Source organism: Thalassophryne amazonica, chromosome 8 (assembly GCF_902500255.1).
Source record: "Thalassophryne amazonica chromosome 8, fThaAma1.1, whole genome shotgun sequence".
Lineage (NCBI taxonomy): Eukaryota > Metazoa > Chordata > Actinopteri > Batrachoidiformes > Batrachoididae > Thalassophryne > Thalassophryne amazonica.
The window spans coordinates 701,595-773,683 of NC_047110.1; the positions used below are offsets into that span (position 1 = coordinate 701,595).

Below are 72,089 nucleotides of genomic sequence, written 5' to 3' on the forward strand. Positions count from 1 at the left end.
GCAGAGTTGCCTCAAGGCGCTTCACACAGGTAAGGTCCAACCTTACCAACCCCCAGAGCAACAGTGGTAAGGAAAACCTGCAGGCCTGCACAGCCCCATTCCACTGTGTCTATTTGACAGTTAAACTTAGCTTGACTAAACTTGACTCCTTTACTTCTTACCGAAGTATTTTTTCCTTTTCTTTTCTTTTTTTTTTTTTTTTGTTTGTTTATGCACCAATGACACCAGATCAAATTACTTGTATGTGAGAACTTACTTGGCAATAACTTTGATTCTGATTCTGATTTGTCCTGTTTGTCTATAACCGCCCACGACTGTTCCTTATATTCATTGTTGCATCCTGCGTTTTGTCACGGTGGAACTGCAAAAACTTCTTGTTGTCTGACTCCTGGAGAAAATCCGGTGTAAAACTTGTGCCACATACCAGCACAGCTCTGGCTGTATGTGCTGTGGTGACCCCGAACGAACAGCAGCAGCTGACAGGACGACGATGACGACGACGGCGTGCACTTTCTGGACGTGCAGCTGCTGAACTGGAACACACTGTGTTGACATTTTGAAGGGATTTAAATTCTGGACCCGTAGAAATGTAACTTTCATGTGAAGGGACTCTAACAGAGTCTGACCTCATCGACTCTGCCCACTGCAACTGATCCATTCAGATACTTACACTGTGATGTTCTTGAGCAGCCGCTAGAGGTCGCCACAGATCACCTGTTTCATTCTGAACGTAACAGTTAACTGACACACACTGCCAAATATCCCAATTCTGTTTTTGACAACTGACACATTATGAGTTGTTTGAGGTCTGGACTTGACTGTTCTGTATAAACCTCCTGGCTGACACATTGTACCTTTGGCAACACAAAACATTCTTATTATTATGTCATTTATCCATTCAGCACTGACATCCCATAGGGGTGTACACTTTTTGAACAGGAGCAGGAATCAAATGTGAGGCTCCCACACGGCAGCACGACACCACTAAGCCACCACACACAAACATGTAGGAAATTTATCATAGATTATCAGCTACACACAGAATAAAACATTGCATCTACAGTAAGAATTGAATATTATCCCGCTGGGCTAACAGGCGTCAGGTAGGAACGTCTGTCATCAGATGTTTGTCACAGATATTTTGTTTACTGTGTGTCTCTTACACACGTTCTCTGAATCCTAAGATAATTGTAGTTATGTGTGGCTGTGATGATCATCACATATGCATTTTCTATTCAAAGTCAGTAAAAAAAGGGAAAAAGCTGAAATTCCGTCCCACCTCTTCCCGCCCTCAAGTCTGATGATCAGCTACATGTGAAGCTACATGATAACCGTTAACGGTCAGTTAGTGGATGCAGCATGTATTTACAACCCGACGGACAGATCTCATTTATGCTCTTTCACTTGTGTTCTTAATTCCCAAAAATCATGACCATCAGTGAGGACCAGCAACAAGAGACCTCAGCCCTGGGAGACCTGGCTCTTTATTAATCACCTACTGCATCTGTAGTAAGTTATAAGTACTTATGGGCAAATACATTCATCCAACCCACGGATTTTTCAGTTTCAATTTCAATTTATTTTCATTTATATAGCGCCGAATGATGTTGCCCAACAGGGTGCCGGTGGAAATTGGGCTACTGCTGGGCGAAGACGATGAAGAAGAGGAGGATAACATTTCCACAAACAGGGGGAGAAGAAGAAAACTAGAAGGGTGGAAATGAGAGTAGGGACTTTGAATGTTGGTAGCATGACTGGTAAAGGGAGAGAGCTGACTGATATGATGGAGAGGAGAAAGGTAGACATATTGTGTGTGCAAGAGACCAAGTGGAAGGGAAGTAAGAGCAGGAGCATTGGCGGTAGGTACAAGTTGTTGTACCATGGCGAGGACAGGAAGAGAAATGGTGTTGGTGTCATTTTAAAGGAAGAGTATGTTAAAAGTGTGTTGGAGGTTAAGCAAGTGTCTGACAGGGTGATGAGTGTGAAGCTGGAAATTGAAGGGCTGATGATGAATATCATCAGTGCATATGCCCCACAGGTAGGTTGTGAGATGAAGGAGAAAGAAGATTTCTGGAGTGTGTTAGATGAGGAGGTGGAGAGTGTGCATGAAAGAGTGGTGATAGGAGCGGACTTCAATGGGCATGTTGGTGAAGGGAACAGAGGTCATGAGGAAGTAATGGGTAGATATGGTATCAAGGATAGGAATAGGGAAGGACAGATTGTAGTTGATTTTGCAAAAAGATGGAAATGGCTGTGGTGAATACCTACTTTAAGAAAAGGGAGGAGCACAGGGTAACATATAAGAGTGGAGGAAGGTGCACACAGGTGGACTACATTCTTTATAGGAGGTGCAAGCTAAAATAAATCAGAGACTGTAGGGTGTTGGCAGGAGAGAGTGTCGTTAGACAGCACAGGATGGTTGTTTGTAGGATGACTTTAGAGGTAAAGAAGAAGAAGAGAGTGAGAGCTCAACAAAGGATCAGATGGTGGAAGCTGAAGGAGGAAGACTGTTGTGTAAAATTCAGCGAACAGGTGAGAGAAGCACTGGTTGGAGGGGAAGCAATTTTGGACAACTGGAAAAGTACTGCAGATGTGGTGAGGGAGACAGCTAGGACAGTACTGGGTATGACATCTGGACAGTGGAAGGAAGACAAGGAGACTTGGTGGTGGAATGAAGAGGTCCAGGAAAGCATAAGGAGAAAGAGGTTGGCGAAAAAGTTTTGGGATAGTCGGAGAGATGAAGAAAGTAGACAGGAGTACAAAGAGATGCGGCGTAAGGCGAAAAGCGAAGTGGCAAAAGCGAAGGAAAAAGCATATTGCGAGCTGTACAAGACGTTGAATAGTAAGGAAGGAGAAAAGGACTTGTACCAATTGGCCAGACAAAGGGACAGAGCTGGAAAGGATGTGCAGCAGGTTAGGGTGGTAAAAGATGCACATGGTAATGTGCTGACAAGGAGTGTGTGCTGAGAAGGTGGAGGGAATATTTTGAAGAGCTGATGAATAAAGAAAATGAGCGAGAGAAAAGGCTGGATGATGTGGTGAGAGTAAATCAGGAAGTACAAGAGATTAGTAAGGAAGAAAGGGTTGCTATGAAGAGGATGAAGAGTGGAAAGGCAGTTGGTCCAGATGACATTCCAGTGGAGGCATGGAAATGTCTAGGAGAGATGGCAGTAGAGTTTCTAACCAGATTGTTTAATAAAATCTTGGAAAGTGAGAGGATGCCAGAGGAGTGGATACGAAGTGTGCTGGCTCCTATTTTCAAGAACAAGGGTGATGTGCAGAGCTGCAGTAACTACAGAGGCATAAAGTTGATCAGCCACAGCATGAAGTTATGGGAAAGAGTAGTAGAAGCTAGGCTTAGAAAACAGGTGAAGATCTGTGAGCAGCAATATGGTTTCATGCCGAGAAAGAGCACTACAGATGCAATGTTTGCTCTGAGAATACTGTTGGAGAAGTACAGAGAAGGCCAGAAAGAGTTCCATTGTGTGTTTGTGGACTTAGAAAACGCTTATGACAGGGTGCCAAGAGAAGAGCTGTGGTATTGTATGAGGAAGTCTGGAGTGGCAGAGAAGTATGTTAGTGTAGTGCAGGACATGCACAAGAATAGTGTGACAGCGGTGAGATGCGCAGTTGGAATGACAGACTCATTCAAGGTGGAGGTGGGATTACACCAAGGATCAGTTCTGAGTCCTTTCTTGTTTGCAGTGGTGATGGACAGGTTGACGGATGAGATCAGACAGGAGTCCCCATGGACTATGATGTTTGGTGAGAGTAGAGAGCAAGTTGAGTCTAGTCTGGAGAGGTGGAGATATGCTTTGGAAAGAAGGGGAATGAAAGTCAGTAGAAGCAAGACTAAGTACATGTGTGTGAATGAAAGGGAGCCCAGTGGAATAGTGCAGTTCCAAGGAGTAGAAGTGGTGAAAGTAGATGAGTTTAAATATTTGGGGTCAACTGTCCAAAGTAATGGAGAGTGTGGTAGAGAGGTGAAGAAGAGAGTGCAGGCAGGGTGGAGTGGGTGGAGAAAGGTGGCAGGAGTGATTTGTGACCGAAGAATATCAGCAAGAGTGAAGGGGAAAGTTTACAAGACAGTAGTGAGACCAGCTATGTTGTACGGCTTAGAGACGGTGGCACTAACAAAAAGACAGGAGGTAGAGCTGGAGGTGGCAGAGCTGAAGATGTTGAGATTCTCTTTGGGAGTGACGAGAATGGACAAGATTAAGAATGAACATATCAGAGGACAGCTCAGGTGGGACAGTTTGGAGACAAAGTCAGAGAGGCGAGATTGAGATGGTTTTGACATGTACAGAGGAGGGACCCAGGGTATATAGGGAGAAGGATGCTGAGGATGGAGCCACCAGGCAGGAGGAGAAGAGGGAGGCCAAAGAGGAGGTTTATGGATGTGCTGAGGGAGGACATGCAGGTGGTTGGTGTGACAGAGGAAGATACAGAGGACAGGGTGAGATGGAAATGATTGATCTGCTGTGGTGCCCCCTAACGGGAACAGCCAAGAGACAAAGAAGATAGCGCCGAATCACAACAGAGTTGCCTCAAGGTGCTTCACACAAGTAAGGTCTAATCTTACTAACCCCCGAGCAACAGTGGTAAGAAAAACTCCCTCTGAGGCAGAAACCTCAAGCAGACCAGACTCAAAGGGGTGACCCTCTGCTTGGGCCATGCTACAGACACAAATTACAGGATAATTCACAAAACATAAATACAGGAAATGCTGTTGGTGCACAGGACATGAGGGTCTCCAGCACAAATACCACACCCATCTCTGGATGTAGCTGCCCCTCTATAGAGAGAAAAAACAGAATCAGGCATCAGAAAGACAAGAAATACAGTATAATTTGTCAGCATTAAACAACAAGAAAAACAGAAGAAATACTAAGGTGATCACCGACCACTAGCCCTAAGCTTCACTAAAAGACCCAGAATTTAGGTAAAGTTGAAGCCACGGCACGCTCCGTTTACTAATAAAATGAATTAAAAGAGTGAAAAGTATAGAACTATACTATGCCAGTATGCTAGCCATACGAAAGGGAAAATAAGTGTGTCTTAAGTCTGGACTTGAAAGTCTCCACAGAATCTGTTTTGTTGATGCAGGGAGATCATTCCACAGAACAGGGGCATGATAAGAGAAAGCTCTGTGACCTGCAGACTTTTTATTCACCCTAGAGATACAAAGTAGTCCTGCACCCTGAGAAAGCAAAGCCCGGGCCGGTACGTAAGGTTTAATTAGGTCAGCTAAATAGGGAGTCCGTGAACAATTTTATAGACTAGCAGCAGAACCTTAAAATCTGATCTCACTGGGACAGGAAGCCAGTGAAGAAATGCCAAAATGGGTGTAATGCGGTTGAACTTTCTGCTATGTGTCAAAAGTCTGGCTGCAGCATTTTGAACCAATTGGAGAGCCCTAATGCAGGACTGCGGTAAACCAGAAAATAGAACATTGCAGTAGTCCAATCTAGAAGAGATAAACGCATGGATCAGGGTCTCAGCATCAGCCACAGACAGGATGGGATGAATTTTCGCTATATTTCGCAGGTGGAAGAAAGCAGTCCTCGTAATATTTCTAATGTGGAGGCCAAAGGACAATGTAAGATCAAAAATTACCCCAAGGTTCCTCATTTTGTCAGTGTGATGTATGACACATGAGCCTAGGCTAAGCATTAACTGGTCAAATTGATGTTGATGTCTCACTGGACCAAGAACCATCATTTCAGTCTTATCAGAGTTTAAAAGTAGGAAATTTCTAGACATCCAGCTTCTCACTGATGCAAGGGAATCTCCTAAGGATTTCATGTGGATGAGATTACAAGCAGTTATCAGCATGTATAACTGAGTATCATCAGCATAGCAGTGAAAGGTAATCCCAAAGCACTGCAAAATGTGCCCATGGGGTGCTATATATAGTGAAAACGTAATACAGCTGATTTTTATTCTTAAATAAATATATAAAAGCAGGAGGCCTAAGATGGACCCCTGTGGAACCCCAAATTACATGTCACTAAAGTTAGAGGTAGTGTTGCTGTACAAAACACGGTGAGAACGATTGGTCAAGTATGACGTCAGCCATGCAAGGGCACTCCCAGTAATCCCAAAATGATTTTCCAGCCTATCAAGTAGAATATGATGATCCACGGTATCAAATGCAGAACTGAGATCTAACAGCACCAGAACTGTAGTGGTGTCCAAGTCCATTGCAAGCAGAAGGTCATTCACCACTTTAGTGAGAGCCATCTCTGTGGAATGATATTTTCTAAAAGCAGCCTGCAGTGGCTCAAAGAGATTATTCTCAGTAAGATAGTCTACGAGCTGCCGTGACACCACTTTTTCCAGACTTTTAGAGCAAAATGATAGCTTTCATATCGGCCGATAGTTTTTCAATACACTAGGGTCAAGATTAGGTTTCTTAAGTAATGGTTTAATCACTGCAGATCTGAAACATTTAGGAACAGATCCAGAGGTTAATGAAAGATTAATAATTTCCAGCACAGTCGACCCAAGAGTGGACCACAGGTCCTTAAACAGTTTTGTTGGTATAGGATCAAATAAACAGGTTGTGCTTTTTGTTGATATTACGAGTTTTGTCAGCATGCCTAGTGAGATACTGTCAAACTCTGTAAATCTAGGTAATACCTCAGTAATGGTGCCCACCTCAATAGCAGGGTGTAGTGGCTGGGTTAAGGCATGCTGGGATATGTTCAACCTAATGTCATCTATTTTCTTCTCAAAGTAATCCAGGAAATCTTGTGCTGTAAAAGGAGAGGGAACTACAGGTGGTTGTCCATGAATAAGTGTCAAACAAGAACTTTGAATTATGCTTGTTTTTGTTGATCAGATCAGAGTAACAGGTCCGCTTTGTAGCCAGTAATGCATGATTATAGTCTAAGATAGCATCACGCCACGCAAGGTGGAAAACTAATTTTGAACTACGCCATTTCCATTCTAGACCTCTAGCCTTATGCTTGAGGTCAAGCAGGTAATCAGTGAACCAAGGTGACTGTGTTTTGGGGGGGCGCGGTTTTAACAAACGTGGTGCAATCATGTTGAGTGTAGTTTTGAGCACTGAGTTTAAACTATCCACAAGTCTGTCTACTGATTGGGTATTTGCCAAATGTGAAGCTAAGACATCAGGCAGTCTAACTTGGAGTTCAGTCTTAGTTGAGGAGTTCATGCGTTGCCATAGTGATATATAAGGTTGTTGTTCCACTAAACACGACAGCGAAACTGTAAACTTAATAAGTGAGTGATCAGAGACCACTGATGTAAGAGGCATGATGTCAATATTCGTGACAGCAATACCACGTGCGAGACCCGAATCCAGGGTATTTCCACTAATGTGCGTCGAGTCTCGAATGCATTGCCGAAATCCTAATGCATCCACAATTTTCATAAATGATTTGCAGAAGGGATCAGAAGGCTTATTTATATGAACATTGAAGTCACCAATTAGTCCATGAGCCAGTCATGAATTTTTACCTAATCAGTACCATTTAAGGGGACGAAATGACACTCAGAATCCAGCCTCAGTGTATCATGGCCTACACAAGAATCTATGATAGCCACTCCAGGGTGGTAGCTGTAGCCAGGTCAATTAAGAATTACACAGAGGTCAAACTTTAAAAATGCTCCAATCATGTTAAAAACTATATCACATATTTGTCTGATCATAATGATTCCAAAAAGGTATAGCTTGGACTATCTATGATGGAATGTTCTGGAGTTACGGGGTCAAAACAGCAAAAATGGTGACAAAGGTCATTTTCAGTTTGTACAGGGGTCAAAAGTTAAAGTTGTGCGTTAACTGAGAGAGTGGCGACAACTCAGAACTTCTTGCCATTTTGGTTCCAACTGCGCTGAACTACTGAATGAACCTTTAATGTTTTCAACATTTTTTAAAATCATTTAACCACATACAGCAACACATCCAGGTACAGGTGCTCTCAAAATAAATATAAAAATAGTTAAACTATCAAATTTACATAAATTTACCATTTATGATGATTTATTTAATTAATTTAAAGTTTGATTTATGCAGCTGCAGCTCTGTAACTCTATGTCATACAATGACGCGTGTGACAGTTTTAAAGTTCTCTATCTTTGGATTATACTTTATTCTGGATTAATTTGACCCTCAACAAGCTTTCTTTCTACAATTATCACCTCCAAATCAAAGGCAAGCTGAACAATTTCCTCTTTTACTGACTTTGTGCTGTAAGTGTGATGCAGACTTTTTTGATCCATTTATCAGCGTGCGCACTGTAAAAACTGTTATAATATGATGGCAGACAAAGGATTAAAAGTAGAAAAGTGTCAAATGACAACCTTTTGTGTTTGATTTAACAGGTGCACGTCAGGCTGCGGATCCCAGTCTGAACACCGTTTGAAAAACGGACTTTTAATCACAGAAATGACTCAGGTCCCACTTTCCACAAATCGAGTATCAGAGCTGAACTTTAATTTGTACCTCTGTTACTGTGCATGTCCAGACTGCTTGGGGTTCTTAACGGAAATACATTGTGATCAGACGGAACATTTAATCTGATGTGAGCGGAAAATCCGCTGTACAAAATCCGTTATATATGGCATTTATTATATGGAAAATAATAGAAAAACTTTGGGACTTTTTTGTCCAGTGACTGTGAATATCTGGTTTATATGACGACGGTTTAGGTGAGTTTTACTGAACATGGGATTGAACAATAAATTTACCTCTCAAAGCTTTGATGATGAAGTCACTTCCATCCCACACATTTGACTTTATTTTCCCAAATTTTTCTTCTGTTTGGATCTGAAGGGAATCTGTACATCTTGAAGCCCTTGTTGTGACTATTTGTGCCTCCAAATGCGCAACAACTTGGCATTTTCAGCACATAACTAAAAAAACTCAGCTGGATTTACATGCAGACACATTAACAGTGAACGCTATTTTGAACCCAAGATGGCACCATGAGTCACATGACCGATTTTTCGACTCGTTATGTTGCCACCCTCTCTAATAAAGGCACTGTACCTCCAAGTGCTCCTCCCTGAAAAAAACCCCACAAAAGTTTGCGCAAAAAGGTTTTTTTTTATTATTATTTTATTATTAATATTTTAGAAGTGCCCCTGAAATTGACATCAAAAGACTACAGGCTACAATATAACTCTTATAGAAAACATCCATGAATTGTAAATTTGAATAAATACGCCCTCACATGCTAAATGTCTGTCATTAGACACTTTATTAATCTGCCTTTCAGGGAGGAACAATTACCACTTTTATTAAGGTGCATATTTATCTTAACATTTTGCTAAATATTTCTCTTGATAAAAAGTAAGTAAGTCCCTTCGGCTGCTCCCTTGTTTGCACTCACAGCAAATCCAAGGTGGATCTGCATGTTGAATTGGCACAAGTAAATATTAGGCTAAATGTGAAAATATTTAGCATTAATTAATCTGCAAAAGTTTTATGATTGACAGAAATGTGATCATGTGGTATTTGCCTTTTTTTTCTCCCTAATTTTTTGGTCTTCATCTGTAGATCAAAAGAAACTGAAATGTTATGTTGTGAAAGTGTTGTGACACGGACCCACAACAGGGGGCGTTAATGAATGGACAATGGATAAGCCAAAAGTAACAATTTAATGTTGTGAATCGCACAACGAAGTACAGACAATAACAATATGGTGGACTGTCAATCATACACCAGGTGACGTGTGGGCAGGCTCGACGATAGAAGACGCCTGGCGAGAGAAGAGCCGGATCCCACACAGCTTCCACCACCAACGGAGTTGAAGAACACCGGAGCCGCCAAGCCCTGCGCCCCAGGTGGCCGCTGTCTTCAGCAGTCAGACCCAGTACTGCTGGCAGAGAACAGAAACAGTACTGATGAGTGTGAGGTCGCACACTCAGTAATCCCACAGTCTGTACACAGTTAGGAGGGAAAACCTCCACCTCCAATCACACACTTGTACAGCTCCTGTGAAACCACTTATCTGGTTTGGGGTGTGAGGCGAAGCCGTCGCAGTCCACACCAAACGCCAATACCACAGATAAGGACACCGTCACAGGAAAACGGCTGCAAATGAGATCAGACTATTAGTCACAGTTAAGCTTAGCAGAGAAATTACCTGAATGGTAGCTGATTTCTCGGCGGGGAGGTGGAGTTGCAGTCCGGCCTTTATGGTGGTGGTGATGAGTAGTGGATGAGTGACAGCTGGTACTGATGATGAGTGACAGCTGTCACTCCCGGTCGCTCCGACGCCCTCTCGTGCTTGAAGCAGGGCGCCATCTTGTGGTGGTGGGCCAGCAGTACCTCCTGTTCAGCGGCCCACACGTTACTCGCATTCCCGTGCCAATGAAATCAAATGTGATTCTTTTTCTCCATCAAATAAACCAGTTAATTATGAAGACAAGTCTCATTTTAAATTTTATTATTATTATTATGACAATAATAATAATAATAATAATAAAATTATTTGTCTCTCTGTTTGTTAGCAGGATTACGTCAAAACTATGTCACAGATTTTGTCGAAATTTCCATCACAGATAGATATTATCATACAGAAGAACCCATTAAAATTTTGAAGTTGATCTGGATCTGGATTCTGGATCAAGTTTAACTTCATATAGTCTTTGAAGGGTTACGTGAAAAATACTTCACAGATTCTCACCAAATTCGCACCACAGATAGATATTAGGGCTGGAAGAATCCATAAAATTTTGTAGGTGATCAGGGTCCGGAATGGCGGATGTCAGAGATCTCTTGTTATTATTATTATTATTATTATTATTATTATTATTATTATTATTATTATTATTATTTTGACAGTGTACATGACAACAAAAAGATCTGTCAGCTGCTGGAATGTTTTTGTAAAAACACACACTCTCAAAGGCACACAAAAAAGGGCCAGATTCAGTCACTACAGCTAATAACGTGAATACTATAATTTCAATTTTTTTTTTCAATTTATTTTCATTTATATAGTAGCAAATCACAACAGAGTTGCCTCAAGGTGCTTCACACAAGTAAGGTCTAACCTTAATAACCCCCAGAGCAACAGTGGTAAGGAAAAACTCCCTCTGAGGAAAAAACCTCAAGCAGACCAGACTCAAAGGGGTGACCCTCTGCTTGGGCCATGCTACAAACATAGATTACAGAACAACTCACAAAATGAACATACAGGAAATGCTGTTGGTGCACAGGACAATATTATAGGCAAATACAAATAGGCAGGCTCTCCTTTCTGCAAATTCTTACACCTTGTCTGTCTGCTTTCAAAGGCTGCCTGCCTCGTTTGCTGTATGATCCACAGAGTGCACGGGAGTAGCGCACCTGTCCCCGGTTTCCTGCTGCACACGGCGAGGATTCGGCTGCACCCAGCTCGGGATGCAGCTGAATCCTCTCCATGTGCAGCAGGACATTTCACACAATTCAGAAAAACGTGCAGGAATTATAAGCCTGTATCTATAATATCATGAATGACGTGTGTTATTTGGAAGAAAGAGGGTGCACCCTCAGACAGCAACAGGGGCGCCAATTTGCCAATTCTGCACACAGTGACAAGAAAACCATTTTGCAGTTGAGATGATATTTTTTTTTTAAAGTGCTCGTGCCTACGGTGCTGCCCCCCTCCAATAAATGCCACCCCGGGCGGTGGCCAGCATCGCCCGTACCAAAAACCACCACTGGGTCCTATTCTGGTCAGAGTGGGACCATATGTTCACTGTCAGTGTTAATTTAACACTGGTGATTTTACTGCATACATAATCACATTTATCCAGAACAAAGAGGATAATGATTCTTCCCCCCTCCGCCTTCCCCCTTTTGAGGAGAATTAAAATTTAAATCTTGTTTAATTCAGAGGGTGTAATCTTACTGTTATCATTTCAGCCATACAGAGTCCGGTGTTAAAATTGATACATAGATAAGCCATTTGAACCAGTTTTCTTGTTGGGCTGTCGTCTGTGGAGGGTTTGATGTGAGTTCTTTCCTCTGAGTCCTGTGTATTCTCTTTGTGTGTAAGTGTTTATGTGGGAGCACTTGAGCGTCCAAAGAAAGCGCTACTCTGAGCAGGGTGGTTTTCTGTCATTGTCTTGCTGGAGTTTGTCCACTGTGTGTTTATGGTTTGCTGCCCTCTAGCGTTTTCTTTTGGTTAGCACATGTCAGTGTCACTTGTCACCTGTTCTCCTGTGTTTTGCCTGTCTATTTAAACCTCCTTTGTTTGATTTTCCGTTGCGGGCTCATTACTCTGTGTGTGGTTTTCCTTTGTCGTACTGAGAGTTTTTCTGGCTTGCGTGGTTTCTGAACCTTTTGTCTTGGTTTTGAGTGTTTCAGTTTTGATTTGATTTGACCCTTTTGTCTTTTCCCTTAGCTGTTACTTCCCTCACCCTTGTGAAGGGTTAATTTTAATTTAATTTAATTAGCTTATAATGCACCAAATCACAGCAAAGCCATCTCAAGGTGCCTTAAATGAAACAATTCAACATAAATTTTAAATAAATAATTAAAAATGATTAAAAATTCAAACACATGATTAAAAACAGAAGTGAAAGAATAAAACATAAAAAAATTAAAACTATTCATAAGAAAAAGAATAAAAATAGGTTTTCAGTTTGGACTTAAAAATGTCCACAGACTCAGACTGCCTCACGGTCACAGGAAGACTGTTCCACAGGGTGGGTGCACGGTATGAAAAGGCTCTTTGACCTGCTGACTTCTTCTTCACCCTGGGAACACAGAGAAGTCCCGCATCCTGTGACCGCAAAGCCCAGGCTGGCACGTAAAATTCCACCAGATCAGCCAGATAAGATGGCGCCAGTCCATGAACAACCTTATAAGTCAATAACAAAACCTTAAAATCTGCTCTCACAGAGACAGGGAGCCAGTGCAAAGATGCCAAAATGGATGTGATACGGTGTGACATCACATGAGCCCAGAAGGCCACAGGTGGTCAACAGGCACTGATGTAAAAATCCTCTCTCTCCCTCTCTCTGTCTCTCTCTCTCCCTCCCTCTCGCCATTCAGCGGGGAGAAAATGAAACTGATCAGCTGTTCTCTTCAGCCTCACTTGGGGCGAGCTGAACTGAATTGTTACTGAAAATCAGCAGCTTGGGCTCGAAGCAAGCTGCGGCTTTGCAGTCCATTGTAGTGAGTTCAGAACTTGAGAGCTGGGCAGAAATTTGCCGTTACCGCTGGATTAAAACTCGTCTCTGTTGCGGTGCGCGAAAGAAACTGCTCGCCTTGAGCAAGAACCCCCCCCACCGTTCAGCTGCAAAAAGAGCAGACAGCACGACACGTTTCACAGGTTTCTCTCCAGTACCAGAAAAACACGCAGGTTGGATTGGGAAATTCTTATCCGCGAATTATGTCGGTATCAAAGCCTGATACCGATCCGGGATCTGGGATGTTGATTGCCGGGATGTGAAGCCACAGCTGCTGCTTGCTCGAAGTGAAGCTGGAAAATGCCCAACCTGAATTAAAATGAATGACAAATTGTCGCTTTGCCTCTGTCACTTTTCCATCTCATGTGACCGTAGCGTTAATCTGCATCATCTCAGTCCACCCAACTGTGACTTGGTACTGGCCTCAGGTGGGGAAGTAACCTGCATCAGACTGCCATCCCGTCCAGAGGGAGTCGCAGACTCATCCATTACTGGATCAATATTGGATCATAATTGTAAATACTTTGCTAATGAACATCATTGTGGTGTCGCTTGTTGTTCACTGCTGCTTGAATGACATACATGTAACAGCATGATGGGACATTTACACAGCAATTCGTGCCCTTGACTAGGGACAATGCCCAGATGTGTCTCATACCCCCAGAATCACAGATTTGACCCCCTCAGACCCGTAACATTGCAGAAAAACTACCTCATTGACTGAGTCAGTGGACCAAACTTGTCACATGGAAAGAACGACAACAATTGAGGCAGTATTCAGAAGAAGACGTCTCATTTCGCCTTGGGATATATGGCTAATATATAATAGGATTCTGTCTTTTTATATCTTAAAAAGAGACAAATATGACTTCATCATCTTCCAGCTGTAATATTCTCTGTGGACACACAGAATTAGCTGACTTTGAGGCAATGTAGGGGATTTTCTTGCTGGCAGATCCCCTCCCGATCATTTAATGTGCTGCGCGAACTTGGAGACTCAAAGATTGACAGGAAACGGACTTGTTGCATTAAAAAGATACCTTCATGGAATGAACAGAGAGTCATTACAACAGCGCCAGGCCCGGCGCCAGAAAAAAAATATTAAGGGGGCAATGAGTTTATCACAGGGGGCGGGGTCGCCCCCCCCCCCACACACACACAAAAAAGTGCGCACCGGAGGGTACCTGCCTCTGAGTGTGCGTAATGAATTGGGTGCGCTCCTAGAAAGCTCGTGTATTTAGGCTACACCGTTGTAAGAGACTGACTAAGAGTAAAGAGTGATGACAGTATTTTTTACACTCAACAAAAATATAAATGTAACACTTTTGGTTTTGCTCCCATTTTGTATGAGATGAACTCAAAGATCTAAAACTTTTTCCACATACACAATATCACCATTTCCCTCAAATATTGTTCACAAACCAGTCTAAATCTGTGATAGTGAGCACTTCTCCTTTGCTGAGATAATCCATCCCACCTCACAGGTGTGCCATATCAAGATGCTGATTAGACACCATGATTAGTGCACAGGTGTGCCTTCAGCCCCTTTCACACCAGGGCTGCTCCCGGTTGCGCCGTGTGTCATTATGACGCCGCCGCATGGAAGCAACTCAGTGCCGAGACGATGCAGCTCGGTGCCACAACAGCGCGAGGGCGCAAAGGAGGAAGCAAGTCGGGCACCAAAAAATTAAACCTGTTTAATTTTTTTGGCGTCCTGTGCTCGACGCAGAAAGGAAGTGGTTCCAGCGCAAGTCGGGGCAAAGAGGCGTTACCCGGTGTGACTCGGAGCCAATTTATGATTCCTGCTGTGTTCCGTTGTTCCCGCAGTATAAATCACACAGGATTGTTTTTATACTGTGTACTTAATGCAGTAAAAACTACACGCTGAAAAAAAAAAAGCAGACTGATTGCCAGAAATATCCAGTAAAAAGTCCGGACATCTTGAGTCCACTCATGGACGTTCATTCACGCGCGCACATGTGAACAATTTAAAAAAAAAGTCTGGCTTCAGGCATTAGTTCCTTGTTCTCTGCTCAAACTCTCACATCACAGTTAAAAAAAAAGGACATAAGTCCTGAGACAGGACGTGTCAACATCAAGTAGAACTCCAACAATCTCCACATTTGCTAAAGGACGGTCCGTCCGTCCTTGCGGTCAAGGGAGGAAAGATAAACTATAACAGAACTCAGAGCGCAGCCCTGCAGCTCAGCACAACAAGCAGAAGAGAAATCAAAGTGCACAGTCTGTCTGCAGCCAAACTGTGCACTCTGACTTCTCTGTGCAGAGAACCTGCAGGCTGCGTTCTCACCTCCTCTCTGCCCCCTGCTGTGGTTACACGTGGTCTGCGGTTGTGAGGCTGGTTGGATGTACTGCCAAATTCTCTGAAACGCCTTTGGAGACGGCTTATGGTAGAGAAATGAACATTCAATACATGAGCAACAGCTCTGGTTGACATTCCTGCTGTCAGCATGCCAATCGCACGCTCCCTCAAATCTTGCGACATCTGTGGCATTGTGCTGTGTGATAAAACTGCACCTTTCAGAGTGGCCTTTTATTGTGGGCAGTCTAAGGCACACCTGTGCACTAATCATGGTGTCTAATCAGCATCTTGGTATGGCACACCTGTGAGGTGGGATGGATTATCTCAGCAAAGGAGAAGTGCTCACTATCACAGATTTAGACTGGTTTGTGAACAATATTTGAGGGAAATGGTGATATTGGGCCTCATGTATCAATGTTGCGCACTTGTGGCGTAAATTTACGGTGTAAACTTGAAATACACCAAAGTCGCCGTGACATGTATCAAGCAGTGTGCACCTGCCCATTTCTGGCGTACGCCTGACGTGATCTTGATAAATGCGGCGGGTGGAAACGACCGTAATTATAATAAACACGCCCATAAATATTCAGACTCTGCTTCAGACACACCCTCATTTTACGACATGGAAGCCGGGAAGACGGCAAAGAAAAAGAACTCCACAAATCACGACGCGTGCCAATAGAGCGTCAAAAGCGGCCGTCGTATCAATTGTTTTGTATTATATAATCAATAAAGTGTTACAGTGGTCCGTCATTAATCGCTGGAGTTACGTTCTAAAAAATAGCCCGAAATACGCAAAACTGCGACGTAGTCAGCGTTATTTTTTACATTTATTATAGATGTTTCAAAGCTGTAAAACCCCTCACTACACAGTTTATACACTTTCTCAATCAGGCATGAACATTTTCTCACTTTTCTCTCGTGTGTAAACACTCTCAAAGTTCAAACCTTAGTAGGAAAATAAGACCAAACTGTTTTCAGGCCCAAACATTTGTTTGAGAAATAAAAATAGAAAGTTTTCCTATAAATAATTATGATGGCATTTAGATCTAACGAATTAATTTTAACGATCAACGAACAAGGTCGGACACATAAGAAATTATTAATAGTGACTGACCAGTATTTCACAGATCGGGCCTCTGCGTCCTGACGCTGCGCCTTTTTCCACTCACACCTGGCTGCAGGTGTTTGTTTCCGTGTGACAAACACAGTTATGAGTAGTTGTTGGTGTAGTAGTTGTTTCTTCTGGGCGACAAGATTCTTATAAACAGACACCCAGAACACAGAACACTGTAAAAAAAAAGACATGCAAAATTGGACTAAATACTCCGAGACTCCGAGGCCACGACAGGTGAACGGCGTTATAGCGAGGGACCACTCGCTCAATTAATAAGACACACCTAATCTGTCAGATTTCTTTATTTTTTAAATGTATTTCTGTATTTATTTTATTGTGACAACCGAATGGAGACGACAAAACCTGGTTGCAGCACGAGCGAATTAAGGGAATGATAAAACTACAGTTATTATCAATTTCATTGTCTAAAACGATCACACCACATGAAGTTAAGCTCAGCGCTGCTCTGGCTCCAGGCTCGAAGTCTGGAGAAAAAGGCAAGCAGCGCTTTCTTTGCAGTCAGCGCTGTGACCACGGATCGTGCTCCATAACAATCCCGCAAAGGCGGGATTTGTATTGATTATTATGTAGTATAATCAGGAAAGTGTTATTTATGTAACATATGCATTGATTTGTATAATGGCACTGTTTATCATGTTGATCATCTTCATTTTTATGTGGATTCCAGTGCTGGTTCATTTTGGTGTATAATTTACGCCACCTCTCGCCACCTAAAGCGGCCCCCAGACCCCCGGCCTATGGGCTTCGGCCCTGCAGGCCTCACCCCCCCCCCCCCCCCCCCCCAATTTCTACTTCCAAATTGCACCCTTGATACTCTTTGTTCAGAAGTTTGACATTTCTGTGAGATAAATCTTTTTATGGACTGATTCTAGAAAATAATCTTCTTTTTCTTCTTTTGGCTGTTCCCATTAGGGGGCGCCACAGCAGATCAACTGTTTCCATCTCACGTTGTCCTCTGCATCTTCCTCAGTCACACCTTCAAATATGCTCCCCTCAGCGGTGGTTCTTTTTTGGAGTTGTAGGCCATAATTATCTAAATTAAAATAAAAAGTTGCTCTGCACATTTAATTTTATATGTAATGAGTCTACAATATATAAAAAATCAGTTTTCCATGATAATCTTAGTTTTTGAGGTGCACCTCGAGGATAAAGTGCAATTTTAATTTGAAAGATTGGACTCGCACACAACGTTTTATTGTGAAGGATTTAGCCGGTATTATCGTTTGTTTTGTAGGGAGCTTGTTAGGAGCTGTCACCGTCTTTTGTCATGTCAACAACAAACTGTCTCCTTCTGCTCGGTTAACGGCTGCGTCACTTCACCGACGACCGGAGGACAGAAACGTGCGCGGACAGCAGGAGATGAAATGACAACGTCAACACTTCAGGTTATCAGCAAACTCCTGAGCAGCTAATTGCTGCCAGCGGCCCGCAGCTAGCTAACCGAATAAAGACAGCAGCTAACGCTAGCGCCTGTTAGCTTGACCATCTTAAACAAATAAAAGCTTCAACAGCACGTCTTCAAGTACGTGCTGTTAGCGTGCATTAATTTTGTGGATAATTGTCAAGTGTTGAAGGTAGCTAACGGTGTTAGCGGTGAAAGGAGCCGCTAAGGTAACTATGGGCTGTGTCTCCATAAATAACAGACTGATGACCACCGACGCGTTTGCTGTCGACGGACTGCAGGCGGTCTGTGGACGGACTGATGATGACTGACGCGTTTGCTGACCACGGACTGCAGGTGGTCTGTGGACGGACTGATGATGACCGACGCGTTTGCTGTCGACGGACTGCAGGTGGTCTGTGGACAGACTGATGGCCACCGACGCGTTTGCTGTCGACGGACTGCAGGCGGTCTGTGGACAGACTGATAACCACTGACGCGTTTGCTCTCGACGGACTGCAGGCGGTCTGTGGACAGACTGATGACGACCGACGCGTTTGCTCTCGACGGACTGCAGGCGGTCTGTGGACAGACTGATAACCACCGACGCGTTTGCTGACCACGGACTGCAGGCGGTCTGTGGACGGACTGATGATGACCGACGCGTTTGCTGACCACGGACTGCAGGTGGTCTGTGGACGGACTGATGATGACCGACGCGTTTGCTGTCGACGGACTGCAGGTGGTCTGTGGACAGACTGATGGCCACCGACGCGTTTGCTGTTGACGGACTGCAGGCGGTCTGTGGACAGACTGATAACCACCGACGCGTTTGCTCTCGACGGACTGCAGGCGGTCTGTGGACAGACTGATGACCACCGACGCGTTTGCTCTCGACGGACTGCAGGCGGTCTGTGGACAGACTGATGACGACCGGCGCGTTTGCTGTCGACAGACTGCAGGCGGTCTGTGGACAGACTGATGACGACCGGCGCGTTTGCTGTCGACGGACTGCAGGCGGTCTACACACAACACCCCATAATAACAACATGAGAAAAAAAGTTTGCTGCTTTTTTTATTTTTGTAAATTTATTAAAAATAAAAAAAACCCTCATGTACATAAGTATTCACAGCCTTTGTTCAATACTTTGTTGATGCACCTTTGGCAACAATTACAGCCTCAAGTCTTCTTGAATATGATGCCACAAGCTTGGTGCACCTATCTTTGGGTAGTTTGGTTCATTCCTCTTTGCAGCACCTGTCAAGCTCCATCAGGTTGGATGGGGAGCGTCGGTGCACAGACGCTCCCCACTCCAGAGATGTTCAGTCTGATTCAGGTCTGTGCTCTGGCTGGACCACTCAAGGACATTCACAGAGTTGTCCTGAAGCCACTCCTTTGATATCTTGGCTGTGTGCTTCGGGTCATTGTCTTGCTGAAAGATGAACTGTTGCCCCAGTCTGAGGTCAAGAGCGCTCTGGAGCAGGTTTTCATCCAGGATTTCTCTGTACATTGTTGTTCTCTGTACACTCTGTACATCTTAGGGACCTCATAGTACCATATCACCTTCTGTCTGATCATTTCTTAATAACATTTACATTTACTCTGATGGACTACCCAGCAGTGGGGAATAAGTTTCATTACACTAGAAGTCTTTCAGAAAGCGCTGTAACTAGGTTTAAGGATATGATTCCTTCTTTATGTTCTCTAATGCCATATACCAACACAGTGCAGAGTAGCTACCTAAACTCTGTAAGGGAGATAGAGTATCTCGTCAATAGTTTTACATCCTCATTGAAGACAACTTTGGATGCTGTAGCTCCTCTGAAAAAGAGAGCTTTAAATCAGAAGTGCCTGACTCCGTGGTATAACTCACAAACTCGCAGCTTAAAGCAGATAACCCGTAAGTTGGAGAGGAAATGGCGTCTCACTAATTTAGAAGATCTTCACTTAGCCTGGAAAAAGAGTCTGTTGCTCTATAAAAAAGCCCTCCGTAAAGCTAGGACATCTTACTACTCATCACTAATTGAAGAAAATAAGAACAACCCCAGGTTTCTTTTCAGCACTGTAGCCAGGCTGACAAAGAGTCAGAGCTCTATTGAGCCGAGTATTCCTTTAACTTTAACTAGTAATGACTTCATGACTTTCTTTGCTAATAAAATTTTAACTATTGGAGAAAAAATTACTCATAACCATCCCAAAGACGTATCGTTATCTTTGGCTGCTTTCAGTGATGCCGGTATTTGGTTAGACTCTTTCTCTCAGATTGTTCTGTCTGAGTTATTTTCATTAGTTACTTCATCCAAACCATCAACATGTCTATTAGACCCCATTCCTACCAGGCTGCTCAAGGAAGCCCTACCATTATTTAATGCTTCGATCTTAAATATGATCAATCTATCTTTATTAGTTGGCCATGTACCACAGGCTTTTAAGGTGGCAGTAATTAAACCATTACTTAAAAAGCCATGACTTGACCCAGCTATCTTAGCTAATTATAGGCCAATCTCCAACCTTCCTTTTCTCTCAAAAATTCTTGAAAGGGTAGTTGTAAAACAGCTAACTGATCATCTGCAGAGGAATGGTCTATTTGAAGAGTTTCAGTCAGGTTTTAGAATTCATCATAGTACAGAAACAGCATTAGTGAAGGTTACAAATGATCTTCTTATGGCCTCAGACAGTGGACTCATCTCTGTGCTTGTTCTGTTAGACCTCAGTGCTGCTTTTGATACTGTTGACCATAAAATTTTATTACAGAGATTAGAGCATGCCATAGGTATTAAAGGCACTGCGCTGCGGTGGTTTGAATCATATTTATCTAATAGATTACAACTTGTTCATGTAAATGGGGAATCTTCTTCACAGACTAAGGTTAATTATGGAGTTCCACAAGGTTCTATGCTAGGACCAATTTTATTCACTTTATACATGCTTCCTTTAGGCAGTATTATTAGACGGCATTGCTTAAATTTTCATTGTTACGCAGATGATACCCAGCTTTATCTATCCATGAAGCCAGAGGACACACACCAATTAGCTAAACTGCAGGATTGTCTTACAGACATAAAGACATGGATGACCTCTAATTTCCTGCTTTTAAACTCAGATAAAACTGAAGTTATTGTACTTGGCCCCACAAATCTTAGAAACATGGTGTCTAACCAGATCCTTACTCTGGATGGCATTACCCTGACCTCTAGTAATACTGTGAGAAATCTTGGAGTCATTTTTGATCAGGATATGTCATTCAAAACGCATATTAAACAAATATGTAGGACTGCTTTTTTGCATTTACGCAATATCTCTAAAATCAGAAAGGTCTTGTCTCAGAGTGATGCTGAAAAACTAATTCATGCATTTATTTCCTCTAGGCTGGACTATTGTAATTCATTATTATCAGGTTGTCCTAAAAGTTCCCTAAAAAGCCTTCAGTTAATTCAAAATGCTGCAGCTAGAGTACTGACGGGGACTAGAAGGAGAGAGCATATCTCACCCATATTGGCCTCTCTTCATTTGCTTCCTGTTAATTCTAGAATAGAATTTAAAATTCTTCTTCTTACTTATAAGGTTTTGAATAATCAGGTCCCATCTTATCTTAGGGACCTCGTAGTACCATATCACCCCAATAGAGCGCTTCGCTCTCAGACTGCAGGCTTACTTGTAGTTCCTAGGGTTTGTAAGAGTAGAATGGGAGGCAGAGCCTTCAGCTTTCAGGCTCCTCTCCTGTGGAACCAGCTCCCAAGTCAGATCAGGGAGACAGACACCCTCTCTACTTTTAAGATTAGGCTTAAAACTTTCCTTTTTGCTAAAGCTTATAGTTAGGGCTGGATCAGGTGACCCTGAACCATCCTTTAGTTATGCTGCTACAGACGTAGACTGCTGGGGGGTTCCCATGATGCACTGAGTGTTTCTTTCTCTTTTTGCTCTGTATGCACCACTCTGCATTTAATCATTAGTGATTGATCTCTGCTTCCCTCCACAGCATGTCTTTTTCCTGGTTCTCTCCCTCAGCCCCAACCAGTCCCAGCAGAAGACTGCCCCTCCCTGAGCCTGGTTCTACTGGAGGTTTCTTCCTGTTAAAAGGGAGTTTTTCCTTCCCACTGTCGCCAAGTGCTTGCTCACAGGGGGTCGTTTTGACCGTTGGGGTTTTTCCGTAATTATTGTATGGCTTTGCCTTACAATATAAAGCGCCTTGGGGCAACTGTTTGTTGTGATTTGGCGCTATATAAATAAAATTGATTTGATTTGATTTGATTGTTGCATTCATCTTTCCGTCAATCCTGACTAGTCTCCCAGTTCCTGTTGCTGATAAACATGCCCACAGCATGATGCTGCCACCACTATGCTTCACTGCAAACTGTTCCTTAACAACCCAAAGCAATAATTTGCATCCCAAAACAATAACTTTACTGAAATTGGAGCAACTTTAACTTTTTACCCCTGTACAAACTGAAACTGACCTTTGTCACCATTTGTAAATGGACTGCATGTATATAGTGCTTTTCCATCTCCATCAGACGCTCAAAGCTCTTTACATATCAACGCCTCACATTCATCCCGATGTGAAGCTGCTGTCTCACATCGGGATGAGCAGACAAATAATGTGATATAGTTTTCAACGTGATTGGAGCATTTTTACATTTTGACCTCTGTGTAATTCTTCATTGACCCCTACCTAGGGGAGGTGATGGGCTAGTGGTTAAGCGTTGGGCTTTAGACCAGAGGATCCTTGGTTCAAATCCCAGCCTGACCAGAAAGTCACTAAAGGCCCTTGGCAAGGTCCTTAATCCGCTAGTTGCTCCCAGTGTGTAGTGGGCACCTTGCATGGCAGCAGCCTGACATTAGGGTGAATGTGGGTCATTGATGTGTAAAGTGCTTTGAGCGTCTGATGTAGATGGAAAAGCGCTATATAAATGCAGTCCATTTACAGTTTACCTGGCTACAGCTACCACCCTGGGATGTTTATCGTACATTTTTTGTAGGCCCTGACACTGACATTGAGGCTGGATTCTAAGTGTCATTTGGTCGCCTTCAGTGGTACCAATCAGGTAAATTGATGACTGGCTCCTGGACTAATACAGGCCTGATTGGTGGATTGCTGCAGAGTTGGTTGTCCTTCTGGAAGGTTCTCCTCTCTCCACAGAGGAATGCTGGCGCTCTGACAGAGTGACCCTCAGGTTCTTGGTCATCTCCCTGACTAAGGCCCTTCTTAGTGCTGGGTATCAATCAAACATTTTTGATACCGGTACCAATATGATACCAATACTTTGATACCAGTTCCTGAACAATACTTTTTTCGATACCAATTTTATGAGAAATTCTAACAAAAATAAAATTACATTACACATAGTACAAATCTTGAGTTTTATTTTTCAGCCTTGGTAATTTTCCACTCCAAGCATCAGAAAAAATAAATGACAAATAATTTCCAGTGCAAAATTTTTCAATTTCAATTTATTTTCATTTATATAGGGCCAAATCACAACAGAGTTGCCTCAAGGTGCTTCACACAAGGCAGGCTTAACCTTATTAATCAAAAGAACACTTAAAAACACCATAGTTTTTGTCAAAAGCATTTCAAACATTTTGACAGGAATGTTACTCCATACCTCTGAGCTGAGCTCAGTCAGCTGTTGCACGTCATGTCGGATTTGCTGCTTCTGAAAGGCAGTGAAGCAACGAAGCAGCAGGTCAAAGCAGTGTTTCATTGCTTCACGCTTCAAAGTGATTCACGTATTAAGTTGCAGTAACATTAAGTAAATTTACTTGTTGGTATCCCAGACATAGTGCCATTGTTGGTACTCTCAGATGAAGTGGAGTCCGGTGGTGGAGATTTTGAATCAGGCTGCTCGTGCTCTGTAACATCCACAGGTGGACTTGAATGCTGAGAGGACTGCGGCTGCGAACCGCTTTTCTTTTGCACGTGATTAACATCTGAGAACCGAAACTTGGCACCGAAAGATGAGGCATGTTTTGATTCGCCGTACTACCAAAGCATTTCGGTCGGGGCCACAAAAGAACCGAAGTTCGGTACTCAGGCCTAGCCCTTCCCCCCCAATCGCTTAGTTTAGACGGGCGTCCAGCTCTAGGAAGAGTCCTGGTGGATCTGAACTTCTTCCATTTACGGATGATGGAGGCCACTGTGCTCATTGGGACCTTCAAAGCAGCAGAAATGTTTCTGTACCCTTCCCTAGATTTGTGCCTCCAGACAGTCCTGTCTCTGAGGTCTACAAACAATTCCTTTGACTTCATGCTTGGTTTGTGCTCTGACTGTCAGCTGTGGGACCTTATATGTAGACAGGTGTGTGTCTTTCCAAATCAGGTCCATTCAACTGAATTTACCCCAGGTGGACTCCAATTAAGCTGTAGAAACATTTCAAGGAAGATCAGTGGAAACAGGAGGCACCTGAGCTCAATTTTGAACTTTATGGCTGTAAAGACTGTAAATACTTTAATACTGTAAATATTGTAAATAAGACTGTAAATACGAGGTCTGTTAGAAAAGTATCGGACCTTTTTATTTTTTGCAAAAACCTGATGGATTTGAATCACGTGTGCTTGCATCAGGCAACCTTGAACCTTCATGCGCATGCGTGAACTTTTTCATGCCTGTCGATTGCATCATTTTCTGGTAAGCTGCCTTTGTGTGAGGACGTGTAGTGCGCTCGGCGGATTTTCATTGCAAGGAAAAAGGTGGAACGACTGGAGCAGCGCCGCATCAAATTTTGCCAGAAACTGGGCAACAGCCAGGTGGAAACCATTCGGATGATTCAGACGGCTTTCGGTGACTTTTCAGTTGTGTGACTATCCGAGAAATTGTGGAAGAGGTGGGCATGTCACAGCATGTCCTGTGAGACTTCAACACGGAGCTGCTTTGGCTCCGCCGTCAGCAGCTTCGTGCCGAAGCCTTTGGCACGGATTTCACCACCACTCTTTTCATGGCTAAATCTTCTGTCACAGTGAAATGTGCCGAAAAAGTGCTGATGTCCACCTCTTCCGCAGTTTTCGGATAGACACACGACGGTCCTGCATCACCACAGCGTTCACTTTGGAAATGATCTGGTCATTTCAGCATGTTCAGCATGCTTTTTCTGTTGTGGCTCCAAAGATGTAGAACGAGTTACCGCTCCACATCAGGCAGGCCTCTTCACTTTTTGTTTTTAAAACTAATCTTAAAACCCACTTTTATGCACTGGCTTTTAACCCGGAATGAGATCTTGATCTGTTTTGGTTGTTTTAACTGATTTTACTTGTTTTAGTAAATTTTTTGGGGGGGGGGGCGGCTTGGTTTTTTTTTTTTTTTTTTTTTTTGTACTTTGTGGTTTGTATGTCCCCTTGTGTACAGCACTTTGTTTCAGCTGTAGCTGTTTTTTCAAGTGCTTTATAAATAAAGTTGATTTGATTTGATGGCCGCCCGGAGCGTGGCTCGCTCTCCAACGTTGTGCGGACGTCTTTAAACCAGTTGTACCGCTCCTTAATCTGTGTGATGCTCATAGCATCGTCACTGAAAGCCGCTTGAATCTTCTGAATGGTTTCCACCTGGCTGTCGCCCAGTTTTTGGCAAAATTTGATGTGGCGCTGCTCCAGTCATTCCGTCTTTTTCCTTGCAATGAAAATCCGCCAAGCGCACTACACACGTCCTCACACAAAGGCTGCTTACCAGCAAATGACGCAATCAACAGGCGTGAAAAAGTTCACGCATGCGCACGAAGGTTCAAGGTTGGCTCATGCAAGCACACATGATTCAAATCCATCAGGTTTTTGCAAAAAAATAAAAAGGTCTGATACTTTTCTAACAGACCTCGTACTTTAAGACTGTAAATACCATGAATAAGACTGTAAATACTTCTGTACATGTAATTTCTTAGGATTTTTTTATTATTATTTTTATTTTAAATACATTTGCAAAAATAATACGTTTTTTCACATTGTCATTATGGGGTGTTGTGTGTAGAATTTTTGAGGGAAAAAATGAATTTACTTCATTTTGGAAGAAGGTTGAAACATAAAATGTGGAAAAAGTGAAGCGCTGTGAATACTTTGTGAATGCACTGTGATGGACCGCAGGTGGTCTGTGGACTGACTCATGATGACTGTGTCCCCTGTCTGTGTAGAAAGCCATTGACCTGGTGACCAAAGCCACAGAGGAAGACAAGGCAAAGAACTATGAGGAGGCCCTGCGCCTATACCAGCACGCTGTGGAGTATTTTCTCCACGCCATCAAATGTGAGTCCTCAGACATGATGCTCCTGTGTCACTTTCTCTTTGTGTCCATCGTTGTTACTCAAAGGACAAGCGGTCAAAATCTGTTCAATGCAACATAAATCAAATCAATTTTATTTATATAGCGCCAAATCACAACAAACAGTTGCCCCAAGGCGCTTTATATTGTAAGGCAAAGCCATACAGTAATTACGGAAAAACCCCAACGGTCAAAACGACCCCCTGTGAGCAAGCACTTGGCGACAGTGGGAAGGAAAAACTCCCTTTTAACAGGAAGAAACCTCCAGCAGAACCAGGCTCAGGGAGGGGCAGTCTTCTGCTGGGACTGGTTGGGGCTGAGGGGAGAGAATCAGGAAAAAGACATGCTGTGGAGGGGAGCAGAGATCAATCACTAATGATTAAATGCAGAGTGGTGCATACAGCAAAAAGAGAAAGAAACACTCAGTGCATCATGGGAACCCCCCAGCAGTCTAAGTCTATAGCAGCATAACTAAGGGATGGTTCAGGGTCACCTGATCCAGCCCTAACTATAAGCTTTAGCAAAAAGGAAAGTTTTAAGCCTAATCTTAAAAGTAGAGAGGGTGTCTGTCTCCCTGATCTGAATTGGGAGCTGGTTCCACAGGAGAGGAGCCTGAAAGCTGAAGGCTCTGCCTTCCATTCTACTCTTACAAACCCTAGGAACTACAAGTAAGCCTGCAGTCTGAGAGCGAAGCGCTCTATTGGGGTGATATGGTACTATGAGGTCCCTAAGATAAGATGGGACCTGATTATTCAAAACCTTATAAGTAAGAAGAAGAATTTTAAATTCTATTCTAGAATTAACAGGAAGCCAATGAAGAGAGGCCAATATGGGTGAGATATGCTCTCTCCTTCTAGTCCTTGTCAGTACTCTAGCTGCAGCATTTTAAATTAACTGAAGGCTTTTCAAGGAACTTTTAGGACAACCTGATAATAATGAATTACAATAGTCCAGCCTAGAGGAAATAAATGCATGAATTAGTTTTTCAGCATCACTCTGAGACAAGACCTTTCTAATTTTAGAGATATTGCGCAAATGCAAAAAAGCAGTCCTACATATTTGTTTAATATGCGCATTGAATGACATATCCTGATCAAAAATGACTCCAAGATTTCTCACAGTATTACTAGAGGTCAGGGTAATGCCATCCAGAGTAAGGATCTAGTTAGACACCATGTTTCTAAGATTTGTGGGGCCAAGTAAATGTCAGTACTTACTTTCCTGAAGTGCTTTCCTGTGAGACTGCACAATCGTAATTGTAGTCACAATATTCACCTGTGATGAAAGTGTGCGTTTTAAATAAATACACTGTTGTGGTTTGTGTGTCTGTGTACGCCGTCTCATTAAAACACAGACTGCCCCTACTGGATGCTGTAGGCCAGAGGTCTCAAACTGATCCCAGAAAGGGCCAAGATGGTGCAGGTTTTCTTTGCAACCAGGGGAGGTGATGGTCTAGTGATTAAGCATTGGGCTTGAGACCAGAGAATCCTTGGTTCAAATCCCAGCCTGACTGGAAAATCACTAAGGGCCCTTGGGCAAGTTCCTTAATCCCCTAGTTGCTCCTGGTGTGTAGAGAGTGCCTTGCATGTCAGCGCACTGACATTTGTGTGTGTGTGTCTGTGTGAATGGGTGAATGTGAGGCATGATTGTAAAGCGCTTTGAGCATCTGATGCAGATGGAAAAGCGCTGTATAAATGCAGTCTATTTACCGTTTACAACCCACTCCACCGGGTGACTTCACTGATTAATCTCACTGTGAGGAGATGGAATCACTTAATCAGTGAAATCACCTGGTGGAGTGGGTTGTTGCAAAGAAAACATGCACCCTCTCTGGAATCAGTTTGACACCTCTACTGTAGGCTTTGGGTCCTGTGTCCACAGTTTGTTGTTTTGTTTTTGTTTGTTTATTTGTTTTTTGTCCTCTTGTGGAAAAGTGCTGTGAGGATGCCCAGAAATGCTTCATCCTAGGGTTTCATCCCAGCATTTTCTTAAAAATAAGCGTTCCTTGTGGGACTGGTTTCTTGTGCCAACAATAAATGGTTAACAATTATTATGTACAATGATAAAAAGCACTCACCCTCAGCAGGTGTTTTTTTTTTTATCTCGGTCCGGATAGATTTTGCGCATCATGTCAGTTGATTGCACAGAGAAACAGCATAAACAAACTTCTACTTATGTGAGAGTGGGAAGTTTTGCTGCAGTGATCGGTTGCCAAAAAAGCTATGCACTGACAATCCAGCACCTTTCCGAAACACCAACTTAAAGTGCGTCAGTGATAATATTTTCTGTTTTGTTCTTGTTTTTTATTGCTGTCCATCAGTAAACTGGGTATTTTTGACTTGTGGACAAAATGTGACTGTTGGAGGACATGATGGTCTTGGGCTTCGATAAACACTAATTGGTGTTTTTCACCATTTTTCTGGTGTTTTATGGACCAAATAACTTGTGGATTAATCCAGAAAATTCAACCTCTATGAAATATATTAGGATTTTATTTTCTGGTTTTATTTTTTATTTTTTGGCTGATATGATGGAAAGAAGAAAGGTAGACAGTGTGGCTAGGAAGAGAAATGGTGTTGTGGTCATTTTAAAGGACATGTTGCACCAAAATCATAACAATTTAGATTTAGGCTGTTAGTGACCATCCGATGATCCACCCGGATTACTTTGTGCACATCTGTGACCGGTTTCAAAGTATACAGCATTTGCCACAAACAGCTACGGAGACGTCTGAAAACAAAGTACTCGTGAGTGCTTGGGTCTTTCCGACAAGTGACGTAGCTACCAGAAACGTCCCAGCGTGCACTTCAATGGAATGTAGCTGTTAACGTTAAGAACTGAGGCACAGATTAATTCCAGACTTTACATAAGTGTGATGTTGTGTTATGACGACTTGTTTTTAAGTGAAAACTGTTCATTTTTATGTAGTCACGGTAAAGGTTTGAGAAGGTTTCTGTTCAGCTGCACTGCCATGAATCATAAACACAATAACAATCTCTGCTCCAGGTTCAGCTTTGTGCACGTGCATGCTTCATTGATTGCCGGCTGCAGCTTCACCTCTCACGATTGTGGCACATTTAAATAATGTCCATTAACTCCTGGAAATACTGTATTCTGACTTTTTCCAGTGTAACAAGTCCATGTCCACAGCTTCAGTTAACCAGCATCCACACAAACAGCACACCATCACACTTTATGTCTCAAAATCAGACACTCTGAAAAAGTTAAAAGTTTCGGGGTGAAGTGTGTCATCTCCTCTCTGTAAATCCGAGCCATCACTTTCGAACGGCAGCTCAGAAGCCTCATTTTCGGACGGGGCAGGTTCGTTACCCTCTGTCTGTCGGTCATTGGGATGTTTCTGTTTTGCTAACAAGTGCGTCACACACTGAAAAAAGCCGAGAATTGCCGAGTGTGAATGTGAATGTTTTCCGGAAATGCACCTGCTAATGCTCAGAGTGAGAGGAATAAAATACATCAGCGATCACTAATTATTAGCACATGTGTGCAGAGAGACTTACAATCACGAGTACTTTCATGTTGTCTTGCTAACTGGGACGTTAGAAAACATGACACATATCCTTTAAAGGAAGAGTATGTTCAGAGTGTGTTGGAGGTAAAGCGAGTGTCGGACAGGGTGATGAGTGTGAAGTCAGAAATTGAAGGGTTGATGATGAATATCATCAGTGCATATGCCCCACAGGTAGGTAATGCGATGAAGGAGAATGAAGATTTTTAGTGTGTGTTAGATGAGGTGGTGGAGAGTGAACCCAAGCACAAAAGAGTGGTGATAGGAGCGGACTTCAATGGGCATGTTGGTGAAGGGAACAGAGGTGATGAGGACGTAATGGGTAGATATGGTTTCAAGGATAGGAATGTGGAAGGACAGATGGTCGTTGATTTTGCTAAAAGGATGGAAATGGCTGTGGTGAACACCTACTTTAAGAAAAGGGAGGGGTCACAGGCTGACATATGAGTGGAGGAAGGTGCACACAGGTGGACTGTATTCTGTTTCGGAGATGCAGCTGAAAGAAATTGGAGACTATAAGGTGGTGGCAGGAGAGAGAGTAGCTAGACAGTATAGGCTGGTGGTTTGTAGGATGACTTTAGATGTGAAGAAGAAGAAGAGATTGAGAGCTTAACAAAGGATAAGATGGTGGAAACTGAAGGAGGAAGACTGTGTGAAATTCAGCGAGCAGGTGAGAGAGGCACTGGATGGAGGGGAAGCAATTTTGGACAACTGGAAAAGTACTGCAGATGTGGTGAAGGAGACAGACAGGAAGGTACTGGGTGTGACATCTGGACAGTGGAAGGAAGACAAGAAGACTTAGTGATGGAACGAAGATGTCCAGGAAAGCATAACAAGAAAGAACTTGACAACACAGAATTGGTATAGTCAGAGAGATGAAGAAACCAGTTACAGTGGTGGCTCCAGAGATTTTTTTTTTGTCTGCAGGTAATAAGGGCCCGTGTGTCACGACGGCTCTCTGCTACACCTCTGGAACATTTGCAGGCGTGTGTACACATAGCCACATTCTGATCTGCGACAGTCGCTAACGACATACAGAACGACCAAAATCACACACGCAAACCTGGGCTACTGTTCAATACACACATTCACAGACCTACACATGTAGTCTACAGCCTCAGGAGAAAAATGGCAACATCATTGATGTCTTCATAACAGCACAATGCACCTGTTGTTGTGGTTAAGAGCAAAATCATCAATGATTTGGTTGCTGTCCAGAGGTAGTGTTCTCTGAGGTGTAAATGCCAGGAGTGACACAGGGTCACTGGTTTGTCTGTGCCTTCTGCTGTTCCTCAGGTAGTTCTTTAGGCCACACAGTCTTCATTTCTTTACAGTTCCACTCATGGATATTTGGGCAGCAAAAACTGAACCATTTCAGCAACTTGAAACTACACTCACTGCAGTACGACATCATCATTGATGCTGAAATACTTGTCCATGCCTTTGTCTCCTCTGGGCTACTGTAACTCTCTGCTCTTTGGGATCTCTGGAAAAAAAAAACCTTCAAAGGCCCCAATACTTTCAAAACAGTGCAGCTAGAATTCTGATGAGAGTATATAATCAGGAATACATTACACCTATACTCCATAACCTTCACTGGCTCCCCATCACCTACAGAATCCAATTTAAGATTGCTCTCAACACTGACCAATGCATCCATGGTAATGCCCCCACATACCTCAAAGACCTCCTCACTCCCCACACATCCTTCCATTCCCTCCGTGCAAACACCACTTATCGTCTCCGTCTCTCTCGCACCAAACGTCTCACCATGGGAGACAGGGCCTTCTGTTCAGCTGCCCCTCATATTTGGAACTCCCTCCCTGACCATCTGAGGGCTCCACAGACTGTGGAAGCTTTTAAAAAAGTCTCAGGACATACCTGTTTAGACAGGCCTATCACAGGTCTCAATAATTTTAATCTGTTGCATCTTAGCATCTTAACGTCGTATCTGCAACCTAACTTGTTAAGCTTTCCTCCCTGTGATTCCTTCTGTGCGTTTCTCTTATGGCTCCTTCAGATGAGGCCCACAGCGACAAGGCAAAAGAGAGCATACGAGCAAAGTGTATGCAGTATCTAGACCGAGCAGAGAAACTTAAGGACTACCTGAAGAACAAAGACAAGCAGAGCAAGAAGCCCGTAAAGGAGGCGCAGAGCAATGACAAGTATGTCGTGGCAGGTCGTGTTTGCAGGTGTACAGTGTGACAGTGTTCCGTTTTGTGATCGCGCTTGTTTTGCTCCATCACAGGAGTGATAGTGACAGTGAGGGTGAAAACCCTGAGAAGAAGAAGCTGCAGGAGCAACTTATGGGTGAGTGTTTGCCCGGATGATGTTTGTACGTTTCTTTACTGTTTTGTCCTGTACTTGTTCGTTAGCGTGCCAGTGGACGTCCAGTAAACATTGGTTTTGTTTGTCTTCTGTTTGTGTCCCAAAACGCTGTTCACCTGCATTCGTGGTTGTCAGTTCGTACCATCAGAGCCCCAAATCCTCCGCAGACCAACAGATTAGGCGATTTTTTTTGTTTTTCCCCCACCGGACAAATGATTTCAATCTGTCACTAATCAGTTTACTTGATCTGTCACAGTGTGATGACACCTCAAACTGCATAGAATTTATCTATTATATGATGGGTGTAAGTCTGCTGAAGATGTTGGAGCCCACCTGTTCTGGACGTGTCCATAGCTGTATGTCTCCTGGTGTGAAGTATTCAAGTGGTTTTGTGAGCTGTATGATTGTGTGTTTCAGCCTGTGTCTCAGTCCCTCTTGACCTTTGACCTCCCTGTCCAGAGAGCTCTGCTCTGTACTCAATGATCATAGCTAAGAGACTGATTTTAAGGCTCAGCAAATCGACAACATCGCCTCATTTCAAGGCTCGGCTCGCAGAACTTACCATCTTTTCTGAATATAATTTACTTTTATTTTTACTATTTCGTGAGGTCCTGCAGCTTTTATGCCAAAATATCACACATTCATTGTTAATAAAAATAACTGTAATGACTATTTATATCAGACTTTCCCAGGAATGAAAGCACGAAACAAAATAAACTCTAATAAACAGGGATGCCAGGAGTACCTTTAGGGGCTTTCACAGTGGCATATTCGTAGAGCTGCTCACTGCAGCGTTGTTTCATTTAAATACGGCTGAAATACGAGCGTACTCAGCCTTTAACAGTGTTCGTTCATACTTGCAGCTGCTTGTGTTCGCGTTTTAATGTGTGCACACAGTCACGTGTGCCATGCTGCACCAGTTTCAGTGCTATTTTCTGCCTCTGTGGAAGTGCGCTCTGTTCTCTACTGCATGGTGTGGAGTCATTTACCATTATTATTATTTTTTTTTTTTTTTTGCAGCGAGTGCGCGTTTATTTTAGAGTCACAGCTCTTTTCAGCTTTGATCAGACTGATCGATCAGGGCGTTTGATGAGCGCACCGACATGCAGCGAGTGCGCGTTTATTTTAAAGAGTCGCAGCTCTGATTAGACACAGATAGAGAGAGAGGGAGGGAGAGCGTGCACGCGCGAGAGAGCTGGTTTATTTTATTTTATTTTAAGGAGTCTGATAGAGGAGAGAGAGCGGGTTTATTTTAAGGAGACTCAGACTCCTCAAAATAAAAAATCGCTCTCTGTCAGAGAGAGAGAGCGAGCGCGCACGAGAGAGCGCTTTTATAAAATGATGCGACACAGTGAAATAGTCCTCATATATAATTAGTCCAGTATGATAAGTGAAGCAATGATCTTGTGATACAGTGTTATAGGTGGAGATCACATCGACTAAATATAAACCTTATATGGTCTGACAGTTCAGTGGACATAGAACATTGGATTATACATGTACATGTATGTTTGTTGACAAGTGTGCCATGCTGAAAGTGGAGAATTCTGAAAATCAAGTAAGTCTAGTTATGAAAAAATATTTTGGTCACAAAAATACACATGTACAGTAGATGGTCTTAGTAAGGGTTTACAGTTTGAATTATAGATATGAACAGCTGGCATTTATAGTAGTTTTTAATATCATTTTAGTGCAATTTACATGTTTTAAAACAGCAAAAATGCTTTGGCTCTGCCCTGGACCCGCCGGGGCCTGCAGCCCCTGGACCCTGGCTTATTTTCCTCTGAAAATCGAATTTGCCAATGTCATCCCTGAATAAAAACAAAAGAATAGTACACAACAATGCAAAAAAAAGAAAGGAAAAATCCAAAGTTAAAGGGCGTATAATACACAAAAAGTGTGACTTGTACCCCAGTGCGATTTATATTTGACTTTTTCCTCTTCATTTTTTGAACCTTAACAAGGATAATATTTGGCAGCAATCTCCCACAGTTTGATGGAGCTCCTGGACAGTCACAAGGTTCACAGTGGGCAACTCGCCTCCCTGGTTTTTGTTGTTTTTGTCTAATTTATGATTTAAAGCTGTGCACCGCACTCACGATCACTACGGTGATAATTACAAACCTCTCTCTTTTCTCCCACAAATCTCAAAAACTGTAGAAAAACGTTTCAGTAAGAGATTGGAGAACGTTATAATTTAATAACTTAAATAATATAAGTATGTAATGAGTTAATTAATAATCAGGAAGTTAAGTATATAACGGTAGACGAGGGGTGACCTTTTGAGCATTTAAAACAGAAGAAGGGCTCGGATTTGATGAGCATTTCTGTGTCTTTCTGCTTCTTCTTGAACATACAGCATTTCTTTTTTTGTTTTTTGTTTTTGTGATCAAGATTAAGTGATGTACTTTGCTTTCCTTTTTATGTACTACAATACATTGTGTCTGTTGATTGTTCGAGACACTAAACAAAGGTGCTAGAAAAATAACTGCAGTAAATTTAAAGAAGAATTTTCAGCACACCTGGATCCATGCAATTCTTTTTTTTTACCCAAGCTTTTGGTCAGACAACCTTCTTCAGGGCATTGCAGTGCACATAAACAAAAATGTGTATAAAATGCTGAACGGGCTACTCAGAGCTGAGATTAATCTTTTTTTTTCTCCCCAGTATGATTTAACATGTCTGATTTATATGAGGTTTTTATTTTCTTTTGTTCTGGTTTAAGGACTCGTGTTCAGCTTTCAGTTGTTCTGCCTCTTAAAAAATAATCACCATGTTGCCTTTTATGTCTTTAATGTTGATGGTATGAAATCAAAAAGGGAAATCTCCTTTCGAGATGTCCCGCTGATAAATTATAGACTGTGTGGGCTGAAAGTAGATTGGGTGAGTTTGCACATGTCTTAAATGTCTCTGACCCACTTTTTGATCAGTAGAAGCTGTGTTTGGATGATCCAGGTGCTATTGTTATGGAGAAACCAAATGTCAGATGGAATGACGTGGCTGGACTGGAGGGGGCCAAGGAAGCCCTGAAGGAGGCGGTGATACTGCCCATCAAATTCCCCCACCTCTTCACAGGTATCCTGTTTTATTTGTGCCCTTCTTCAGTTTGCCTCCTTAAAACATAATTTCCTTTGCAGAGGTAAGAAGAGGCCTTTAAGTGGTGCTCTCCCTGACTGCACCGCCCAGCCGTTTGCTGTCCCTCAGATTACACTGTTACTGAATCACATCTCACAAAACTTTGCTACCAAAGTGCATCAGAATGCTGAGGTTTGCTGCCCAGAAATATCTTCCAAAAGAAGTTCAGGGTTGGTTTTTTTTTTGTTGTCATTGTTGTTTTTCTTTCTTTCTTTTCCAGACCTTAATTTCATCACTGTTATTCCCAGATTAAACATTATGCCAATATTTAAACATTTGATGCAAGGTTGTATTTTAGCAGGTTTATTTTCATTAGTCACAGAAATGGTGAAACAGGAGTAGAGCCGCGCACCGGAGAAGTGGACAGGAGAAGGTTCAGTGAAGCATTTTGTGGAGGCCAAAAACAAACAAAAAAATTTACAACCATATAAATATTTTTGGAGTCGAGGTCAAAACATGTTTCCAGTCATTTTAGCAGGCACGGTCAGCTGGAGGAAACAGGAGCATGGAGACTATTTAAGACCAGCTTATGGTCTCCAGCTTCAGAGATTGTTCAGTCGTGACTGTTTTTATTTATTTTGTTGCTGTTACCGTGGTCACCCCAGTTTGTGAGAGTGTTCCAGTGCAACCTGCAGAAACTAGTATCTTATAAAACCTTGACACCAAGCTAGACCTCGTAGTCAATGGTTCTTGAGCTGTGGCGTAACTTCCAAGGTAGCGTGGGTCAGTGGGTTGAATACAGTCTTGTTTGCATCCTTTTTCAGAGGACACACAGGTTTGCACATTGACATTACAACAATTAAATGTTTCAATTGACTATGAAACATCATTTTAACAAGGTGCCCCTCCCCCACAAAAATTCTTGATTTTAATTAAGAAGTCTAGAACTCTGGACTGACAGCCCAAATAATTTTGTTGTTTATCAAACAGCATGATGTGTGACCGGCTCTACATATGCTTCTTTTCTCAGGCAAGCGGACTCCATGGAGAGGAATCCTGCTGTTTGGGCCTCCCGGCACAGGGAAGTCGTACCTGGCCAAGGCTGTGGCCACGGAGGCCAACAACTCCACCTTCTTTTCGGTGTCATCCTCTGACCTCATGTCCAAATGGCTGGGCGAGAGTGAGAAGTATGTCTCAGTTTCCTGATGGTGCTGCTTTCTAAAGTCACTGTACCTTCCACACTGGGAAGCCCTGAGAACATGATCAGCACTAACAGACCAGCAGTTGACACTTTGTCAAAAAGAACGTTAATCTCATAATGTTAATTGTCACTGAGTTTAACCAGTATGTGGAACTGGGAAACAACATGACCAGATCCACGCCAGAACCTTCTGCTGGGGAGACATACTGAGGTCCATTGGACTGGTGCTTATCTCAGGATACTGCAGCGTGAAGTGGATGAAAGTCTGACCCTCCCTGAGTGGGACACCATTCCATTGCAGGTTACATTCCCAGCCAAGGTCAGTGACCAGTTACAGCTGAGTGGTCTGGGACATTGGGAATAAAGTATCCTGTCCACAGACACACACGAGGAGCCTGAGGGACAGACCTGGACTCAAACCTTAGTCTACACATTGGTAGTCCAACTCTTGTTCCACAGACACACCTGGTCTTCAAGTGGACAGTTAGGTGCATTTGTTATGATGCCCTCCCTCCTCCCTGTTCACCCTGGTCTTCTTCCTGCTGGTGCCACTGCTGCGCCTCTGGGTGCAGTGGCCTCTTGGTTCTTGCGGTTCTGGAGGAACTGGGAATCGTGCAGCTTTTGTCTGCTGCATCAGCTGTCATACAGCTTTGTGGTGCAGTGGGACAGAGAAGGATTTTCTTCAAAAGACGTGACAAAAAGAAGACATGTCCCGTGTTTCTGGACAGTTTAATCAGCAGACGTTTTCATGTCTGCACACAGTTGTTGACCCCACCTGCAGGAGACAACATAACACATGCACGCAGTCGTTAGTACACATTGGTGTCATACACGGATGAGCGTTTGGAACAACGTGCCAGTGTCATAGACCGAACCCCCCCCCCCAAAAAAATTGCTCCGCCCTGCCTTCACTGTGCATACATCATTTGGGACCACAGCAACTCGTCTGAGTCTCTACACCCACAGCGATCAAAGGGAATCATGTGATTATTAACCATCAGATGACAAAGTAAAACCTCTTAAATTATTCTAAAGTCAGTTTGAAGCAGAGATGAGGCGATAATCAATGAGTCGTTGCTGGTGCTTTGAAATAACTCAGGTGCAGTGAACACAGCAGCTAGCAGCTTGTGTAGCCGCGGCGCTCTGATCGCTTCCTCTGTTTTTTATTATGTAATAGTGCTGAATTTATGTGGAAGTGATTGTTGTAGAAAAGCTTCAGATATTTGTGGCTGAGACAGATGATGACTGGAGGCAGTTTGAAGCAGAAACGAGGTGATAATTGGTGAACTGCGGCTGATGACTCGTGCAGTGAAGACAGGGCGGACCGATTTTTAGAGGCGGACCATTCGGTCTGCGACACCACTACTGAGTCCTCACGGCGGAGGGCTGTGCACCCGTTATCACTTGAGGAATGACACCTGTGTGGATGTTGGTCAGAATGTGGGAGGACTTTGAAGGGCGAAAATTCAGCCAGGACAAGTCTGTATGACCAGGCCTGTAGGGGGCGCCCCACAACAGCCACAGATGCACATCAAGTGTGGGTGTGATGGCAAAGTCCACAGAATTTCTGGAACACAGCAAGACTGTGAACTCTGACCAGTATGTGGACACTCTGTAAAAGCTGTGCATGAAGCAAGTTCATCTCAGAAAAGACGCAGTTCTTCCATGTGACAGCACTCGTACACACACAAACACACACACACGAGTAGACAAACACAGGATTCACTGCACCGGGTCAGATCTTCCCACACCCTCTGTGCCGTCTGGATCACAAGATATGGGATTACTGTATCTTGCTTGTTGTTGAATAGTTGGGTGGGAGGCAGAACTTTTCAGCCGACCCTTGTGTGTTTGGAAACAGGTTCTGTGGTTGAAGAGTCTGTGTTGTCATGTGGGAAAATGTTGACTCCTGGTCTGTCTATATCCTGTGGTGGCTGTACTCGTCCTCCTCACTGCGTGATGGATCATGTGGCTTTCTCTTTTCAATAACTCTGCCTCTGTTAGGCTGGTGAAGAACCTGTTCGATTTGGCTCGCCAGCACAAACCCTCAATCATCTTCATTGATGAAGTGGACTCCCTGTGTGGCTCCAGAAACGAAAACGAAAGTGAGGCCGCCCGCCGCATAAAGACAGAGTTCCTGGTACAGATGCAAGGTGAGCAACACAAGCCAAGATCAGAATGGTGGTTCAGTCCAAAAATCCCATCCCAGAGTGTCTCTGTAATCTGTCACATCAAAGGTTTTATAGACTCATAAAACCAAGATTATCATTTATCAACATGCCAAAGTCCAAAGTGCAGAATGATGGGAGCTGCTGGTCACGTCATGGCTGCTGCTGGAACAACGTCAGGGGTCTTTATTGATGACGGCAGCAGCAGAAGACATTCATTAATACAACTACTCAGCTAAGGACTTGAAGGAGCAAACGTTTGCCAGCACACATTGAGCGGTGTGAGCGTTAAACCCAGAGGTGTCCGACTTTATGAAGCCGATAGTCGCGGGTAAAGGCCCCTCCCATAATGTGTATTTAAATGTACCAATAACTCTGATCCCACTTTTTTTTGTTTGTTTGTTTTTGTAGGTGTTGGAAGCAACAATGATGGCATCCTGGTGCTGGGAGCCACCAACATACCCTGGGTATTAGATGCTGCTATTCGCAGAAGGTTAGAGGTCATTTAAATAGTCCAGTGTTAACTGTGTATATTTTATTTCTTTTTCTCTTCATACGATTATCATCATTTTTGACCCTGTGCAGTTCTAAATGTCGATCTATGTGTAGCATGTGAATATTGTACAAATAATGAATGTTTATGAGTTCAGTTGAATTCTGTGACATATGTTACCCTGTAACATGATAACTAAGCGTGACACATGGTGCAAACTGTTCCTTTTGAACTATGACTGAGAGCAGCATATTCTCTGATACTTAAGAGATTTAGTTTTGAGGAGCTACGGGATGAAGGCTTGTACGGAACACTATGTGGATATGGAGTAGGTTTATTTGGGAATTAGACTGTGACCCTTGTGCCAGAACATGTGACCCAGCTCCTGAGGAACCCGCCTAGTTCTTTGAAGTTTTGAAAAAGTGGCCACTGTGTGGTTCTGTTGTGTACCAGGTTTGAGAAGCGGATCTACATCCCTCTGCCTGAGGAGCTCGCGCGAGCACAAATGTTTCGGCTTCATCTGGGCAACACGCCGCACAGCCTGAGTGACACAGATCTGCGGCAGCTGGCCCGAAAAACCGACGGGTACTCGGGAGCCGACATCAGCATCATAGTGCGGGATGCTCTCATGCAACCCGTCAGGAAGGTGCAGTCTGCCACACACTTCAAAAAGGTGAGATATACCCCCCCCCCCCCCCCCTACCGAGGTGACCGCCAAACAGACGAGAGATCAGCAGATGAATAAAAAAAAAATAATAATAATTTAAGGTTGGGGAATTTTCAAATTAAACAGCAAAATACACAAGTTCTCTTTATGCACTTTCTCACGTGTACATACACACACACACACACACACACACGTGATATAAATCATTTGGCCTTGAGTGCTAATCTGTGTCAGATTTGCATTGATGACCAGCAGGGGGAGCTAAATTATTGGTTTTACTTGTGACTGAACCTTCATGGGAACAGTTACTTATTTTTACATACAGTTTATCTGTTCACAGGAGGATTGTATCCTTCGTGACCGTTGACCTCTTTTCCTCTCCGGTGGTGTTTTTTTTTTTTTTGTCCTATAGGTTCGTGGCCCATCACGTAGCAACAACCAGGTGATGGTGGACGACCTCTTAACCCCTTGTTCCCCTGGAGATCCCGCTGCCATTGAGATGACGTGGATGGATGTGCCCAGTGATAAGCTCCTGGAACCCATCGTTTGTATGGTGAGATACACAACAGAGCAGCAGCAACACCGTCCAGAGGAACATACATAGTAGTATATAGTATACATAGAAACCAACGACAATTTGCTGAACGTGGGAAAATAAGTGAGCAAAAGTTGAATAAAAATCAAAGTATCCCATCAAAACGTAGAGTTTCAGTCTCTATGACGATTCCTCTGAGGTCAGGTCCGGTCTGGGAGCATACCCTGGTCACTGCCTGTTCTACAGCACAGAGCTGCTCCAGGTCCACCCAGACAGACAGCGTTCTGTCCAAAGTAACCATCGATCTGCTGCAGTCAGGTAAAACGTGGGCATGTCCTCGACCGTCTCCTGCTGCTGAGGAGAACCTGCGTGCTGCATCACGCACAGAGGAACGTGTCACATGGCCAAAATGTTGGCACTCATGAACCATGTTGGAAGCTCCACCTGACTGGAAGGTCACTCGCCAGCCAGAAGTCACATCTGTCAAAAAAATCGACTCTGTCTTCTCTGTGGAGCAGAGAACCTCGTTTGGAAGAGTGTGAAACACAGTGCGGCACTGCTGGTAGAGTCATGAACATGGTTTAGAACGGACACAATGAGCTCCTGCAGGTACGCAGTCATTCGGCCGCAGCGCAGCGTTTTTCAAAAAACGTTTGAAGATGTGCAGATGTTTTCTGCTGGAATATATTATAGGCTAAAATATTGCTTTATGTTGTAGCTCCACAGAATGACAAACATCAGCACTGTGTTTTTCAGAGTGAAAGTTGGACCTTGTTTCTCCATTATAGCTCTCTAGTAGGATGCAATCTTACTACATTCCCAGAAAATGTGCTGCTGACTTAGACTCCCACAGCTCCTCCAACACTGAGCCTTTTGAGGGTCGTTACATGACCTACTTTTAATACTGGGGTAACAAAAAAAAAAAAAATCAGACCTTGTTTTTCCATGCAAATTCCCTCCACAAACCTGAGCTTGAAGTCATGACCACAGCATTGCACATATTTAACCAGTTATCATCTGTTATTATTATTTTGTCTTTTTTTTCTCATCTAATTTTAATTTGTGTTGTATTAAGATTTCTCATCATTTGCAAACATGAGTATAATCTGGATGTCTGTTTCTTTGGAGCGTTTCCTTTGCATTAATTGAGAAGGATCTTAACCAGGCTGGTGTCCTCCTCTTCTAAAAACTTTGTTTTTATCATAATGCATGGGTTAAAGTTCTAACGATGCTAACGTGTTAGCATGTCTATGGCGTTTTCAATGTTAAAGTTAGCATTAAGCTGTTCGCATCTCAGCACGTTTGTGTGCATTTGTTTTCTGTATAATAATTAATGGTTCAGCGTTTGTTGTTGTAAAACAGTCAAATGTATTACAAATTGTAATATTTTTTTTTTATTTATTTTTATGTTAATAATAATAGCAACAACAATAATAATAGTAATAACTAATATTGCTACAATACAGTTTTAGAGAAATAGACAAAAAGAACCTGATAAAACAAAACAGAAGAGATAAAACCAACTAACAATGAACATAAATAAATAAATATAGAAATAAATAGCTGTTTCCTGTGAACACCTATTGACTCTTAAACCTCCACTTCATCCCCGTTTTATTTAAGTTTAATGACAGTTTGTTTCAGTCAAACCACATCTAAGCTGTGTGTTTAAACAAGAAAAAATAAAATTCAGTAAACTGCCCATTTGTCTTTTTTCATGAAAATAACTTAAAAGATCACATATTACACTTTAGTCAGGCCTTTAAAATACTTTTGTGGACTCTTGCTGTAATATGTTGTCAGTGGTTGAGATAGTTTCTGTAAGCATCTAAAAATGCTCATAATCGGGTGAAACCTGATAGAAATCTTTGTGGTGTGTCGGTGATGTATGTATGTGCAAAATAAAACAAAACACTACTCCAGGTATGTTTTTGATGAGAATATAACATAACTTTGTTACAAGCTCAAACGATGTTGCGTGATAAAGGCCTTTTAATAATATCTCACTTAAAGAAATAATGGCAAAACTCACGTAAGTAAAAAACAATCGAAAAAATAATCCACCGATTAATCGATTACTAAAATAATCGTTAGTTGCAGCCCTAGTTTGTTTTAGGAGTGAGAGCATTTTACAGATTAAATGTGAATAAGCCAGTTTTGAGTTTCTCAGTGCACATGTGTTTTCAAAACTGGTGACAGTGTTACTTTGTGCACAGCAGAACAACGTTGTCAGTTGCTTTAGGCCCTAATTTTGTATTTTATTGACTGTACAGCAGCGACACAGCACCCGTTTGGTGCATTTACCGGGTTAGAACAGATCAAAATACTACAGAAGACAAAGAATTTTTACTTGACACCTTGAAGTGAGTTTTCTTTGTTTCAGAGGGCTTCATACCCATTACAATTCACCAGAATATACAAAATTTGACTTGACCCCCCCAGAATCAAGATATACCCCCCCACCACCACCACCACCCTTTTATGTACCTTTATGTTCAGGTTTTGCATTCTTTTTATGGTTTGTCTCTCTGTCTCCTTAGAGGCTATTTAGAATAGATTTGTGTCCTGTATAATGAGTTTATTGTATTTATTGAGGGGAAAAAAGGAGTGTGTGCCCCCAATACACCACATTTTAGGGAATTGCATTGATTTTTGCCAGTAAAAAAATTCAGTTGGATGAATATGTATTGCTTTAACCCATGCTTTAATGTCTCTGATTGATTGTTATAAGAATAGTCCAGCAGGTAGAAGAAAAGCACCATCTTCAGACCCGTGTGGTCACGTCTGTTTTCTGTCTGTTTTTTAAGCAGGAAACTGTTTTCTTGGGTGACTTTGTCTCTAACGTGATTCAAACTGTTTCTCTGTCTGTCCTGCAGTCAGACATGCTCCGCTCTCTGTCCACCACCCGACCCACAGTCAACACTGAAGACCTACTGAAGGTCAAGAAGTTCACAGAAGACTTTGGGATGGAAGGCTGACTGACTGACTCCGCCTCCTTGTCATGTTGGGTTTGCTCCACCACATGCTTGGTTCATTTCCTGCCAAGCATCCCGGAGTATAAAAAGCCAGACCGTGCACTCTCCCTCCTACGTCACCTCCGTGTTTGAAGTCTGCGGAGGATGGCGTGCTCTAATCCACGTCAGTATTTGGACAGTAGAGTCCGTCCCCTCATGTAAGACTACAACATACTCATTACAACCTTGTTTAGTTGTTTAAGCCGCTTTGGGCCACAAACGAGGTCATGGTTGTGCACTTTGATTCCAGTGAAGAACTTTTGGAAGTTTGACTGCTCGGCATGTTGCTGTGTGGATTCATGTTTTATTAAACTCCTGTGTTTCATGTCTGTCATCTTGGCGTTTTGTTTCAATTGTGACTTGTTCACATTTTAATGGGGTGGGGGCAGGTGGTGACTATGGTAATCTTAGAAATAAGTGAATAAGGTTAAACCAAAGTAAAGAAACTGCAAATTGACATTAACATAAAAGAAAACTACAGAACGACAAGTTGAAACTTTTACACAAACTGTGAACTACATCTTTCACAGGGATGCTATATTCTTGAACTAGCAAAGGTTTTGAGTCATGATCACCCAACAAACATTTTATTGCAACAGTCTCAAGAAATGTTGGGAAGATGGAAACAACTTAAGGAGACGACGACCAACCTGTTGCCTATATTAGTAGGTATTTTTATTAGACATCTTGTTAGCTTGTGAGCCACATTAGCTCTCTTTCTTTGCTGACTAATTTGCACCAAAAAGGGAAGACCAGGAAATAGTTGCTTTTTTTCCAGATTAGAAGCTTGTTTAACGAGCAGATCACTTAATAATTGCAATAGCACAAGAAGTGGTTGACTGAGACTGAACATACACTCAACAAAAATATAAACGCAACGCTTTTGGTTTTGCTCCCATTTTGTATGAGATGAACTCAAAGATCTAAAACTTTTTCCACATACACAATATCACCATTTCCCTCAAATATTGTTCACAAACCAGTCTAAATCTGTGATAGTGAGCACTTCTCCTTTGCTGAGATAATCCATCCCACCTCACAGGTGTGCCATATCAAGATGCTGATTAGACACCATGATTAGTGCACAGGTGTGCCTTAGACTGCCCACAATAAAAGGCCACTCTGAAAGGTGCAGTTTTATCACACAGCACAATGCCACAGATGTCGCAAGATTTGAGGGAGCGTGCAATTGGCATGCTGACAGCAGGAATGTCAACCAGAGCTGTTGCTCGTGTATTGAATGTTCATGTCTCTACCATAAGCCGTCTCCAAAGGCGTTTCAGAGAATTTGGCAGTACATCCAACCAGCCTCACAACCGCAGACCACGTGTAACCACACCAGCCCAGGACCTCCACATCCAGCATGTTCACCTCCAAGATCGTCTGAGACCAGCCACTCGGACAGCTGCTGGAACAATCGGTTTGCATAACCAAAGAATTTCTGCACAAACAGTCAGAAACCGTCTCAGGGAAGCTCATCTGCATGCTCGTCGTCCTCATCGGGGTCTCGACCTGACTCCAGTTCATCGTCATAACCGACTTGAGTGGGCAAATGCTCACATTTGCTGGTGTTTGGCACGTTGGAGAGGTGTTGTCTTCACGGATGATGCGAAGGAGATGTGTTGCACTGCGTGAGGCAAATGGTGGTCACACCAGATACTGACTGGTATCCCCCCCCCAATAAAACAAAACTGCACCTTTCAGAGTGGCCTTTTATTGTGGGCAGTCTAAGGCACACCTGTGCACTAATCATGGTGTCTAATCAGCATCTTGATATGGCACACCTGTGAGGTGGGATGGATTATTTCAGCAAAGGAGAAGTGCTCACTATCACAGATTTAGACTGGTTTGTGAACAATATTTGAGGGAAATGGTGATATTGTGTACGTGGAAAAAGTTTTAGATCTTTGAGTTCATCTCATACAAAATGGGAGCAAAACCAAAAGTGTTGCATTTATATTTTTGTTGAGTATAGGATTGACCCTAACAGGCCACTGTACGTAGACAAAAAACTCCTGTACAACATAATTTCATCTATGAAGCTGCATGATCAACTAAAGCTGCAGGTGGATTATTTTTGTCAGAATTATAACACTGTGCAGCTGTGCAGGAGTCTGCTGTTAGCGCCTATGTGTTGCCATGAATGGATATAGACCTGAAGGTCCACTTTTGTAGGCCCCATGACATGCTAAACACGCTAAAGGTGTATTAACAAAATGATCTGAAGGGCCCCATTTAAAAGAAAAAAAAAAAAGTTTATTTTATCCCCACCCACATCCTGAAACCAGCCCACATCTTTTGTATTTTGGTGAACTGCATTGACGGCGGCACTGGTGCAATATCCAGCACATCCACCAGGTGATGAGTATATTTTACCGAAGACGGCCAAAGAAGCCGGGCCTGGAATTTATGGCTTGTCATTGACAACCACGCAGTCAGATGCTCCGTCTCACACACAGTATGTTTATCACGTTACTAGCGTGCAGCACACTGACTATTCAATATGGAAACAAAATTTGTTTTTAATATATCTGACACTTTCAGTTTCTCACTTGGTATACAGGTGCTGTATATGTTGTTTTTCAAATTTGAAAATGGTGTATGTACCTGTTTCTAATAAAATCTCTTCTCCTGCCTCACTTTTTTCTGATGTCAGAGATAACTATTTTTTAATCAAGCCTTAATTCCACCTTTTAAATGTATGGCAGGGGTTAAAGCAATACATTTTCATCTGACTGAATTTTTTTCCTGGCAAAAATCAATGCCAGCAATTTCCTAAAATGTGTAGTGGGGGCACACACTGTAAATACAATTAACACATTATACAATATACAAATCTATTCTAAATAGCCTCTAAGGAGAGAGAAAAAGCATAAAAAGAATGCAAAACCTGAATATAAAGAGTGGTGGGGTGTGGCGTGCCCCCCCCCCCCCCCCCCCGAACATTTTTTAAAGACAGTCAAATTTTGTGTATTCTGGTGAATTTTAATGGGTATGAAGCCCACTGAAACAAATAAAACTCACTTAAAACTGTGAAGTAAAAACACATTATTGATTATGGGGGTCTGGGGGATCTCCCCCAAAATTTTTTTAAAAGAGCAAGTCAAATTTACTATATTCAGGTGAATTTTAATGGGTATAAAGTCCTCTGAAACAAAGAAAACTCACTTCAAAGTGTCAAGTAAAAATTCTTTGTCTTCTGTAGTATTTTGATTTGTTCAAATCTAGTGAATGGACCAAATGGGTGCTTATCGACTGTACAGTCAATAAAATACAAAATTAGGGCCTAAAACAACTGACAACGTTGTTCTGCTGTGCACTTTGTGCACAAAACTCACCAGTTTTTTTGAAAACACATGCACACTGAGAAACTCAAAACTGGCTTATTCACATTTAATCTGTAAAATGCTCTCATTCCTAAAACAAACTTGGGCTGCAACTAACGATTATTTTAGTAATTGATTAATTTTTTTTTTTGTTGTTGTTTTGTTTTTTGTTTTTTTTTACTTGTGAGTTTTGCCATTATTTCTTGAAGTGAGTTATTATTAAAAAGGACTTTATCACACAACATCAACGTTTGAGCTTATAATAAAGTTATCATGTTATCATCAAAAACATACCTGGAGTAATGTTTTGTTTTATTTTGCACATACATACAGTAGTGTTCAGAATAATAGTAGTGCTATGTGACTAAAAAGATTAATCCAGGTTTTGAGTATATTTCTTATTGTTTCATGGGAAACAAAGTACCAGTAGATTCAGTAGATTCTCACAAATCCAACAAGACCAAGCATTCATGATATGCACACTCTTAAGACTATGAAATTGGGCTATTAGTAAAAAAAAGTAGTAAAGGGGGTGTTCACAATAATAGTAGCATCTGCTGTTGACGCTACAAACTCAAAACTATTATGTTCAAACTGCTTTTTTATCAATCCTGTGAATCACTAAACTAGTATTTAGTTGTATAACCACAGCTTTTCATGATTTATTCACATCTGCGAGGCATTAATTTTGTTGGTTTGGAACCAAGATTTTGCTGGTTTACTAGTGTGCTTGGGGTCATTGTCTTGTTGAAACACCCATTTCAAGGGCATGTCCTCTTCAGCATAAGGCAACATGACCTCTTCAAGTATTTGGACATATCCAAACTGATCCATGATACCTGGTATGTGATATATAGGCCCAACACCATAGTAGGAGAAACATGCCCATATCATGATGCTTGCACCACCATGCTTCACTGTCTTCACTGTGAACTGTGGCTTGAATTCAGAGTTTGGGGGTCGTCTCACAAACTGTCTGTGGCCCTTGGACCCAAAAAGAACATTTTACTCTCATCAGTCCACAAAATATTCCTCCATTTCTCTTTTGGCCAGTTGATGTGTTCTTTGACAAATTGTAACCTCTTCTGCACATGTCTTTTATTTAACAGAGGGACTTTGCGGGGGATTCTTGCAAATAAATTAGCTTCACACAGGCGCCTTCTGTCACAGCACTTACAGGTAACTCCAGACTGTCTTTGATCATCCTGGAGCTGATCAATGGGTGAGCCTTTGCCATTCTGGTTATTCTTCTATCCATTTTGATGGTTGTTTTCCGTTTTCTTCCACGCATCTCTTTTTTTTGTTTGTTTTTCCATTTTAAAGCATTGGAGATCATTGTAGATGAACAGCCTATAATTTTTTGCACCTGCGTATAAGTTTTCCCCTCTCCAATCAGCTTTTTAATCAAACTACGCTGTTCTTCTGAACAATGTCTTGAATGTCCCATTTTCCTCAGGCTTTCAAAGAGAAAAGCATGTTCAACAGGTGCTGACTTCATCCTTAAATAGGAGACACCTGATTCACACCTGTTTGTTCCACAAAATTGACAAACTCACTGACTGAATGCCACACTACTATTATTGTGAACACCCCCTTTTCTACTTTTTTTTTTTTTACTAATAGTCCAATTTCATAGCCTTAAGAGTGTGCATATCATGAATGCTTGGTCTTGTTGGATTTGTGAGAATCTACTGAATCTACTGGTACCTTGTTTCCCATGAAACAATAAGAAATATACTCAAAACCTGGATTAATCTTTTCAGTCACATAGCACTACTATTATTCTGAACACTACTGTATGTTACCCTGTGCTCCTCCCTTTTCTTAAAGTAGGTATTCAGCACAGCCATTTCCATCCTTTTTGCAAAATCAACTACCATCTGTGCTTCCACATTCCTGTCCTTGATATCATATCTACCATTAATTAATGCTTCGATCTTAAATATGATCAATCTATCTTTATTAGTTGGCTATGTACCACAGGCTTTTAAGGTGGCAGTAATTAAACCATTACTTAAAAAGCCATCACTTGACCCAGCTATCTTAGCTAATTATAGGCCGATCTCCAACCTTCCTTTTCTCTCAAAAATTCTTGAGAGGGTAGTTGTAAAACAGCTAACTGATCATCTGCAGAGGAATGGTCTATTTGAAGAGTTTCAGTCAGGTTTTAGAATTCATCATAGTACAGAAACAGCATTAGTGAAGGTTACAAATGATCTTCTTATGGCCTCGGACAGTGGACTCATCTCTGTGCTTGTTCTGTTGGACCTCAGTGCTGCTTTTGATACTGTTGACCATAAAATTTTATTACAGAGATTAGAGCATGCCATAGGTATTAAAGGCACTGCGCTGCGGTGGTTTGAATCATATTTATCTAATAGATTACAGTTTGTTCATGTAAATGGGGAATCTTCTTCACAGACTAAGGTTAATTATGGAGTTCCACAAGGTTCTGTGCTAGGACCAATTTTATTCACTTTATACATGCTTCCCTTAGGTAGTATTATTAGACAGCATTGCTTAAATTTTCATTGTTACGCAGATGATACCCAGCTTTATCTATCCATGAAGCCAGAGGACACACACCAATTAGCTAAACTGCAGGATTGTCTTACAGACATAAAGACATGGATGACCTCTAATTTCCTGCTTTTAAACTCAGATAAAACTGAAGTTATTGTACTTGGCCCCACAAATCTTAGAAACATGGTGTCTAACCAGATCCTTACTCTGGATGGCATTACCCTGACCTCTAGTAATACTGTGAGAAATCTTGGAGTCATTTTTGATCAGGATATGTCATTCAAAGCGCATATTAAACAAATATGTAAGACTGCTTTTTTGCATTTACGCAATATCTCTAAAATTAGAAAGGTCTTGTCTCAGAGTGATGCTGAAAAACTAATTCATGCATTTATTTCCTCTAGGCTGGACTATTGTAATTCATTATTATCAGGTTGTCCTAAAAGTTCCCTGAAAAGCCTTCAGTTAATTCAAAATGCTGCAGCTAGAGTACTAACGGGGACTAGAAGGAGAGAGCATATCTCATCCATATTGGCCTCTCTTCATTGGCTTCCTGTTAATTCTAGAATAGAATTTAAAATTCTTCTTCTTACTTATAAGGTTTTGAATAATCAGGTCCCATCTTATCTTAGGGACCTCGTAGTACCATATCACCCCAATAGAGCGCTTCGCTCTCAGACTGCAGGCTTACTTGTAGTTCCTAGGGTTTGTAAGAGTAGAATGGGAGGCAGAGCCTTCAGCTTTCAGGCTCCTCTCCTGTGGAACCAGCTCCCAAGTCAGATCAGGGAGACAGACACCCTCTCTACTTTTAAGATTAGGCTTAAAACTTTCCTTTTTGCTAAAGCTTATAGTTAGGGCTGGATCAGGTGACCCTGAACCATCCCTTAGTTATGCTGCTATAGACTTAGACTGCTGGGGGGTTCCCATGATGCACTGAGTGTTTCTTTCTCTTTTTGCTCTGTATGCACCACTCTGCATTTAATCATTAGTGATCGATCTCTGCTCCCCTCCACAGCATGTCTTTTTCCTGGTTCTCTCCCTCAGCCCCAACCAGTCCCAGCAGAAGACTGCCCCTCCCTGAGCCTGGTTCTGCTGGAGGTTTCTTCCTGTTAAAAGGGCGTTTTTCCTTTCCACTGTCGCCAAGTGCTTGCTCACAGGGGGTCGTTTTGACCGTTGGGGGTTTTACGTAATTATTGTATGGCCTTGCCTTACAATATAAAGCGCCTTGGGGCAACTGTTTGTTGTGATTTGGTGCTATATAAATAAAATTGATTGATTGATTGATATCTACCCATTATTTCCTCATCACCTCTGTTCCTTTCACCAACATGCCCATTGAAGTCTGCTCCTATCACCACTCTTGCTTGGGCACACTCTCCACCACCTCATCTAACACACTCCAGAAATCTTCTTTCTCCTTCATCTCACAACCTACCTGTGGGGCATATGCACTTGTTGTGTGTTGGGGGGTTTGGCTGGACATTTTGGTGTTGTTTTCTTTTCTTTGCTCTCCAGGTGGTATGCAAACTGTTTTTTTGTCTGTGGAGAAGGTGCTGGCAGAAGAGTCCTTCACCCTCATCAGCATTATTGGCTGCACTTGTGGAGGATGTTCACGTGCAAACTTAAAGACTTTCAGCTGAAGCAGATAATGAGATGGCGTTCTGCATTTAAGCCATGAGTGATTCGAGCAGAATTGCCGGGAACTCGACCTTGTGACGTTCGTTTGTGAGAGGCTGAGGACCGCGCCTGGGTTTGACACATCGTGCCTGTGAAGGAGGACGGGTGAGGGACACATGCTGTCAGCACACATCAGAGGTGATGATTGTCTGAATAAGTGTTAATAGTAATTTGGTATTTTGTTACGCAGTATATTTGAACATTGATGAGAATTGTGCAGCTCGCTTCTCACTTCCGTGGCGTACGGAATGATGATCCTCTACCTGTTGTGAGAAGCTGCTCATTTACATAAAGCTTAAATTCAGACCTGAATGTGTTGCTGATAGTGTGTGCCTTTGAAGGATATTTGTTGTAGCTGTTGACTTACCTCACCTTTTCCATCCTTCACAGAGTCAGTTTGTCGTATCCACCTGGGGGGTGTTCGGCGGTGAGTCTGGGTCCAGAAGCGTCGGGCTTCGATCCATTTGGGTGCTGGAGAGCGCGCCGTCCTTCACCTCACCAAACAAACCGCACATTTATGTTGTACACAATTATTGCACAGAAGGGAAATAAATTTGTTTTGTTTTTTCACACTCATCACCCTGTCAGACACTCGCTTAACCTCCAACACACTTTTAACATACTCTTCCTTTAAAATGACCCCAACACCATTTCTCTTCCTGTCCTCACCATGGTACAACAACTTCTACCCACCGCTGATGCTCCTGCTCTTACTTCCCTTCCACTTGGTCTCTTGCACACACAATATGTCTACCTTTCTCCTCTCCATCATATCAGCCAGCTCTCTCCCTTTACCAGTCATACTACCAACATTCAAAGTCCCCACTCTCATTTCCACTCTTCTAGTTTTCTTCTTCTCCACTGTTTGTGGAAACATTCTCCTCCTCTTCCTTGTCATCTTCGCCCAGCAGTAGCCCAATTTCCACTGGCACCCTATTAGCAGTGGTTGGCACAGATAACCAAAAAATTAACTTCAGTAACAGATAATCAGATAACTGAAAAGTTATCTTTGATAAAGATAAAATGATAAACCACCCGAAAATGTATCGGAAGTTACAGATAAACGATAAATTCCAGTATTGTCTCTGGTACATTTGCAACTACTAATAAACTGAATTTTAGTTTTAACACCATGATCGCTTCTGGTAGTATCAAAAGTGACAACAGACCCAAACAATGAGCCCACACTTCTGTCTTTGAACATCTTGCCCCCTGCTGGAAGCGCTTTTTACTACACAGTTTCTAGCACAGACGCAAGCTAAGAGCAGCCAAAGCCCAGCTCTCTGCCCAATCAAATCAAATCAATTTTATTTATATAGCGCCAAATCACAACAAACAGTTGCCCCAAGGCGTTTTATATTGTAAGGCAAAGCCATACAATAATTACAGAAAAACCCCAACTGTCAAAACGACCCCCTGTGAGCAAGCACTTGGCGACAGTGGGAAGGAAAAACTCCCTTTTAACAGGAAGAAACCTCCAGCAGAACCAGGCTCAGGGAGGGGCAGTCTTCTGCTGAGACTGGTTGGGGCTGAGGGAGAGAACCAGGAAAAAGACATGCTGTGGAGGGGAGCAGAGATCAATCACTAATGATTAAATGCAGAGTGGTGCATACAGAGCAAAAAGAGAAAGAAACACTCAGTGCATCATGGGAACCCCCCAGCAGTCTAAGTCTATAGCAGCATAACTAAGGGATGGTTCAGGGTCACCTGATCCAGCCCTAACTATAAGCTTTGGCAAAAAAGAAAGTTTTAAGCCTAATCTTAAAAGTAGAGAGGGTGTCTGTCTCCCTGATCTGAATTGGGAGCTGGTTCCACAGGAGAGGAGCTTGAAAGCTGAAGGCTCTGCCTCCCATTCTACTCTTAAAAACCCTAGGAACTACAAGTAAGCCTGCAGTCTGAGAGCGAAGCGCTCTATTGGGGTGATATGGTACTACGAGGTCCCTAAGATAAGATGGGACCTGATTATTCAAAACCTTATAAGTAAGAAGAAGAATTTTAAATTCTATTCTAGAATTGACAGGAAGCCAATGAAGAGAGGCCAATATGGATGAGATATGCTCTCTCCTTCTAGTCCCCGTCAGTACTCTAGCTGCAGCATTTTGAATTAACTGAAGGCTTTTCAGGGAACTTTTAGGACAACCTGATAATAATGAATTACAATAGTCCAGCCTAGAGGAAATAAATGCATGAATTAGTTTATCAGCATCACTCTGAGACAAGACCTTTCTAATTTTAGAGATATTGCGCCATTGCAAAAAAAAAGCAGTCCTACATATTTGTTTAATATGCGCATTGAATGACATATCCTGATCAAAAATGACTCCAAGATTTCTCACAGTATTACTAGAGGTCAGGGTAATGCCATCCAGAGTAAGGATCTGGTTAGACACCATGTTTCTAAGATTTGTGGGGCCAAGTACAATGACTTCGGTTTTATCTGAGTTTAAAAGCAGGAAATTAGAGGTCATCCATGTCTTTATGTCTGTAAGACAATCCTGCAGTTTAGCTAATTGGTGTGTGTCCTCTGGCTTCATGGATAGATAAAGCTGGGTATCAATGAAAATTTAAGCAATGCTTTCTAATAATACTGCCTAAGGGAAGCATGTATAAAGTGAATAAAATTGGTCCTAGCACAGAACCTTGTTGAACTCCATAATTAACCTTAGTCTGTGAAGAAGATTCCACATTTACATGAACAAATTGTAATCTATTAGATAAATATGATTCAAACCACCGCAGCGCAGTGCCTTTAATACCTATGGTATGCTCTAATCTCTGTAATAAAATTTTATGGTCAACAGTATCAAAAGCAGCACTGAGGTCTAACAGAACAAGCACAGAGATGAGTCCACTGTCCGAGGCCATAAGAAGATCATTTGTAACCTTCACTAATGCTGTTTCTGTACTATGATGAATTCTAAAACCTGACTGAAACTCTTCAAATAGACCATTCCTCTGCAGATGATCAGTTAGCTGTTTTACAACTACCCTTTCAAGAATTTTTGAGAGAAAAGGAAGGTTGGAGATTGGCCTATAATTAGCTAAGATAGCTGGGTCAAGTGATGGCTTTTTAAGTAATGGTTTAATTACTGCCACCTTAAAAGCCTGTGGTACATAGCCAACTAATAAAGACAGATTGATCATATTTAAGATCGAAGCATTAATTAATGGTAGGGCTTCCTTGAGCAGCCTGGTAGGAATGGGGTCTAATAGACATGTTGATGGTTTGGAGGAAGTAACTAATGAACATAACTCAGACAGAACAATCGGAGAGAAAGAGTCTAACCAAATACCGGCATCACTGAAAGCAGCCAAAGAGAACGATATGTCTTTGGGATGGTTATGAGTAATTTTTTCTCTAATAGTTAAAATTTTATTAGCAAAGAAAGTCATGAAGTCATTACTAGTTAAAGTTAAAGGAATACTCGGCTCAATAGATCCCTGACTCTTTGTCAGCCTGGCTACAGTGCTGAAAAGAAACCTGGGGTTGTTCTTATTTTCTTCAATTAGTGATGAGTAGTAAGATGTCCTAGCTTTACGGAGGGCTTTTTTATAGAGCAACAGACTCTTTTTCCAGGCTAAGTGAAGATCTTCTAAATTAGTGAGACGCCATTTCCTCTCCAACTTACGGGTTATCTGCTTTAAGCTGCGAGTTTGTGAGTTATACCACAGAGTCAGACACTTCTGATTTAAGGCTCTCTTTTCAGAGGAGCTACAGCATCCAAAATTGTCCTCAATGAGGATATAAAACTATTGAAGAGATAATCTATCTCACTCACAGAGTTTAGGTAGTTACTCTGCCCTGTGTTGGTATATGGCATTGGAGAACATAAAGAAGGAATCATATCCTTAAACCTAGTTACAGCGCTTTCTGAAAGACTTCTACTGTAATGAAACTTATTCCCCACTGCTGGGTAGTCCATCAGAGTAAATGTAAATGTTATTAAGAAATGATCAGACAGAAGGGGGTTTTCAGGGAATACTGTTAAGTCTTCAATTTCCATACCATAAGTCAGAACAAGATCTAAGGTATGATTAAAGTGGTGGGTGGACTCATTTACATTTTGAGCAAAGCCAGTCGAGTCTAACAATGGATTAAATGCAGTGTTAAGGCTGTCATTCTCAGCATCTGTGTGGATGTTAAAATCGCACACTATAATTATCTTATCTGAGCTAAGCACTAAGTCAGACAAAAGGTCCGAAAATTCACAGAGAAACTCACAGTAACGACCAGGTGAACGACAGATAACAACAAATAAAACTGGTTTTTGGGACTTCCAATTTGGATGGACAAGACTAAGAGACAAGCTTTCAAATGAATTAAAGCTCTGTCTGGGTTTTTGATTAATTAATAAGCTGGAGTGGAAGATTGCTGCTAATCCTCCCCCTCGGCCCGTGCTACGAGCGTTCTGGCAGTTAGTGTGACTCGGGGGTGTTGACTCATTTAAACTAACATATTCATCCTGCTGTAACCAGGTTTCTGTAAGGCAGAATAAATCAATATGTTGATCAATTATTATATCATTTACTAACAGGGACTTAGAAGAGAGAGACCTAATGTTTAATAGACCACATTTAACTGTTTTAGTCTGTGGTGCAGTTATTTATATATTATTTTTTCTTTTTGAATTTTTATGCTTAAATAGATTTTTACTGGTTATTGGTGGTCTAGGAGCAGGCACCATCTCTACGGGGATGGGGTAATGAGGGGATGGCAGGGGGAGAGAAGCTGCAAAGAGGTGTCTAAGACTACAACTCTGCTTCCTGGTCCCAACCCTGGATAGTCACGGTTTGGAGGATTTAAGAAAATTGGCCAGATTTCTAGAAATGAGAGCTGCTCCATCCAAAGTGGGATGGATGCCGTCTCTCCTAACAAGACCAGGTTTTCCCCAGAAGCTTTGCCAATTATCTATGAAGCCCACCTCATTTTTTGGACACCACTCAGACAGCCAGCAATTCAAGGAGAACATGCGGCTAAACATGTCACTCCCGGTCCGATTGGGGAGGGGCCCAGAGAAAACTACTGAGTCCGACAAGTTACACACCGATTCAATGTTAATTTTAGTGACCTCCGATTGGCGTAACCGGGTGTCATTACTGCCGACGTCAATTACAATCTTACCAAATTTATGCTTAGCCTTAGCTAGCAGTTTCAAATTTCCTTCAATGTCGCCTGCTCTGGCCCCCGGAAGACAATTGACTACGGTTGCTGGTGTCGCTAACTTCACATTTCTCAAAACAGAGTCGCCAATAACCAGAGTTTGATCCTCGGCGGGTGTGTCGCCGAGTGCGGAAGAACGGTTAGAGATGTGAATGGGTCGGCGGTGTACACGGGGCTTCTGTTTAGGACTACGCTTCCTCCTCACAGTCACCCAGTCGGCCTGCTTTCCCGGCTGCTCGGGATCTGCCGGAGGGGAACTAACGGCGGCCAAGCTACCTTGGTCCGCACCGACTACAGGGGCCTGGCTAGCTGTAGGATTTTCCAAGGTGTGGAGGCGAGTCCCAATTCGCCCAGCCTGGCCTCCAAAGCTACGAATAAGCTACACTTATTACAAGTACCGTTACTGCTAAAGGAGACCGAGGAATAACTAAACATTTCACACCCAGAGCGGAAAAGTGTGGGAGAGACAGGAGAATGTTGTGTGGGCCGCTGAAGAGGAGGTACTGCTGGCCCACCACCACCAGAGGGCGCCCAGCCTGGAGTGCGGGCTCCAGGCACCAGAGGGCGCTGCCGCCTTACGGGAGCAGCCAGGGTGACAGCTGTCACCCATCACTGGACACAGCTGTTCCACTCAGCACGGGGGTATATCAGCAGGACGTCGTCTCCACCTCGGTGCCGAGATATCGCCTTAAGATTGAGGTAACCTTCTCTGCAAGCATATTCGGTATAATCTGATAAAACTTGTTAAACCTTTTCAGGACAGCTGACTACTGAAAGCTAATTACTTGGATAAGTACTCACCTTCCTGCTTTATTGTGACAAGAGGTGGAGGCGGCTTCTCCCCTCTCCGTTTACTGGGTGCTGTCGCATCCACACCTGTGTGTTTGTTGCTCTCTCCCGCCAGCAGTACCGGATCCGACGAGCGGAGGCAGTGGCCACCTGGGAATTCGGGACTTGGCGGTTCCAGTACTTCTGGGGTTCGGTGGCAGAGGAGATCTGGGTGGTTCCGGTTCGACTGGGACGGACGTCTCCTACCTTCGAGCCTGCCCACACGACACCAGCAGATTTCGGCTTAAACCCCAAATTATTGATTGTTGTATTAGTTGTGCTCGTTTCACAACAGTAAAACTTGTTATTCACCTTTCTCCATTGTCCGTTCATTACGCCCCCTGTTGTGGGTCCGTGTACCTACACTTTCACAACAGGATATCTCGGCCAGCGTCATGGATCCCGAGGGGCGTCAACCGGCTGTTGAACGGCCAATGGAAGACCAGGGCACGTCGGCGTCTTCGGGAGGGGTAATCGGTGAGTTGCAGCGGATCCTCACCGCTTTCACCACTCGGATCGATTTAATGACCGAGCAGCACGTTCTCCTAAACCGCAGGGTGGAGGCTCTCGCCGCACAAGTGGAAGCGCCCTCCGGGCGCCGCTGCGGCTCTCCCTCCCGAGGACCCTGTGCGTGATAGCGACGTTCCACTGGTCGTTCAACGGTCCCTTCCTCCGTCCCCAGAAGCTTACATAAGCCCTCCAGAACCGTACGGAGGCTGTGTGGAGACGTGCGCGGATTTTTTGATGCAGTGTTCGCTCGTCTTCGCACAGCGTCCCGTGTTGTACGCGACTGACGCTAGCAAAGTAGCTTATGTAATAAACCTGCTTCGCGGGGAGGCACGCGCTTGGGCTACAGCGCTCTGGGAGCAGAACTCACGGCTCCTTCATACATACGATGGGTTTGTGCGGGAGCTCAGAACGGTGTTCGATCATCCCAATAGAGGAGAGACCGCTTCAACCGTGCTACTGTCAATAAGACAGGGGCGTCGGAGCGCAGCTGCCTATGCAGTCGCCTTCCGCATCGCGGCGGCGAGATCCGGCTGGAATAGCACTGCCCTCCGCGCCGCCTTTGTAAACGGACTGTCACTGGTCCTAAAAGAGCACCTGGTGGTGAAGGACGAACCGCGGGACTTAGATGGGCTCATCGATCTAGTCATACGACTCGACAACCGGCTAGAAGAACGCCGTCGGGAACGAGGCGAAGGGCGTGGCCAGGCACGCGTCGTCCCTCTCCCTTCCGGTTCCGACCGAGCTCCGCCCTCCCCACGCTCCTCTGTTCCTGCGCTCCGTGCGCCTACGGCTCCCCCTGCTGACGAAGCTATGGACACGAGCAGGGCAACATTTAGGGCACCTGGAGAACAAAGGAGGCGGGCCTACGGAGCTTGTTTTGTTTGCGGCTCGAGTGAGCATCTTGCAAACGACTGCCCCGAGCGGTTAAACTCCAACGCCCGCCCCTAGAGACTGGGCCAGGGGTGGGCCAAAACATTCACGTGGGACACACCCACATTGCCACACGACTCCCAGTCACGATCCTGTATGAGGATTCAACCCTGAAGGCCCCAGCACTGGTGGACACGGGCTCTGAGGGGAATCTGCTAGACAGTAGATGGGCCAGGGAGATAGGGCTCCCTCTGGTGGCTCTTACCTCGCCTGTACAGGTTCGGGCACTAGATGGCTCCCTACTCCCACCGATCACGCATAAGACACCACCAGTAACTCTGGTGGTGTCAGGTAACCACCGGGAGGTGATCGAGTTCTTTGTGACTCAGGCCACCTCCCGTGTGGTTCTGGGTTTTCCCTGGATGTCAAAACACAATCCCCGGATCGATTGGCCGTCCGGGGTAGTGGTACAGTGGAGCGAGACCTGCCATCGGGAGTGTCTAGGTTCCTCGGTTCCCCCCGGCTCCCACGCTAAGGAGGAGGTCCGAGTCCCGCCCAATCTGAAGGCGGTGCCGGCGGAGTACCATGACCTCGCGGACGAGTTCAGCAAGGATCTGGCTCTCACGCTTCCTCCCCACCGCCCGTATGATTGTGCCATTGATTTGGTTCCAGGCAGTGAGTTCCCGTCCAGTAGGCTGTACAACCTCTCACGGCCGGAACGCGAATCAATGGAGACCTACATCCGGGACTCATTAGCTGCCGGGTTGATCCGGAATTCCACCTCTCCGATGGGTGCTGGTTTCTTTTTTGTGGGTAAAAAAGATGGCGGGCTTCGTCCATGCATTGATTACAGGGGGTTGAACGAAATCACGGTTCGCAACCGATACCCGTTGCCCTTGTTGGATTCAGTGTTCACCCCCTTGCATGGAGCCAGAATCTTCACCAAGCTTGATCTTAGGAATGCGTATCATTTGGTTCGGATCCGGAAGGGAGACGAATGGAAGACGGCATTTAACACCCCATTAGGTCATTTTGAGTACCTGGTCATGCCGTTCGGTCTCACTAATGCTCCCGCGACTTTCCAAGCGTTGGTAAACGATGTCTTGCGGGACTTCCTGCACCGGTTCGTCTTCGTATATCTAGACGATATACTCATCTTTTCCCCGGATCCTGAGACTCATGTCCGGCATGTCCGTCAGGTCCTACAGCGGTTGTTGGAGAACCGCCTGTTTGTGAAGGGCGAGAAGTGTGAGTTCCACCGCACTTCTTTGTCCTTCTTGGGGTTCATCATCTCCTCTAACTCCGTCGCTCCTGATCCGGCCAAGGTTGCGGCGGTGAGAGATTGGCCCCAACCCACAAGCCGTAGGAAGCTGCAACAGTTCCTCAGCTTTGCTAATTTCTACAGGAGGTTCATTAAGGGCTACAGTCAGGTAGTTAGCCCCCTGACAGCCCTGACCTCACCAAAAGTCCCCTTCACCTGGTCGGATCGGTGCGAAGCCGCGTTCAAGGAGTTGAAACGGCGCTTCTCGTCTGCACCAGTTCTGGTGCAGCCCGACCCTAGCCGCCAGTTAGTGGTTGAAGTGGACGCCTCGGACTCAGGGATAGGAGCGGTGCTCTCCCAGAGCGGGAAGACCGATAAGGTCCTTCACCCGTGTGCCTATTTTTCCCGCAGGTTGACCCCGGCCGAACGGAACTATGACGTCGGCAATCGAGAACTCCTTGCGGTGAAAGAGGCCCTCGAAGAGTGGAGACATCTGTTGGAGGGAACAGCCGTGCCATTCACGGTTTTCACTGACCATCGGAACCTGGAGTACATCAGGACCGCCAAGCGGCTGAACCCCAGGCAAGCCCGCTGGTCACTGTTCTTTGGCCGTTTTGACTTCCGGATTACCTACCGTCCCGGGACCAAGAATCAAAGATCGGATGCATTGTCCCGGGTACACGAAGACGAAGTCAAAACGGAACCGTCGGATCCCCCGGATCCCATCATCCCGGAGTCCGCTATCGTGGCCGCCCTCACCTGGGACGTGGAGAAGACCGTCCGGGAGGCCCTGACCCGTGACCCGGACCCCGGAACCGGACCAAAGAACAGACTCTACGTCCCACCGGAAGCCAGAGCTGCAGTACTGGACTTCTGTCACGGTTCTAAGCTCTCCTGTCACCCTGGGGTGCAAAGGACCGTGGCAGTCGTCCGGCAGCGCTTCTGGTGGGCGTCCCTGGAGGCCGACGTCCGGGACTACGTCCAGGCCTGTACCACCTGTGCCAGGGGCAAGGCCGACCACCGAAAGACCACAGGGCTGCTACAGCCGCTGCCCGTTCCACATCGCCCCTGGTCCCACATTGGCCTGGACTTTGTCACGGGTCTCCCGCCGTCCCAGGGAAACACCGTCGCCTTCACGATAGTGGACCGTTTCTCCAAGGCGGCCCACTTCGTGGCCCTCCCGAAGCTACCAACGGCCCAGGAGACCGCGGACCTCTTGGTCCACCACGTCGTCCGTCTGCATGGGATACCATCAGACATCGTCTCCGACCGCGGTCCCCAGTTTACCTCGCATGTTTGGAGGAGCTTCTGCCGGGAACTGGGGCCACGGTCAGCCTCTCGTCCGGGTATCACCCCCAGACCAACGGGCAAGCAGAGCGGGCCAACCAGGAACTGGAGCAGACACTACGCTGTGTGACAGCCGCGCACCCGACGGCCTGGAGTACCCACCTGGCCTGGATCGAGTACGCCCACAACAGTCAAGTGTCGTCAGCCACCGGCCTCTCCCCTTTTGAGGTGTGCTTGGGGTATCAGCCCCCCTTGTTTCCGGTGGTTGAGGGAGAGGTCGGTGTGCCCTCGGTCCAGGCCCACCTACGGAAGTGCCGTCGGGTGTGGCGTGCCGCCCGCTCTGCTTTATTGAAGGAACGAAGAAACATGCAGACCGGCGGCGGGCCCCGGCCCCGAAGTATCGTCCTGGGCAGGAGGTATGGTTGTCCACCAAAGACATCCCTCTGCAAGTGGACTCCCCAAAACTCCAGGAACGATACATCGGACCCTTCAGAATCCTGAAAGTCATCAACCCCGCCGCAGTGAGGCTCCAGCTCCCGGCCTCGCTGCGGATCCACCCAGTATTTCACGTGTCAAGGATCAAGCCCCATCACACCTCACCCCTCTGCACCCCGGGTCCGGCACCACCTCCTGCCCGGATCATCGACGGGGAACCGGCTTGGACTGTGCGCCGGCTCCTCGACGTCCGTCGAATGGGCCGGAGTTTTCAGTACCTGGTGGACTGGGAGGGGTACGGTCCCGAGGAACGCTCCTGGGTGAAGAAGGGCTTCATCCTGGACCCGGCCCTCCTGGCCGACTTCTACCGTCGCCATCCGGACAAGCCCGGTCGTGCGCCACGAGGCGCCCGTTGAGGGGGGGGGTCCTGTTGTGTGGGCCGCTGAAGAGGAGGTACTGCTGGCCCACCACCACCAGAGGGCGCCCGGCCTGGAGTGCGGGCTCCAGGCACCAGAGGGCGCTGCCGCCTTACGGGAGCAGCCAGGGTGACAGCTGTCACCCATCACTGGACACAGCTGTTCCACTCAGCACGGGGGTATATCAGCAGGACGTCGTCTCCACCTCGGTGCCGAGATATCGCCTTAAGATTGAGGTAACCTTCTCTGCAAGCATATTCGGTATAATCTGATAAAACTTGTTAAACCTTTTCAGGACAGCTGACTACTGAAAGCTAATTACTTGGATAAGTACTCACCTTCCTGCTTTATTGTGACAAGAGGTAGAGGCGGCTTCTCCCCTCTCCGTTTACTGGGTGCTGTCGCATCCACACCTGTGTGTTTGTTGCTCTCTCCCGCCAGCAGTACCGGATCCGACGAGCGGAGGCAGTGGCCACCTGGGAATTCGGGACTTGGCGGTTCCAGTACTTCTGGGGTTCGGTGGCAGAGGAGATCTGGGTGGTTCCGGTTCGACTGGGACGGACGTCTCCTACCTTCGAGCCTGCCCACACGACACCAGCAGATTTCGGCTTAAACCCCAAATTATTGATTGTTGTATTAGTTGTGCTCGTTTCACAACAGTAAAACTTGTTATTCACCTTTCTCCATTGTCCGTTCATTACGCCCCCTGTTGTGGGTCCGTGTACCTACACTTTCACAACAGGAGAAGCCGCCATGCTAAACCGGCTAAGAGCTAGTAGCTGCGCTAAGCTAGCGGATTCCTAAAAACACACAAAGTGAATAATGTGTAAATAATTTAGAGGTGATTCAGCAGAGGGAGTGCTCTAGTTAAGGCACGTGAAGATTACACTGTGAAACAAATCAATCAATCAATTTTTTTATATAGCGCCAAATCACAACAAACAGTTGCCCCAAGGCGCTTTATATTGTAAGGCAAGGCCATACAATAATTATGTAAAACCCCAACGGTCAAAACGACCCCCTGTGAGCAAGCACTTGGCTACAGTGGGAAGGAAAAACTCCCTTTTAACAGGAAGAAACCTCCAGCAGAACCAGGCTCAGGGAGGGGCAGTCTTCTGCTGGGACTGGTTGGGGCTGAGGGAGAGAACCAGGAAAAAGACATGCTGTGGAGGGGAGCAGAGATCGATCACTAATGATTAAATGCAGAGTGGTGCATACAGAGCAAAAAGAAAAAGAAACAGTGCATCATGGGAACCCCCCAGCAGTCTACGTCTATAGCAGCATAACTAAGGGATGGTTCAGGGTCACCTGATCCAGCCCTAACTATAAGCTTTAGCAAAAAGGAAAGTTTTAAGCCTAATCTTAAAAGTAGAGAGGGTGTCTGTCTCCCTGATCTGAATTGGGAGCTGGTTCCACAGGAGAGGAGCCTGAAAGCTGAAGGCTCTGCCTCCCATCGTTATCTAGTTAACTAGATCAATCTAACTGCGCTGATTAAACAGCTAACAGATACAGCAAAACACCGCTGTGCTCCGGAACAGGAAGTGATACAATACCGCAGTGAGAGCCAACCACCAGTAGAGGCAGAAGACAACCAAATGTCAACCCAATCACAACGCTCCGGTCAGGTGGCAGTCTTGGAAAATAAAGCAGTGCTGACTTATGGTTTTGATTTCTAAATAACATTAATACTGATAGAATAACTCCATTAATGTCAATTCTGTCATTTGTACAAAGTTAAAATAGAATAAAATGAATAATGCACTAATTCTGAGGTTTTGTAACAAACACAGACAGATCGCAAAGGATTCTGGGTAAAATGTGCCTCTGCTAAACACTGATTGGTTGAGTCATTCATTATGTAAACCAACACGTTAATGTGACGTGTGTTGTGTGTTGGTGTTTACAGATAAATGTGCTTTTGTAAAATATTCCCTTTTTTTTTTGTAAAAACAGCCATTTTTACAAAGCCCTGGAAATGTCATTGCAAAATGTTTTGCACGTGGAGAGAATGTGCGCTCATTTTATTATATTGTGCTGTGCGCATGTTTTATGATGTTTTGCGCACGTTTTATTTGTAAAACGTACACTCAGTATTGTCTTGCCACATAAATATTGGCTTTACACTGTGTGAGTTTTGGCTCTTTTTCAGATGATTTTTCATTTGTGCGAGAATTTTTTGGACCAAGTTTCAGGTTAATTGCGCATCCTGCGTTGTGTAGTGTACATGGAGTAACAAGCTGCGTTTAACATCTCACGACCACCTCCTGATCGCCGATCATATGGTCGAATGAAAATCAAACCTGTCTGATATTATTCTGGTCGGCCGTCGTGAGGGTATCCTGCTGCTGAAGAGCTACAAGCATCCAACCTCTTGCACTGTGCCTGTGCAAACACCGCAGAGCTGTCTTGTAATGTTTTTTTGTTGTTGTTGTTATAATTTTAAACTTTAATGTCTCCCATCGAGAATTTTTGTAAATTAAGTTTGAAAAAAGCTTACGTTTTGCTTCTGGAAAGACGAGTTCGACGTGTGGTTTTTGAACGTACGTGTGTGAGAACATAAATCGTGCGCTCTGAACTTTTACACCGTGTGGTTCTGTGGTACATTTTGAACTGGAACCGAGTACAGTGATTAAAAATATCATACAGTGTCTGCCCAGCTTCAGGACGAATACTGCCATGAACACTACTGACCAGTAGATGGCAGTAGAGACTGTGAAAACTTTCCAAAACAAAATTCCAGATAATCCGTGTCTGCTACATTTAAGATGCATGGAATTTAACAAACGCAAATACAATAACAACGTCTACAAACCCAGAGAATATATTCACAAGAGTTTTAGGCACTAGAGTTTAATGCTGCTGTCCGTGGAGCCTGAACAGAGTGTCTGAAATGCATTTGTCCTGTCGTGAACATACTGAGATTACCCTATCCTACCCATAATGCACTGATTCTTAGTCTGCATAGTTGGGTTGGCTTGTTTTACGCCGGATGCCCTTCCTGACACAACCCTCCTCATTTATTGTGGCTTGGAACCATCACTCAGAATGTACTGGCTGCACACCCCATGTGGCTGAGTTAACAAAATTACTTTCTGGTACAGCGTGGAATTTGCCTCCAGTGGCCATTTCACTCTCTGGAAATCTGACAGCTGAGCAGGTGTTTCTAATGACACCAAACAGGCGAATGATACCTCAAGTCTCAATTTCAAGATGGCAGCAGATCTTGAAAATCCCCAATTGCCCTCAAAAGTCATGGACCACTTGGTATTTCACACATTTTAATTTCTTTATGAAAATTCAAATAATAATAAAAAAAAATCTAAAATTATCTTCCTTAAACTGAATGCAAATCTCTACAACTTGATATAAATGAATTAAAAATATAAAGTCCATCTTCCTGATGAAGTGGTGCAGAGGAGGATTTTCTTCAAAAGAAGACCTGAAAGTTCAGCTACAATTTGACAGAAAGTACATTTGAGATGAAAGACTACATTTGATGTTTTGGTGAAAGAAACTTTTGTATTTCTTCATAATTGATGTAAATAAAGTCCAAAACATATTCAGTGACTTGGAAATGTTCATGTTTCCATCCCCTGACTTATCTAAAGAAAAATGGCAATAAAACTGATGATTTACAGGTATTATACCAAAGCGTAGCATTACTTATGGAACCCATCATCTTGGCTTTTAGATTTTTATTTAATTTATATCAAGTTTTAGGGATTTGTGTTTGCATCGGGTTTGAGGAACATAATTTTAGAAATTTGTTTTTTATATATTTTTTGTATTTCTTGTATTTAACCCCTTAACGCCCATTGTTGCATATATGCTACAATCTCTGACTCAAATATGCAACTTACCAGATTGACCTGTATCCCCGTTGTCGCAAATTTGCAACATACCATCATTATTATTATAACATTATAACATAAAGTCATTACCAGAATACCCAATATTACTATCTAGTTTTTGTGCAAAAGTGAAATTAATAATCTCAACATTATTTACCATCTACTTAAAGGCAAAAACACACACAAAACTTTTTTTTATATACAGCTATATAAATTCGGGCGTTAAGGGGTTAAAATGGCATAAACAAATGAATATGTGTGAAATTCCAAGTGTTCCAATACTTTTGGAGGGCACAGTATCCTAACCTTATGATGAGTGCAAAATGAGTGTGGCATTATTACTGTTTTGTTTAAGAATGTTTAATTTTCACTGTTGCTGCACTTTGTGTTAAATCATAGTCATATCGTATGTCATATCAATAGAGATATAGTATTTGGCTTCAAGATTGAGATATGATAATTTGGCCATATTCTACAGGCCTACTGTCAACTACCTGAAATGTTTGAATATGAATTTACATCTACATTTTTAAAAAATGCTTAAAGTGACAGTGGGTTAAGAGGGCTGCAGTTAGGGGGTCTGGGGGGGGGGGGGGGGTGTGAAAGATTTTTGCCATGCTAATGCTCCCCAGAAGCATTTACTGAAAAAAAAGTCTGAAGGACCTAAAAGAGATGGTGAAAAGCTGAAGAGCTTCGCTCATTCATGTCCGCAACATGTGCATATTAGACAAATATTTTTGGACAATGATAAATTTTAGCTAACCAATAAACAATGGATGCTGTGCTGCGATGCACCATGGGAGGTTGAGGTTTTGAAGTTTTAAATGTTATTGTGGTTTTTAATACAACCCCAATTCCAATGAAATTGGGACGTTGTGTGAAATGTAAATAAAAACAGAATACAATGATTTGCAAATCGTCTTCTTCCTATATTCAATTGAATACACCACAAAGACAAGATATTTAATGTTCAAACTGATAAATTTTATTGTTTTGTGCAAATATTTTCTCATTTTAAAATGGATGCCTGCAACACATTTCAAAAAAGTTGTGACGGGGCAAAAAAAAAAGACTTGGAAAGCTGACGAATGCTCAAAGAACACTCGTTTGGAAACAGGTGAGTGTCATGATTGGGTATAAAAGGAGCATCCCCAAAAGGCTCAGCCGTTCACAAGCAAAGATGGGGTGAGGATCACCACTTTGTGACCAACTGCATGAAAAAATAGTCCAACAGTTTAAAAACAATGTTTCTCAACATTCAATTGCAAGGAATTTAGAGATTCCATCATCTACAGTCCATAATATAATCAGAAGATTCAGAGAATCTGGACAACTTTTTACATGTAAGCGGCAAGGCCAAAAACCAACATTGAATGCCCGTGACCTTTAATCCCTCAGGCGGCACTGCATTAAAAACCAACATCATTGTGTAAAGGATCTTACAACGTGGGCTCAGGAACACTTCAGAAAACCATTGTCAGTTAACACAGTTCGTCGCTACATCTACAAGTGCAAGTTAAAACTCTACCATGCAAAGTGAAAGTCATACATCAACAACATCCAGAAACGCTGCTGCCTTCTCTGGGCCCAAGCTCATTTGAAATGGACAGATGCAAAGTGGAAAAGTGTGCTGTGGTCTGATGAGTCCACATTTCAGATTGTTTTTGGAAATCATGGATGTCATGTCCTCCGGACAAAAGAGGAAAAAGTCCATCCAGATTGTTACCAGCACAAAGTTCAAAAGCCAGCATCTGTGATGGTCTGGGGGTGTGTTAGTGCCCATGGCATGGACAACTTACACATCTGTGATGGCACCATCAATGCTGAAAGGTACATCCAGGTTTTGGAGCAACACATGCTGCCATCCAAGCAACGTCTTTTTCAGGGACGTCCCTGTTTATTTCAGCAAGACAATGCCAAACCACATTCTGCACGTGTTACAACAGCGTGGCTTTGTACTAAAAGAGTGCGGGTACTAGACTGGCCTGCCTGCAGTCTAGACCGTTGAAAATGTGTTGTGCATTATGAAGCACAAAATACGACAACGGAGACCCCGGACGGTTGAAGAACTGAAGTCATACATCAAGCATGAATGGCAGGGCTTGAAATAGTATGTGCATGTGCTAGTTTGTGCACGTATTATTCGAGTGGTGCACGTAATTTTATACTGCACTTGCACTGGTGCAAGTAACTTTATTCAAGTTTTATCAACTATAAGCACCAGTAGAACGAACCAATAAAGGAATAAATAAGGAAAAAACCATTTCCAGTGTGTTGTCTTCGTTTTCCCTGCGTTTTATGACTCTCACACACAGACCGAGTTGCTGTGCTCTATTTGTTGTGTTTGCGTGTGCGCATGTAATCAAAGAAAAGAAAAAAAAACTGGCTAGCTCCGGTTCCTCTCTCTGTCTCCCCCTCAAATTCTGTCATCATTGTCTTATAAACCAGTCACCATTTGTTTTATTATACATCTTTGTAGTTAATAAAATTATCTTCATGGACGATTAGTTTGCGTGCGCACATGAAAAAAAAACTGTCTGCCGCTGCAGTTCCTTTACGGAACCCAGGAGAGGTCACTTAAAGTGATATTTTTTCTGAACCTGGGAGAGGTCACTTAAAGTGATATTTTTTTCTGAACCCGGGAGAGGTCACTTAAAGTGATATTTTTTTCTGGCCATGATAATCTGTGCGCACGTTTTCCTTTAATTGAGCCCACAAATTAATAAAACATGCTCTCAAATTAATAAAACGTACGCACATTTTCCTGGCCGTGATAATTTGTGTGCACATTTTCCTTTCATTTGAAATGAACTTCATAATATGACCTAAAATGTCATCCTCATGACGGGGAGACGCTTCGCCCTCAGCGTCCTTTTTAATGTGCTTAAACTCCAGATGATGCCATGCTGGGCAGCTGGAGTTCTCTATATGTCCTTGTGCGCCCAAACCATGATGATACACTCTGACCAGATCCATTTCTAATGGGGAAATGTGTCACACTGTCTCCTGGTTTGTTGGCTAATAGTCAACATTTATGTGTCAAGAGAATACTGTGTAATTGAGTGGACGTTTTACAAATTGTGGCCGTGGCGTTTAAGTAGATCGTGCCCTTGTTTTACTCACACAATGATTAAAACGTGCGCACAATATCATAAAATGTGTGCACAATATAATTAAACGAGCGCACAATATCATAAAACGTGACCATGAAAACATACCACCAGAACTTGGAATCAGTTTTATGTCTTTATTAGTTCAAAAGTTATTGTATAAAAACGATTTTTCGGTAATGGCGGTTTTCTTCTGGATCTAGCTCCATAACATTTGAAGCTACATCAAATCTGATGACACCTTACTGAATCAGTACAGATTCAGCTACAGTTTGGTGTTAGTTGTGCATCTCTAGCTTCATTTGTCACCTCACACTGACACATTTTCTATTTTCCCTATATTTTTGCATATTCTGGATCACCAGATCCAGAATCCGGATCTGATCATCATCAAACTTTGTTGGTTGATAGAACATTTGACTATGTTACACCCTAATTTTTTCAAGCCTTTCTGCCTTGCTTTTGTGGAGTTAGAAACTAGAATGTCAAAATTCCCCCTATCCCGCAATGGTGAAGAATCCTTTAAAAAACCCCTGGATCCAGATCGTGATCTGGATCACCACTAAAATTTAATCACTTGTTCCTCTTGTCATTTCCAACCACTCCACAAAAATTTCATCAAAATCCGTTCAAAACTTTTTGAGTTATCCTGCTGACAAACAGACAGACAGACAAACAAACAAACGAGACCGAAAACATAACCTCCTTGGCGGAGGTAAAAATTGAGCGCACATTCTCTCCACATACAAAACATTTTGCGATGACACTTCCAGGGCTCCGTAGTTCTTCGCTCTCTCCCCCCCGAAACTCTGTCATAATTGTGTTATAAACCAATCACCATTTGTTTTATTATACATCTGTGTAGTTAATAAATAAAAAAATCTTCACAGACGATTCATTCGCACATGCGCATGTGAAAAAAAAAAAAAAACTGTCGGCGGCTGCTCTCCCCTCAAATTCTCCCCAGAGAGGAAGAGTCTGACACATGAGAGGAGGAGTTTTAAGGTTGACATAAGACTGACTTTTGGATGTGCAAGTAACTTTTTTTTTTGGTGCAAGTAGTTTTTTTGTTACTAGCACCAGTGCAAGTAGGATAAAAATGTATTTCGACCCCTGAATGGGAAAGAATTCCACCTACAAAGCTTCAACAATTAGTGTCCTCAGTTCCCAAACGCTTATTGAGTGTTGTTAGAAGGAAAGGTGATGTAACACAGTGGGAAACAGACCACTGTCCCAGCTTTTTTGAAATGTGTTGCAGACATCCATTTCAAAATGAGCAAATATTTAAACAAAAACAATAAAGTTTATCAGTTTGAACATTAATATCTTGTCTTTGTGGTGTATTCAATTAAATATAGGTTGAAGAGGATTTGAAAATCACTGTATTCTGTTTTTATTTTATACAACATCCCACCTTCTTGTCATGCTTCCAGATCTTTTTGTTTACTTCCATCTCCAGTTCCTTCCTTCCTTGAAGATCTTGACAGATCTTGTTGTGTTGGGATGTGAAATGTCCATTTGCCAGAAGGATCTGGCATGCTGATGTTAGATGGTTTACACTCTCAACAGCTGTATGAGAGAATCTGCATTTGTCATTTTGTGACATCCCTGCCATGTGTGTGTGTGTGTGTGTGATGAAACCACTTCGAGCCCATACGGGCACCAGATATTTTGCTGTCTGGGATGTTGTTTGGTGTATGCACTCACCCACACTATGAGGGCTATATAGATTTTTACCAATAGTGTGTTGGATTTTACAATCAAATAAATTACTTGATTTATTTTATTAGAAACTTTTTAAGAGGTCAAGAATCTAGACTTAACAGTCAGCTCTGAATGTCATGTGCACAACAGTCTGCAGGTCAACATGCGTCATCATGGCATCAGACAGCAGGGGAGGAGCTGTCTAATTCATGGTGGTGCTGAAATGACTACAAAATCATTTTTCTTACAATGTCAAGAGTGCACCCCTACATGACAAACCTTAAGGCAAGAAGAGATGATTATATTATATATTATTATATATTATATATTATAACGCGATGCTAAAATGCCCTTGGCCGTATGAGCTTTTATAATTTGCAGTTATTTAATTAGTTATATCCTGTTGTCCTACATACAATTTGTACATGTTGTAGGTTCCAAAAAATGCATTTTAGAAGTGTTTATTTCTCACTAGCTTTTACATAATATATGACAAAGAGGATATATTTACACACAAACAAAACAGTTTTGCAGCTGGCTACCAGCCTGTGACGTCACCACGCTAATGTCCGCTAAATTAGTTCATCTGTGTTATTAGGTTCCAAAAACGGCATTTTCGGTTTTAGAAGTTTTTATTTCTCACTAGATTTTACATAATATATGAGATCCATGCATATAAACACACAAAACAAAGCAGTTTTAAAGAAACCAGCCACTGACGTCACGGTGCAGCTTTACTCTGATTGGGTGTCAACCCCCGCCACTCAAATTCTTTTTGAATAGCGGGGTTTTTGAGCAGAACAGATTCAAACAGAATGTGACTTAATCTCTTAAAATATGTGAGGGTTAGCCGTCTTTGAACTTGTTCAAGGTCTGTGTCTCAAGAATGTTCCCTGTGAAGACTGTGGCAGTGACAGAACTGGACTTAATGCCGAACACGGACGGACACCAGGTCTTCACAATACCTGATGGCCATATGTTGGCCTCAGCAATAAAATGAAGCCTATGGCACGACAAGACAGAAGATAAATTTTTTTGACACTTTATTTAAAGATCTTGATGATCAAACAGGGACGGGGCGTGGAAACCCACCACAGTCACATTATTGTAAGATACCCCAAGTTCCATGAAAAATATTTGGCTCAGTGGAGGAGCGATCCCCAACTCCCTTTCTCCAGAGTTTTCAATGGAGAGAATGGCTAAGCCGCTCCGGCCCCATGGAGCTCCTCAGGTATGTCTGGATCATTTTTAACTTGGAAAACTGTTGGGAAAGTGTAGGAACACGGACCCACAACAGGGGGCGCAAATGAACGGACAATGGAGGAAGTCAAATAACAAGACTGAATAAGCACAACACACACAACAGATTACAACAATAGACAAAGAAGTCAATTCACAAAATGTGTCACGTGGGCAGGCTCGAAGATAAGAGACGTCTGTCCAAAGCAGAACCGGAACCACACGATTTCCTCCGCCACCGAACCCCGGGAATACTGGAGCCGCCAAGTCCCGAACTCCCAGGTGGCCACTGCCTCCGCGTGTCGGATCTGGTACTGCTGGCGAGGAACAAAAACAGTTAAATGGTGCGTTTGCACCCAGCAACCCGTATGGCGGGAAAACCACCTCCACCTCTCGTCGGAAGAATGTCTGCTATTTAACGCACAAAAGTAACAAAGTGTTAATGTCAAAAAGACAACACAGTCGGCTGAGTACTGTACCTCCTAGGTAGAGCGATATCTCGGCAAAGACGTGGAGATGTCGTCTTGCTGATATACCACTGCTGATCAGATGATTGGTGACAGCTGTCGTAGGCGAGAAGTGACAGCTGTCACCCCGGCTGCTCCTGTGAGGCGGCACCGCCCTCTGGTGCCTGGAGCCCGCACTCCAGA

At 43.4% G+C, this 72,089-nt stretch overlaps 1 protein-coding gene across 1 annotated transcript; it reads left to right on the top strand.

The window, feature by feature from the left end:
• Nucleotides 1–17,807: 17,807 nt before the first annotated feature.
• Nucleotides 17,808–43,570, top strand: vps4a (vacuolar protein sorting 4 homolog A). The gene is made up of 11 exons (XM_034175659.1): nucleotides 17,808–17,998; nucleotides 26,107–26,218; nucleotides 31,781–31,925; nucleotides 32,009–32,070; nucleotides 35,044–35,163; nucleotides 36,194–36,350; nucleotides 38,369–38,517; nucleotides 38,944–39,025; nucleotides 39,479–39,698; nucleotides 40,105–40,245; nucleotides 43,104–43,570. Exons 1-11 carry the CDS (start codon nucleotides 17,978–17,980, stop codon nucleotides 43,203–43,205), a joined length of 1,311 nt encoding a protein of 436 aa, XP_034031550.1. The 5' UTR covers nucleotides 17,808–17,977; the 3' UTR covers nucleotides 43,206–43,570.
• The last annotated feature ends 28,519 nt before the right edge of the window (nucleotides 43,571–72,089 follow it).

Excerpts from the sequence above, each read along its gene's own strand:
- vps4a (XM_034175659.1), top strand. The coding sequence starts at position 17,978 with ATGACAACGTCAACACTTCAG. Across the intron at positions 39,026-39,478 it reads GATGCTGCTATTCGCAGAAG|GTTTGAGAAGCGGATCTACA; the intron begins GTTAGAGGTCAT and ends GTTGTGTACCAG. Across the intron at positions 39,699-40,104 it reads CTGCCACACACTTCAAAAAG|GTTCGTGGCCCATCACGTAG; the intron begins GTGAGATATACC and ends TTTGTCCTATAG.